Source organism: Mytilus edulis, chromosome 12 (assembly GCF_963676685.1).
Source record: "Mytilus edulis chromosome 12, xbMytEdul2.2, whole genome shotgun sequence".
NCBI lineage: Eukaryota > Metazoa > Mollusca > Bivalvia > Mytilida > Mytilidae > Mytilus > Mytilus edulis.
The window spans coordinates 17,458,134-17,530,222 of NC_092355.1; the positions used below are offsets into that span (position 1 = coordinate 17,458,134).

The window sequence follows — 72,089 nt, forward strand, 5'->3', positions numbered from 1 at the left end:
ACAAGAGGTAACTAATACAGACTCGGTGAAAAAATACTACATACAAAACTAAAGATTGAGCAATAAGAACCCCATTTAAACCCTTTGGTGATCTAAGGTAATCTGGAATAATACGTAGATTCTACTCTTGGTAAGAAAAGTTTTAGGTATTTTGAAACCAAAATGTTCCTGTACATTATAATATCATACACAATTTTACTGATTATTTTATGACCACTCAATTTGTTGGTGATTTCGATTTACTATTTCCTCTTAATCCGTAAAGATGAAGGTCGGTCGATGTTTTCGCCCCCTAACAAAATATTACAAAGACATTTGGGCAATTGATAGTTCAATTAAAGTGTTGACAGTAAGTTAACGTAAATTATTTCTCAATCTTTTGTAAAATAAACATAAAACCACGTTTTTGTATTCATTTACACAAAATTGAGGGATAGTAATTTAGTAAAGATATCCATCTTCTATTTTTTACCAACCATAGTTTTTATAAGTTGCAAACCAATGTAAAACCAGACAAGGGGTATTTGCGAAATTATCCGAATTTCTGTTCCAAAACTGTTGGTTTTTTTTCGCAAATAACCCTCCATAACATTATATATCTGTTTCTTGCATATTCATGTGCACAAGGAATATACAACTACAGATTTGTTTTGTGTCATTCTTTCGCAAGAATAATATAAACAACAAACAAACAAATTGAAATTTGAAATTTGGCATTTATTCAACAATATAAACCAACAAACAACCGACATCAACAAACTGCCCAACAAGTTAAAACTTAATGACAATTGGTCACTGAAATGAAACCGACAGTGAATGCATAACAATTTCTAGCTGCTGGGCAGATCCATAACAGCTTAATGAACGATATTTGAATAAATCAATGCCAGTTCAATCATGTTGATGATGACATCCAACGCACTTTCCACATTGAACGGAATATCCTGACGATAGACACTTTTTTTTTATTCCTGAAAATTCCTTGAATATTTAGATTTCATTGGATATGCCGATGAATATTGAAACGTCTGACTTTTTTGATGATACATGGCAATCTTATAGAAACATTCAATACATTTGGATCTGTTCACCATGTAATCTGAAAAATAAACTAAAAACAGCAGCAATTTTGTTTGTTAAAGGGAGGGAGGGTGGGTTGTGCAATCTTGTGGAAAATACTCATGGAATGAAAATTTAGCGGGAGCACGCGTTTATATATGACCAAAGTCCACGAGGCGTTTCAAAGCATATTCTTTCGTATGTTTAAATATATGGTTGTAATTATTTAAATGGCAAAACTTAAATAATGGACTGACGTACATTTGAAACAAAATAAACAACTAAATGTATTTTAATGCAATTAATCAATTGAATTATTAGATCATTAAATTTTAGTAATTACTTTTTAGTACACATAATAGATTTGGATTGAAACTCTCTGTGACGGTACAGATAATTATTATTTTTATTTTTAGGCTGTATTTCATAAACATGTATGTTGATGCATAATTTTTATGTGAATATTATCATAGGATCGCGGAAATTAAACAGTTACTTATACGTGTTAGCTCGCTTTTGTTAAGTAACGTCATTTCCGAAAGTTTTTGGCGGGAAAATGCTTACGCGGGTAAAAAAGGAATATCCAAAATTATACATATCATGGTATTTGAGGCATATTCACCGGTAGTTGTGAAAAACATGGCAAATTCGTAAAATATGAGAAAAAATATGTTAGAATATGCGAAAAATACAATCAATCAAAAGCTGGCATTCTTATTTACTAGTAAGTAGTTTTCAAAGATACCAGGATTATAATTTAGTACGCCGGACGCGCGTTTTGTCTTCATAAGACCAATTAGTGACCCTCGTATCAAAATAGTTATGAAGCGAAACAAGTACAAAGTTAAAGAGCATTGATGATCTAAAATTCTTTATAAATGAAGACGCACACTAGATACATATAAGGTTTGTTTTGATCATTTTTACAAATTGTCGATTCTTTTCAATTGTTGGCAAACGTTGAAGTAATACAATACAGTTTAATAAGATAAGAGACTAGTAAAACGTTTATTTAGTCAGGTTTTCAATAACTTTAATCAGATGTCTTATTTCAATGTCATCACTTTAAGCTTTTAAGAGATTTCAAAAGCTGACATTCTTATTTAAGTAGTTTTCAAAGATACCAGGATCATAATTTAGTACGCCAGACGCGCGTTTTGTCTTCATAAGATTTATTAGTGACGCTCATATCAAAATAGTTATGAAGCCAAACAAGTACAAAGTTGAAGAGCATTGAGGATCTAAAATTCCAAAATGTTTTGCCAAATACGGCTAAGGTAATCTATGCCTTAAGGTGTTCCATGTATATCTGAACTTGTTTTATTGATCTCTTTATTTATCTACTGTTTACTGTTTACCTATTTACATTTTATGTAACAATTTCTTTACTTTGTTATATTTTTATAACACCCCATATGTTGTTGATTAGCTTTCTCACCAAGGATGCTCGGTTGCCATGTTTTGAATTATTAAAAGCTTGATTGTGCCCTCAAACATTAATGATCCCGTTATTAGGTATTTTCAGTTATGATCTTGGCCAGAATATTCGACAACCAAAAATCTTATACCAGATAAAAGAACTAATTAAACAAAAACAACACCAAAATTATCTCAAAACACGGGCAATTGATAGAAATATTTAAAATGTTTAACATAAACTATGAGTTTTTTTCAATTATATGGTTCTTAAATGGTACTGACAAATATGCACAATATCCTTTTCAATCATTTTGTTTTTATAGAAAATATTTGATCTTATTTACCATAATTATATACCAATTTCGGTATATCGATGAATTGTACTAGTAGTTAAAACCGCTGATGATCTAATACATATTTAAAGTATATAAAAAAACATTGTGACTAAAGACAATAAAAGTATAAAACAAATACAGTTGTCAAGGAGTAAAACCACTAGATACTTTAATTTCCATAATGCTTTACCGTATATAATCATAGAAAAATAATGGATGTTGTATTAACTCTTATACAAATCTATACATCGTGTCAAGCAATTAATAAACAAGTGTTTTTTTATAATAATAAAAATTAAAACAGCCGAATGTTGCGTTAGAATGAGTTAATGAATTTGTTAAATATTATTGTTATAACCAATAAAAAGTCTTCCAATCGTCAATATTTTAAAAAGTAACCGTCACCAAAAGAGCTAGAGGAAGAAATGACGGCAACAAAATCAGATGCTAACGACTTCCAAACACGATGAAGTAATAACAGCGCAGGTATTCAAATTTGATATCACTGCAGTTGATACATGTTATACATGTTATACATCAGGAAAAGTTTATGTATGAGACAATACACATTGTAAGACAATACTACGCATATCAAATGAGATGACTGGGTTTTCTCTCTCTATAGATGCATTATTTGAAACTATTACATTTGCAATAACATATAAGTTTTTAAAATACATTTCTGTACAGAAATAGGTAAACATCCACTATATAATGCAGGAGTAGATATGCAGTTTTTATTTTGTGGTAAATTAGAATATTTTACCCTACAAGAGAGAGACCACAGTTACCAAAGTATATTCCAACTCATAAGTCAACAACAAATATACTCATCATAGATACCAGGATCAAAATTTTATATTTACGCCAGACTCGTGTTTCGTCTAAAAAGACTCACCAGTGACGCTCGAATCAAAAGAATGTTTAAAAGGCCAAATAGAGTACAAAGTTGAAGAGCATTGAGGACCAAAAATTCCAAAACGTTTTGCCAAATACAGCGAAGGTAATCTATTTCTGAGGTAGAAAAGCCTTAGTTTTACCAAAAATTCAAAGTTTTGTTAACAATTAATTTATAATTATGAACATATCAATGATAACTAATGTCAACACATTTGATACCCTAGGGAAAATAAATCTCCACCAGCAGTGGAATCGACCCAGTGGTTGCAAATAAACTCATCATAGATACTAGGATCAAAATTTTATATTTACGCCGGACAAAATGAATACTGTATGACAAAGAACGAAAAACGACGAAAAGACAAACCACAGTTCACAACAAACAACATTTACAATAAAGATTGATCAAACACTAGGAGTGGTCTCAGCTGCTCTGGGGGGGGGGGGGGGGGAAGCAGATCCTGCTTTACATCCGTGGTGTTACTCAGTAAATAAAATCAAAAAGTTAAATTTTGTGATCAGCAAAGAGTGGGGCACATTTCGTTCCCATAAGCATGCCGACATTAATGTTTATGTCTGTTTGTTTTATTCACTCCTCGTTACCGATGTAATGGAATTATATGCGACTATCATTCAAGTGAGAGGTTTGGCTGGCTGTAAAACCAGGCTTTATCCACAATTTTCTACATTAGAAAATGCCGTTACTTAGTCATTGTTTTCTATTCTTTAGAAGTAATTGGTCTTTTCGTTTTGTCATTTGACTTTCCGCTTTGAATTTTCCTTGTAGTTCGGTATTTTTGTTAATCTTCGTTTCGTTTCGAGGAGAACACGACGGGAAGTGGTTTTGAAGGAATGCCCTCTATGCACTTCTAAGCCTTTCTTTTCGAATGGGACTAGAACCTCTGTAACAATAGATCAATATATACAGACATATCAAATGCAGTCAATCTAAATCAATTACAATTTTTATAATCTATATTTGACAGTTGTTAAAACTTGTTGGTCAATCTATCATCAATAGTCTACCATTGTATGTATAACGAATCCATTTCAAATTAATTTTCCTTCAGTGGCAGCTCTAAGGAGAAGTTGACGACTGATAGATATTTAAAGACCTAATCACTTGTGTCATTTATAATCTTCAAGTGTTATTCATTTGTTCAAATCTATGTTTTTGTAGATACAAAAATGAGTCTAATTTTTCTAATTGCATATTGTTCTTAGAAATTTGGTATTTGCGCCAGACGCAGGTTTCGTCTACAAAAGACTTAACAGTGACGTTCGAATCAAGTTAGCAAAGCCAAATAAAGTACGAAGTTGAATGCATTTTTGGACCAAAATATCCTAAAATGTGTTGTCATATTTTTTTTCAATTTATTACATAATTTAATACAATACATAATTATACTAGATAAATGAGCTTTCAATTAATTTAAAAAAACAACTTTTTATTAAATAGAGAAATGCCTTGAATCTTTTTTAACTCATTTAACTATTTACATATATTCCAGACGGTTCATACTAATTTGAATATAATTATCTGTATATACATAGTATAGTAACATACAAATATATAACAAATAGGTTCAGAGTTTAAAATTCACAGTAGTTGTTTTAGGAAACATCAAATAGAAATGCGATCTTGTTTTCATTGGCAACTAACAACTTGTTACTTGTTGGTTCGAAATGCATTGCACGCGGATAACTAAGGCCATCAGTAGAGGACAATATTGTCTTGCAACGCTTTCCATCAGGGGTTATGATTAAAACGCTGTTTGTAACCCTACTGACAACAAACACGTTTCCATTGTTGTCTACAGATATACCCTGTGGATATTGCAGATTTTGTGTATCCTTAAATTCCCATTTTAGATTTCCATGGATATCATAGCATGTAACAGAATCGTTGTCTTTATTTGTATAATAGATATTGTCACCATGCACTGCAACAGACGAATAGTGTGGCATACTAAAGCTAACAAGTGCCTTTTCTGATTCACCATTCAATTGAACTTCTATTATTCCTTTACCTAACTTACAGTATACCAGGACAGTTTTATTCAGTGCTATACCATATTGAGTATCCCTAACTTTTATTGTTCTCTTGATTGTTCTGCTGTTAGGGTCAATAATGTGAATAACTTTTGAACCAGCGCCACTTGTAACGGCAATGGAATTTTCTCTTTCAAAATATGCTAAATCAAATGGTGAATCTAGCCGAATTTCAAACTCATGCATACCGTTGCTTTTCAACGCAATTCATTTTCCATTATTATAATTATTATAATCACAGAACATCATCTTGCCATTTGGTAGAATTGCGCAACCTCTAACACCTCCACCAGATTGTAAATCAATTTGCATTTTGTTGCTTAGTTTGATATCATCTATGCATTTGGAATTTAAACTAGGTATCATCATCTGAGCTTCTTTGTTTTTGTTACTGTCAATAACAACTTTGGACGATTTTGAATCAACACTAACGGACCCAAAACAATCAGCCCTGCAAATGTTTTGTACGTCTTTGTTAACCTCCAAAGCCAGTGTTTTTATCTTCATGTCCTCGTTCTTAATGGCAGACTGAATGCATTCTGCTTTATCAGAAACCTCCTTTTCCATGTGCTTTAATGCTAAAAATGTTTGAAGTTCTGATGCATGTTGCCTTGTGTTATTTTGGTTACCTTGGAGGTCAGAAATTCCCTTTTCAATGTCTTCAATCTCACACAACAACAGCTTTATTCTCTTACTTTCATTTTCTTCATTAGCATATAATTCTTTAATTATTTTGTCCTGTATTTTGTCTAAGTGGTCGTTGATCATTTTCCGGGTTTGTTTTATATCACGTTCAATCTTTACTCTTTGATCCAAAAGACATTTTAAATTTTCCGTGCGGTCATTACGAATTCTTCTGACATTTTCCAACATTTGGACCAGCGTTTGCTCTACCTCGAAAAATGCACTCGATGACTTGACATTTTGGACGATGTCATCTATTGCTATCAAATCTTTACACTCATTGTGTGTCTCTATAACACATCGTCTACAACACGGGCAATCATGTTTCTTACAGAATATTTGATATTGTTCTTTGTGTTTTTGACATGTTTGTGTTATTTCTAATACTTTTATTGGAAGCTTCTGGTACTCTGTGACAGGGATGATGCTATGGCTTCGAGATGATTTTGAAGCACCATGGTGCTCTTTACACTCGTCACAAAGTCCCTCGTCACATTCTGAACACCAAACTACTGATGCTTTGTTGATGTTTCGGAAATCGCATACACCACAAACAGTCCAATTACTCGCCATACTACAAAACAAATGGTTCAGAATTTTAAAAATGGGAGACACAGAAGTTTTGCAAGCTTTACAGACAAATGTGAATAAGAAAAAAAATCATTTCAACAACATTACATATCATTATGCACGGCTTGTCATTTTTCGATCGGCTAATGTCACGTCGTTAAAAAACCTAAGGCCTCGTGTAATTCCACCCATTACCCCGGACAACTTCATGCGTGTTTTGTTCATATTCAAGGAATACTCAAAATATGTTATGAGACATTTCCGTTATTGTACCACTATTTCCGATTTATTTGTTTGGATGGTTTCTCTTTAGTCGTCATTTATCGAATATGTAGAGCTAGTGTTACGAACAAAGAACGTGATACATATTTGCCAAATATTGCCTTTTCTTTCAACATAATTATAATAAAACAAAAAAAAAGATTCTTAATTTGATCTATTTCAAAAGCCCAAGTGCTAGGAAACAAAGGATTGTTTTATAAGTGAACATCGTAGGCTCAAAATCCACAATTTGGATGTAAAGTAAGTATTGTCGAAACTGTGTGTTTTTCCGACAATTAATCTTTAGGAAATCTTAAGCTGCAATCTACTATATCTATAATGTAAAATAACCAAAACCAGTTATTATCTGGATCAGGGGTTGCAGCTTAAATGAATTACGCAAAAAATCTGTACAATTTTGATAAAACATTGTTTAAAAACTGAATTTTCATCACCGATAATGAATTCAGCTGTCATTACTTACTTATTTATGGCTGAGGTTATTTGTTGGGTTTTGACCACCCTTATTATTATTTATAAGCTCTTCTTTTCTTTAAGTTTTTGAATTAGAAATATTTTGGGCATCACTAAAACGACAATAACGAGCAAAATGAGCATCTTCAAGATAAATAAGGACCGCATATCAGTCTATGGAAGAAGCGAATCGATGTAAACGTTTCTTATATCAACGAGCGATGTTGTCTCATATCAACGAGTTGCATTGTGGGAAATTTCAGACGAATGTTAGCATTTGTACGAAGATAGGCAGATTCCTCGGTATAAAGTAATGATTCTTTTCTTAAAACAGGGTGCCATTTAACACGACATACGTCTGCTGTATAATTTCCTTGAATTATTTTATATAATAACAGTCAAGGTGTATTTATACGAGAAATTGAATTGTTGAATGAATGAAACATAAATGCACGATTTATCATTTATAGCTGTACACATTCAATAAATATCATATAGCAAATCCAGTGGAACGCAACTGAGATGAATTCAATTGGTTGCTAAGCCAAAATCACCTATAAGTCAAAGATACTGCTATATTTTATTATATCAATGCGATGTTTGTTTTATATAATTAGTTATCAAAGGTACCAGGATTATAATTTAGTACGCCAGACGCGCGTTTCGTCTACATAAGACTCATCAGGGAGTCATAATAGGGATGTGTTTTTAATATCAAAAATTTATGAATGCGATACTTTTCTAATATAACTGCTATAGTCTTCTAATATGAAATGAATACGATAACACGTCACAATGCATTTCAAGAAAACTGCAAATATAATTCACAAACTTAGTTCATGACCGGTTTAGTGTTTGAGGATCAATATCACTAAAATTTAGTACCTATAACAAAATTAACGCTTACATGAACTTATTATTTCGAAAATGTTATATTATATAAATTAATTATAATATATAACAAAAAACCATAGTATTCTGATTTGTATCACTATACAATGTAATAGTTATTACGACGAGGTTGAATTGCCTGTCAATAATAATTTTGATACTTAGTCATTTTATTATGACATTGTTTATAAATTAAACCCTTATTTGATTAGTTTTGCTTTAAAACAAAAATTAAGAAATTTGAAAGATGTTACCAAAAATAATTTGAATTTCAGCAATGGTCATAAAACTGCTTATTTACATGCAATACTACTGAGAAGTAAAATCACAAAAATAATGAATTCCGAGGAATATTCAAAACAGAAAGTCCTTTATCAAATGGCAACACCAAAATTTAATGATAAAACACACCAAACGAAAGGACAATAACTGTCATAATTCTGAGTTGGTACTGGCATTTTCAAATTTTGAAAATGGTGGATTGAACCTGGTTTTAGAGTGCTTAACCTCTCACGTGTATTACAGTCTCGTCAAATTCTGTTATATTAACAATGATGCTTGAACAAAACAGACATAATAGGTACTGTGATCTTCACATATATGTTATGATGGTATGATACTAAACCCCTAACGGGAGGGACTGTACTTGATATGCATATGATGAAGACATAATCTTTCAATCAGTGTAATTTAAGTCTGGAGCTGGCATGTCAGTTAACAATTAGTAGTTTGTTGTTATTTATGTATTATTGTCATTTGTTTAGTTATTTTTGCTACATCTTCTGACATCTGATTCGAACTTCTCTTGAACTGAATTTTAATGTGCGTATTGCTATGCGTTTTCTTTTCTACATTGGCTAGAGGTATAGGGGAGGGTTGAGATCTCATAAATATGGTGTTCATTACCACTGAACAAATATGCATATTTATTTAGGGGTCAGCTGAAAGACGCCTCTCTCCCACCCTATTTGGAATTTACTGACCTTATATATACCGTATTAGGTCACTAGCACACTATGTAACGAATTTATCTTACCGACTATCTTAACGTGTGTATTGTTATGTATATAAGAAAAATGAAGCACATCAAATTTTACACAGACATTAAATTTCGCTTTTAACTAACTTCTGAATGCATATTTAGACTCAATTGTTGTTTAAGAAAGTTTTAAAGTTCGTATTTTTTTTTATTTTTCGGTGCCTAAAAACAATATTTTCCGCATGGAATGTCTGCATAGTTACAATTGATATAAGACAATATCTTACCTCCTATACATTTCTAGGAATGTGATCTGTTAAAAGCGTCCTCGTGGAGACCGTGTATTTTTGATATTAGGCTAGAAGGGAGGCGGGGCTTATCTCATACACGGTTTGTAGTCGTGTTACGTCCCTTTATGTTCCATATAGGGTAGTAGGGAGGCAGGGCTATTTTTTATACACGGTTAGCAGTGGTGTTACGTTCCTTTATAAAAAACAAAACGGTACTGAGAAAAAAACGTTAAGGTTTCAACAGACGAATAAATTGATGATTCAGATTGAAATAAAATTCATAAAACACATCTAAACCAAACAAGTTGTTATTGTTGGTATCTAGTTCTGTTTTTTGTAAGATCAATGGAAGTAGTTTCTTAATGCTAACAGTATTGAAGACTTGTTCATTTTGATAGGTCTACATTTCGCACGTTGAGTTGGTCGGTAAGATAAATTCGTTACATAGTGTGCTAGTGACCTAATACGGTATATATTGGGTCAGTAAATTCCATATGGGGATTCGAGCTCCGATCCCACCCCATATGGAATTTACTGACCCCATATGTATCGTATTAGGTCACTAGCACACTATGTAACTAATACTATCACTGTGAGATATAAAAAACGTTTTTTATCGATTCGCTTCTTCCATAGACTGCATATTTTATTGCTAAAACTAGATAGATAACTCGGCTAATGAACTGCTAGACCAGAAATCTCTATAACGATACTCATTTTTTTTTTATGTTTAATAAGATATGGAATTTTAACATATCTAGCCTCGTTCACCACAAAAGAGGTCGAAATGCGCATCTGTACAGCGCAAGTAGTACTGTTGAATGTCAAAAAAGATTTTATTTTGTATAAATAGACCATTAGATTATCTATGTCAAATATGTAGTAATGAAACCCGATAAAAAAACGCCTTAAAATTGCAGGATCCATTTATTATTAGTTTATCAAGACTGTTGTAGCAACTCTACTAAATCTGAAGTTAAAAATATTATCAAACAATGTCAAATAAATCTTGTTTGTGTATAAACAATATAAATATATCTATGAATTGTCATAAATCAGTTTTTTTATTCTTTATTAAAAGTTCAGGTTAAACAAGTTCTGGATTGATCGATTTTTTAAAATAAATAGATCAAAACAACATGTTTTACACTTCAGAGTCTGGATATGGCAACGAATTATAAATTGATGGGCGAAATAATGAAATAAAGAAAATATGGCTAAAAAAATAAAAATGACGACCATAAAGCACCTGTTTTCTAGAATCTCATTCTAAAGAGGTCACAATGACATTTTTTTAAAGTTCCCTAATCTGACTGCCTCTAACATTTATAATTATAGTCTGTTTATCTGAAAATGGATTAATTTGACTGTCCCTCTGGTATCTTTTGTCCCTCTTGTATCTTTCGTCCCTCTTTTGCATCTCTCATTGCCCATACACGTTCACAGTAATTGAATTGACCATCAAACTGCAAACTAGTTAAGATATTTGTATCAATCTAACAGGTTAAGATGGTTTCAAAAGGAAACCGTCGCCACAACAAGGAAGGTAAATATGGTCACATGATAACCACTTCCTGTATACAATTAAGTTATAATGGCGCGGGTATTTCAAACAACAGTTTATTGTGATAACAAAATCAAGTTATATGACAATTTCATGGATCAGGGGACAAAATAAAACATTTATATATATATGAGTGCATGTAAATAAAGTTATATAAATGAATGATGACCTGTCTGATTGTATTCACCTTTATATAGTTATCAAAGGTACCAAGATTATAAATTAGTACGCCAGACGCGCGTTTCGACTACATAAGACTCATCAATGACGCTCATATCAAAATATTAATAAAACCAAACAAGTACAAAATTGAAGAGCATTGAGAATCCAACATTCCAAAAAGTTGTGCCAAATACGGCTATGGTAATCATTTTCTTGCCGACTTGTTTCTTTGTTATTATGAGACTGTCTACATACAGGAACTTCTGAGGAAGACAGATAAGAAGTTAGCAATATCCTTTTACTCTACTTTTCGCTATATAGATTATGTTCTTTCACGAAATAATTAAAGATTTGGTGACTATGTCGAACGCATCTATCCCATTGAATGAGAGAGAAAAGATACAACAGATGTGTTAAGTCGGTCTCATATCTTAACTTAATTCTAGAAATTGACAATGAGGGTCGATTGAAAACAAAACTTTACGACAAAAGAGATGATTTCAGCTTTCCAATTGTGAACTCTCCATTTCTAAGTAGCAACATTCCAGCAGCACCTGCATACGGTGTATATATCTCCCAATTGATACGATATTCCGGTGTTTGCATTGCCTATCGTGATTTTCTTGATAGAGGGTTGTTGCTCACAAGGAAGCTATTAAATCAAGAGTTCCAAATGGTGAAGTTGAAATCATCTCTTCGTAAATTTTACGGACGCCATCACGAGTTCGTTGACCGTTGTGGAATAACCGTTTCACACATGATATCGGATATGTTCCTTACGTCGTAACTACAATCCCCTTCCATTTCATAAATGTGACCTACCGAATAAGACTATTTACCGGATTTGTTATCTCATAAGCAACACGACGGGTGTCATATGTGGAGCAGAATCTGCTTACCCTTCCGGAGCATCTGAGATCACCCCTACTTTTGGTGGAGTTTGTGTTGTTTATTCTTTAATTTTCTATGTTGTGTCATGTGTGCTGTTATTTGTTTGCCTTTTTCATTGTTAGCCATGGCGTAGTCAGTTTGTTTTAGATTTATGAGTTTGACTGTCCATTTGGTATCTTTCGTCCCTCTTTTACAACATCTGGCAATTTTATAAACTCCGCACGTTTTGAATAAAATAAGATGGAATTAATATGTATGACACCAATGTGGAATATTACTTTAACATTAAAACAACTGATCCTATCTTTTTTAATTTTACTTGCACGTGTTATTGAATATAATTTCTATAAAAAAATAATTTCTATAGCATTGGAAACGTATCGCTGTAATTACATCTTTGGCAATGCCAGTATATTTGGTTCTCGTATTATAATTATAACGTATATGTTAATTAAGTGTCGTTAAGTGTAGATTTTCAAAGCGGATTTGCAAAAAACGTAATCCACATACCTTTACTTTGCAATTTCGACAACTTCTAATATCCTTGAATAATTTTGTATCCGCCCCACAATGGATACTCTTAACATTAGATAACGTATTTGAGAACACTATATATAGTATCTCAATTTAACAGATATCAAAATAGATTAAATTTTTCTGATATGAAATGAGTGCGTCTGACCTATCGATTTATTTTTTACATTTAAATCTTTCCCTTTATTTATCCATGATGATAGGCGTTGAATGAATGTATTCAACTGTCCCTGTCATCAAGATACGCTGTTTATTTATAAATAAACTATATTTAACAACAAAATATTCGTGTTATTCTCTGTGGTTTTCTGGGAGCATTTTTACAAATTGTCGATTCTTTTCAAATGGTTGCAAACGTTTAAGTTATACAATACAGTTTGATAAAATAAGAGACGAGTAAAACGTTTATTTAGTCAGGTTTGTAATAACTTTAAGCAGATGTCTTTTATCAATATTATCACTTTAAACTTTTAAGAGATTTCTCACAAAATCCAAAAATAATTAAGATCCTATGATACTGGGATCACTCCCAAATTCTTTAAGAGTTTGAGTTACATAGTCTGTGTAGTTTTATGTATAGTGCACTGTTTTGTAAACTTTTCGTGTATTGCCATGACATTGCCAATTTTCTGAAGTTAAGAGTTGTGAATATCAACATTATATGTTCAACATCCTTTAACTGTATGACATTTAGAACACTACTTTAATGTTTATGCCATTAACATTGTTTTTTTTTTATTTTACTGAAACATATGCCATTATGATATTGAGATTTGAAATAAAGGTTTTATTCATATCTTAAGAAATATATATAGCAAGAGATATCTAAAGACAGATACAGAGGGTCACTCATGAAAACTTTTTTTTGTTTTTGTTTACTGAAACATATGCCATTATGACCTTGATATTAGTAAAGGTTTTGCTCATATCTTACGAAATATAAATGTAATGTTATTTTATCTTTAGTTTGGAATGACCCTAGGTATCTTTCTTTAGATACCTTTTGTTGTTTTATGATGACGCTGTCTGATTGGTGTATATAATTAAATGTAGAAATTTGCAGAAGCTTTAAATTCTTGAAATCGAAAATCATAACGAACTATGACGCATCAATGTGTAACAAATCTATAAAAGAAAATTACATGTACATTTCTTTTGATATGAGCAAAACCCTAACCGTCAAGATGTAGGTTGGTCGGTGTATTCTCCCCCTAATAAAACATGTACTAATATGTGTTAGCTCACTTTTGTTATGTAACGTCATAATCACATTGCTTATTTACATTTTATGTACATTAAACTAGTTCTTTACTTTGTTATATTGTAACGTTCCGGGGTTTTCTTGTCAGGATATATACCCGTAGTTACTTCTGTGGGTGAAGGAAGTTATAATAAAAATCATAATGGAAGTTCGTTAATTGTATTATTTCTATTTAAACAATACATCAAACACAGTGGTTCATGAAACAAAATACGTTAATACAGCAATACGGCAAGGTGCATTACTTGCACCAAGTTTAATAAAACAATAACTCGGTGCAAGAAGATCAACTTGGTGCACGGCATTCACTACTCAGCGTACTCGGTGCAGCAAATCTACCTGGTGCACTGCATTCAATGGAATACTCAGCATACTCGGTGCAGCAAATCTACTTTGTGCACTGCATTCAACTTGAATACTCAGCGTACTCGGTGCATGAAATTTTACTTGGTGCACTGCATCTAAAAACTCTCACCAAGCAACTTTACTTGGTGCTGCAAATCTACTTGGTGCACTGCATTATCACCAAGTGCTCTTACTTGGTGCAGCAAATTCTAGTTTAAGAGAGACTGCTAACTGCATGGAGGGTTTTGGAGAGAATCTCAACGTAGGAACATGCGTTCCGTATTTTATACTACGTGTGACGTAATACACAAGTTCTCTATAAACAAGAACACATAACGTTACATTTGGCGCGTTATACTGAAACTAAGTATAAACAAATACAAAATGAATAATTACACATATAAATAGAGTCGATATATAGATTTAAAGAAGTCAGCATATAATATAAGGTCAAAGTAAGCTATTTCTTCTGTAAAATACGAGACAGAAAACAACAACGGACATCTACGTGTATCAAGTGTGGAACGGAGATCACAGTAAAAATATCAGCTTTCAAATCACCGGGGCGTAACAATATGTTAGCAAAATACCCCCATTTTGTGAATAAGCTTTACCACCTAAGAAGCTGAGCTGCAATTTATTGTTTAATACAAAGCTTTATTTAAGAATTGAATGCTTCTTTTTGTAAATTCATTGGGGTGTAAAAGCGTTGACCGAAGTACATTTTGTATGAAGCGCGGAAGCGCTTCATTCTGAAAATGTGCGCACGGTCAACGCTTTTAAAACCCTATGAAGTTACAAAAAGAAGCATTCAATACTTATAATTACATTTTTTAGCTATGATCAAGAAAAAACGAATTTTATATTGTTTTTATTTAATTCACCTGTGCACTTTATTGTGGGACCACGTGTTATCATGAATGCAAAGTTTTATTGAATGAAACAATTGCTTACGGAATAACACGTGATGTGCTGTTTGCCAATCAGAATAAAGTATTATCATATACTTAGACTAAATAACATATAAATTATACCGTATGATAATAGCATTAAATTGACGTAAATTACGTATTTTTCGAATTGGTGCTTAGCGGGCTGATATGAAAAGTTTATCACATGCTTCGATTGTTATCACATGCCTTTCCGTAACGTTATCACATGGCATTCCGGTAATACTCGGCCAATTCCGGAAAATACACCTTAATGTTACGTTTTCAGTGAAAAACATTACAAAGTAGTGTACAAAACAATTTCTTGAATACTGGAAAGTATATTGTTTAAAATGATAAAAAAAAACAAAAAAACAAACAAAAAAAACAAACAAATTATTTTATAAATGCATTGTTTAAGTTTTTCTGAAACATGATTTAGAAAGTTTCTTTAAAAAGTTGACTTTTCCAAACAATGATCATTATGTATATTGTTGACTTATTTTTTTGTCGATTCGTCCATATTAATATGTTTTTTTCTTTCTCTCTTTCTGTTGAGGCATATGATAGAAAGATTTCAGATTGAATGTATCAAATTTTGGGTCCGACGGCCGTGAACTTTTTTACTCTTTAAACTTCGGGAACCACGTAAAAGGATCAATATATGAATCTGTTATTTTTCTCTACTGTTGAAGCATATGATAAAAAGATCATAACATGTCATTTTTCATATCGCATGTATTATCAGCCCTCGGTCAATATCAGCCCTCGAGCCATGCGGCTCTTGGGCTGATATTCAACCTCGGGCTGATAATACATGCGATATGAAAAATGCCATGTAATAATCTGATATTATAATGAAACAAACAACTTATGTAATTATTGCAATTAAACATTAATGACATCTTTTTTTACAGTAGCAGATACGTGTTTCGAACATTGATACTTTCTACAATGAATAACCGTATATAATCATAGAAAATCTATGGATATGGTATTAACTCTTATACGAATATATACATCATGTCAAACAATCAATACACAAGTGTTTTTTGTAAAAATAAAAAATAAGACAACCGAATGTTTCAATAGAATGATTTGAATACATTTGTAAAATATTATTGTTATTACCTAAATATTAGCCAACCAAGCGTCAACAGAAAGTATTTCAAAAGATAGCCGTCATCACAAGAGCTTGGGGAAGGAATAAAAGCAGCATAGTCAGATGCTAACGACTTTCAAACACAATAAATTCACTGCAGCTGATACATAAAATACATCATGAAAAGTTTATGCATGAGACAATACACATTGTAAGACAATACTATGTATATACAACTATGATGCTGATGCCTAGGTTTTTTTCTCTATAGATACATTATTTGAAACTATATATCACATTTGAAATAACATCAAAGTTTTTACAATGTATTTCTGTAAAGAATTAAGTAAAAATCCACTGTATAGTGCAGGAGTAGATATGCAGTTTTTTTGTGGTAAAGAAGAATATTTACCCCATAAGAGAGAGACAACAGAAACCAAAGTATATTCCAACTCATTAGTAAACATCAAAATGAATACTGTACGGCAAAGAACGAAAAACGACGAAAATACAAACAATAGTTCACAATAAACAACATATACATTAAAGATTGACCAAACATTAGGACTGTTCTCAGCTGCTCTAATTATAACCCGGAAAATAAATGAAATGTTGTGATCAGCAGGAAGACGTTCGTTGCATGAATATGAATGCCGACAATTTTTATGTCTTTTTGTTTTTTCATTCATCGTTGTCATTTATATAATTGAGTTCTACAAGGATTTCGTATAAGCTGTATAATCAGGATTACTTCACAATTTTCAACATGAGAAAATGCTAGTACTAAGTCAATGTAAGTCAGGAATATGTTTTCCATTCGTGAGATGTGATTGGGCTTCTGATTTTGCCATTTGATTTGGGGTCTTTCCGTTTTGAATTTTTCTCGGAGTTCGTTATTTTTGTTATTTTACTTTTTGTAAGTCACTTTCGAGGATAAGAAGACGGGACGAGGTTATGAAAGTAAACAGTGTGTGCACTTATAAGACTGTCTTGTCGAACGGTAAAACAACTTCTTTAACATATCAGCAATTTATACAGACTTTTCAAATGAGGTTAACCTAATTCAAATATAATTTTCTATAATCCATATTAAACAGGTGTTATAATTTGTTGGTCAATCTCTATAAATAACAACTGTTTGTGTAACGGATGGACACCAGATTCAATTAAAATTAAAAACCAATTGTTCAAAGAACAATTGAAGGTCTTTCCACAAGTAAAGATCTATTTTATTATCAAAATATTAAAAATCAATCTAAAATGTCAGTTCCAATGACTTTATAATGTATAAATATGAATTTAAAGCAAATGTCAAAATCTAGAACGTCCTATTAACCTTTGACCTTGACCTCAATTTCAAGGTCACCAACCAAGAACCTCAAATAAAAAGACCCTAGGTCTGTAATATGTATGGTAAATGAGTTATATCACTTTAGGCATGATTTTAAATATAAGATGGGCGAAAACTCTCATTTATTGTTTACGCACCCTTCCAACCAAAATTTATAAGTTACAACATGTCACAACTCACAATTTAGTAAAAATAATTTGTCAATATCTTTCACGGTTGTTGAAAATAAGTGAAAATAAGCCAAAATCAAAATTTAGAATATGACCTTGACCTTTGACCTTGACCTTATTTTCATATTTTTGGACCAAGGAAGTTAAATCCAAAGACCCTAGGCCTATATCACTGATGGTTTACCAGTTAGAAACGCATATCACTTAATTTTCCTCGGAGTTCAGTATTTTTGTGTTTTTACTTTTTATATCAAATGCATAAAGGGAAATAACTCTCATATGGAGTCTCCGGATAACTTCAGTCCAAATGAATATCCTAATCCTGAAGAATTTACGAGCAATTTGGTAAAATAAATTTGTCGTAATATTTTACGGTTGCGAAGGAGTAGTGGCCACAAGAAAAACAGTGTTTGGGGAGATAATTCTTACAACGTAAATTATTTTGTTACGCAGTTGTAAATTTTTAAAACTTATAAACTATACGACATCATATTCCAAATATCTAAGCGACATCTTTTGAAACATCAATACTACACAAGAAAACAAATTAGGCGGAAGAAAAAAAAATTAATAATAATCAGAACAAATTCAATAGGTCTTTCCACGGAAAGGTGGAAAGACCTAATTAATTTCCACCAACTCTTAGGATAAATTTAAGGTTAAAGGATATTAGACCTGATCCCTTGTTGTGTGTTTTATCATTTATAATCCTCAAGCGATATATATATATGTTCAAAACTATGTTTTCGTAGATAAAAAAAGAGTTTGGTGTTTTTATTGCGTTTAGTTCGTTGTGTCATTATTTTTCAATTAGTTACACAATTTCATACGATACATGTAATACTAGATTAAAGAGCTATCAATTAATTAAAACAACTTTTAATGAAATAAAGAAAAGCCTTGAATTTTTTCTTAATTTGACTCTTTACATATAATCCAGCCAGTTAATAATAATCTGAATATAATTATGTGTAATATATAATTACATAAAAACATATAACAAATAGGTTCAGTGTTAAAAGTTCACAGTAGTTGTTTTAAGAAACATCAAATAAAAACGCAAACTTACTTTCATTTGCAACTAATAACTTCTTACTTATTGGTTCGAAATGCAATGCACGTGGAAAACTCAGGCCATCACGAGAGGATAATATTGTTCTGCAACGCTTTCCATCAGGAGTAATGATGACAACGCTGTTTGTATCCGTACTGACAACATACACGTTTCCATTGCTGTCTACTGATATACCCTGTGGATATTGCATACTTTCCACATCCTGGAAAGTTCATTTTAAGTTTCCAAGGATGTCATAGCATGATACTGTATTGCTGTCTTCATTTGTATAATAAATATTGTCATCATGCACCGCAACATAAGAATATGCTGGCATTTCAGGGCAAACAATCGTCTTTTTGGATTCACTATTCAATTGAATTTCCATTTTGCCATAGCCTATCTTACAGTATACAAGGGAATTTTTATTCAGTGTTATACCAAATGGATATGCAGAAGTTTCAATAAATCTCTTTATCTTTTTGCTTTTTAAGTCAATAATGTGAATACGCTTTTCAGTATAACCTCTGGTAACGGCAATGGTATTTTCTGTTTCAATAAACGCAATATCACATGGTTTAAAATCCAGTGCGATTTCAAAATCGTGCAAACCGTTGTTATTCGACGCGATTATTTTGTGACCGTCATAATCAGAAAACATCATCTTTCCACTTGGTAAAATTGTGCAACCTCTTATTAACCTAGTAGAAGGTAAATTAATTTGTATTTGTTTTGTTATTTTGAGATCATCCACGCATTTTGATGTTGAAGTAGGTACCCTAATCTGAGCTTGTTGGCATTTGTTTTCACTAAAAACAACTTTACACAAATTTGAATCAACACCAACTGACCCAAAACTTTCAGCCCGACAAATATTCTGTACTTCTTTGTTAATCTCCAAAGACAGAGTTTTTATCTTCATGTCCTCGCTTTTAAGGACAGATAGAATACATTCTTCTTTATCCGAAACCTCTTTTTCAATGTGTTTTAATGCTAAAAATGTTTGAAGTTCTGATGCATGTTGCCTTATGTTATTTTGGTTACCTTGGAGGTCAGAAATTCCCTTTTCAATGTCTTCAATCTCACACAACAACAGCTTTATTCTCTTACTTTCATTTTCTTCATTAGCATATAATTCTTCAATTATTTTGTCTTGTATTTTGTCTAAGTGGTCGTTGATCATTTTCCGGGTTTGGTTTATATCACGTTCAATCTCTACCCTCTGATCCTGTAGACATTTTAAGTTTTCTGTGCGGTCTTCGCGAATTCTTCGTACATTTTCCAGCATTTTGGTCAAGATGTGTTCGACCTCAAGAAATGCATTTGATGATTTTATATTATGAACGATGTCATCAATTGCCCTTAAATCTTTACACTATTATGCGTCTCTATAACACACCTTCTACAACACGGGCAATCGTGTTTCTTGCAGAATGTTTGATAGTGTTCCTTGTGTTTTTGACATGTTTGTGATATCTCTAACACATTTGTTGGTAGCTTTTGAAATTCTGTAATGGAAACAGTGTCATGGTTTCTTGTTGATTTTGATGCCCCATGGTGCCCTTTACACTCGTCACAAAGTCCCTCGTCACATTCTGAACACCACATTACTGATGCTTTGTTGATGTTTCGGAAATCACATACACCACAAACAGTCCAATTACTCGCCATTCTACAAAACAAAAGCATTTAACAAATTGGTGACACTGCAGATGTGCAAACTCTACAGAAAAATGTGAATATAATATATGTTTTCATGTGGTCAACTTTATAAATGAGTACTTGCATGGCCTGTCATATTTCGCAGATTTCGATCAGCTAATTATGACACGTCGTTAAAAATCCAATGCATCGGTTGTTGGTGCCACTCATGACCCTGAAAAACGTCACGCTAGTTTTATGCTTAGACCTGTGGTTGTTCATGTGCTAAAACTGATTTCTGTAGATTATCCATGATGTTTGTTATTCAATATGTAATTAACTTACAATTTAATCATTGTATAAGTGCTTTTCGCTGGCATTAATTTAAGTAAATGTATCTCTTGGATACAATGTCGTCAATGAATGCGATTACTGATCTAGTTTTGCAAATTGCCCACGTTGATGTTTCGTCGTCTAAGACTAAATATATACCTGTAACTTAAATACGATAAAAGAAATGTTTAAATAAAAAATTGTTATATATCATTTTCAAATAATAAAAAATCACCTCATTCGGACTTAGACCGACAATGTCCCGTAATACGATATTAATTTGTTCGAGGGGTTTTAAATTCCCTTTGGCGAAATTCATTGACAATTAAGAGCTAGTGTTAAGAGCAAAGGACGTTGTATATTTTTGTCAAATAATGCCTTTTCTTTCAACCTGATCATAATATACAAAAATAAAAAGCTTCTCAAATAAAGGCAACAGTAGTATACCGCTGTTCAAGAGTCAGCAATCGATTGAGAGAAAACAAAACCGGGTTGCAAAAATAAAACCGAGGTTAACACATCAACTACAAGAGGAAAACAACAAAACAACAGAAACACTGAAGTGCAACAAATAAAAAACGACAATGCAATATACATAGAAACAACTATAAGATAACAACTGCCATGTTCTGGACTTGTTACAGGACATTTTAAGACAAAATGGTGGGATGAATCTGGCACAAAGGTAAAGTTCTGCACATTTTCTTTTTAAATTCTAAATTTAACAAACACTCAAATCAATAGGGAAAATCAATGGTGGTATTACACCTGTAGGATAAATTTGTTATTGTTTATCAAGACTGGTGTAGTAGCTCTAGTTCTGAGGTTAAAAATATTATCCCACAATCATATATAAATGGCGTTTTTTTTGTAAAATCAAACGTGTGATAAAGTCAAACTTAAGTTAGAAAACGGAAACCAACTTTAACGTTCGAAAATACGAATACATAGACAAGGGTAAGCCTTAATTGATACCCCCTCCGCCATGGCGGGGCATAATAACTTCATTTTGGCACATCATATAAAATATGACAAAGTATTGACTCATTCAGTATGAATTGTTTTAGTCGAAACGTCAGTTGTGGTCAAATTTTTGATAATTCCTAACAGTTTAAACATAAATAAGATCCAGAATGTTTTTGTGTCTAGGGATTTGATACAATCATTTGCAATGATGATATCACCTGAGATCACCCCTAGTTCGTGTTGCACAAAATCATCGTATTTTGATTTTGAAGTAAAAAATCTACTTGATGAAGATTTAGAGATTTCTTTGCACAAGGAAGTAAATCTCTTAAAATAGATCCATGTACGAACCATTTACTGGCCATTTAAATACAACGATGAAGTTGAAATTCGGGCCATGCGTGTTTTTGCAAGAAAAACCTTGTGTGTGCCTTAACTTAAAAAAAAAGTCTAAATAAGCTGTTAGCATTCCAACTTTATCAAAACGAAATCAGTGAGTTCTTTGCAGTTCAGTATGTTTGTTGTATAACCGATCTGCCTATTTTAGTAAATAAAAGTCAAAAACCTCATTATAAGGCCGGATACGTCTACCTTACAAAATCTTATAAGTGTAAAATTAATTGTGTGAGTTTCCCTTTCATATCAATGAGTCTCATATGTATAAAGTGAATCAGTTTATAATGTTCAAGCGATTGTATATCAGTCTTTTAATAGGGCTTTTTTTCTTTTGTTGAAATAAAATTATCAATGAGTGCGTATGGGTGATCCCTTTGTTCTGCCTTGAGTGAAATTTATAATTATAGATAATTGGTAAATATTATATCAGAATAGTTATAGCATAGATTAGCTTTGGCAAATCTAGATCTCTGAACACATACACGTTTAATGTTTTTGTAATGTAGGCGCGTCGTACAACTCCGTATAAAGCTTACATTAAACAGTGGTATGCTTAAAAACAAATATGATAAAGATCGTCAAATGTAACAGTAGAATGATTAAGATAGATTATATATTGATTATCATACCTTAAGAATCATGAAGTAGTCGTCCAAATGTTTCAAAAGAAACAATCGACACAACAAGGAAGGTAAATACGGTCACATGTTAACTGCTTCCTGTAAACAATAAAGTGATAATGGCGCGGGTATTTCAAACAACAGTGTTTTGTGATAACAAAATCAAGTCATATAGCGATTTTATAGATCAAAAGATAAAGGACGACACGTATCTGTGTAAGTGTATGAAGTAACTTAAATGAAATATTAACTGTCTGATTATATTCACGAGTATACGAAATTAGTTAGGATAACATTTAAATTTTCGGAATCTGTTTGTATTCATATATTTATGAGATATTAGATATAAACTTCGTGCATGGTAGTTGTAATTTCATAAAAGATGCCAGTTCCGATTCTACACTATAAGAAAAAAGAATGACTTTTAACAAATTTATAGTAACTTTTTGCAGTAAATGTCAAATAACAAAACCACACAAATTAAACAAATTAAACAAGCAAGATAAAATATAAGGTTTTTTGGAAGTTTAGCTAATATTTTATTTACTAAAATGCGTAGTAGAGAGTAAAGTAATAAAAATAATAATGAAGTCCAAATGAAATTTTAAATAGAAATGTCTCTATTCAAATTACAAAATCAAAACCTCACAAACACATCAAATGAATAGAAATCAACTGTACAATTCCTACCTTACTTTTGTATGTTATTTTGAAGTCAGATTGTGTCTTACGTCTGGTACTGTCCGGACCTTGCTTATAAAGTTTAAAGAAATTGAGATTCCCGTCTTTGAGTTACTTTAGCCCGAAAATTAGCAGGTTATATATTGGTTGAGGTTACCCGCGGCACGATCCTGAGGTAGATCCTGGAATTTCCAGACTTGCAGAAATGGACATCCGATGCTGATAAGAAAATAAGATAACTGTTTGGACTTTCTGTGCACATACTGCGGTAATATTGTTTACATTGAATGTGTTCACATACCATAGGTTTATGCAGTTAAAGCGTATTGTTACAAGTGCAGACATCATGGACATTTTGCTCGCATATATAATGTTCACTTAAGTCATATATCAGACCTCAAAACCAAAGAAGAAATCAAAATCAAAATTTCAAAGAGACTGCGACCAAATGAAAAAGTTTTCAGAGAGAAACAAATGTCTCAATTTCCATATCAAGTACTTGCATGAAGACAAGGAATTCGTTTTTACGTGCTCCACAGACAAAACGTGAATCAAAACAGCAGCTGAACAAGTTAAAAGAAATCACTGTCTTCAAATGTGAAAATTCGAAATTGGATACATGTACAGTAATGAAAGAAATTGTGATTTTAAGGTAAAATTTGGACAAATTAAATTTGGAACGTTTGCAACATGGTCCAATAATCCAAAAGAACGAACATGAGTTAGCCGAGCTTACCAGTAGTAATGAAAATTTTGAAGAAAAAAATAGTGCGTTTGAAAGAGGAAAACTTTAATTTAACTAACACTAGATACAGTTAAAACTTTGATTTGAAAAATTCTGAGATGCAATACAGTCATTTTATAAAAAAAAACAACGAAATTGAGAAACTCAAAGTACAAAATTCTGACGATATACCTGAACATCAAAATTTGATTTCTGAACTTTGGATCGCCGAGAATCAAATTGAAAGTTTGCGTACAAACTATTCCCACAGTTCCAGTTAACGCCTACGACGAGGAGAATACGCACGAATATATATCCGGAGACCGAGATTAGTGGCGAATATAAGCAGGACGATTTGGACACATTTGAATTAGAAATTAAATAAATTCACACAATATATTTTAAGTGGACGACCATTTGATATTCTGGGAGGGAGCAGGAGGATTTGTTTTGGATCGGTTATTAGTTTTTTTTTAAATAGAAGGACAGGTTATCTATTTTCTGCACTATATTGAAGCATGATTTTTCCGTTTCATTAAAAAAAGGGACTGATTATTTATTTTCACAACTATATAATTTTATAATATTCGAAAACTTACAATTTTGAAATTATTTGTTTATTATAGATACTACATGTATAGTCAAGTCATTATGTACCATTTAATCAGAATTAATCCTCCTTCTCTGCATAAATGATCATGAATCTTCTATATTCTCAACTGCATAAACAGGTATTGCACATATACACAGTATATGTATATAAGTTTGGTTGTATCTACCATTTTTTAAAAGTATTGGCAAACATGTTTCGCCGAGCGTACAAGGCAATTTGTTTTAAGGGTTTTGGAGCCACTGATGGCACAAGAAGCTATAGAACAAATAATGCAAAATCATGCTTTCTGGGTGTTCCGAAGACCCTTTCTTAATCTGAAAATGCAAGTTCTGTTTTAATATTTTTTTGACAATATTTTGGTCTGAAAGCAAAATTTATAGATTCCGTGTAAGACTTAAGTTTCTAGGGACAACATCAAAAGACCAATATGCATGAAAATGCAAAAATGTAATTCACATTGTTAAGTCTGTGGCTTCTGGTTTTTTTTTAAACTCATGATCAAGTTAATAACACAATTACTAAATTACAAAAGGAATGCAACCCTAACAGAATACAGAAGGGCAATCAATGAACAAAAGACAAATAAATAAGAAACACTGATCCCGAAAAATCAAGGGCTACGTCTGAGGGAGAACAAAACTTGCTTCTTGTAAAGCACTCGCCGTGAACACAATTTGATATAGAGACAAGCGTTTGGTTTTGAAATTTTCTACATGAGGCATTAGCCTCTATGTAGTTACGGCCCTGTATAAAAGTGAGGTTAGTGTTCCTGAGAAAATATACCTCAAGTTAAATGAAACCAATTTGAAGACATTTCAAGTATATTTAAATAATATTTATACTATTAATTTGTGAAGAATCTGGTGCCATCTCATACTTTCGATTAGACCTGCTAAGTTATTTATTTTCAATACATTGCAATTCAGGTGAATTATTTTCAAACTGCCACAGAACAAACCATTTATTTTTGTGATTATCAAGGCCGAGTTATTCATTTTCACCTCCCCCCCCCCCCCAGAATATCAAATGGTTGTCCCTTAATGCTATAGTGACAATTTGTTTATCCGTTTATCCAACCTTTTATATTTCTCTGTGTTTAATTGATTATATTGTTTAAGAAAGGTTTGTCGTAACGGAAACCACCTTGACTTTAACAATGCAAGTTAATCCATTGAACACTTATCCTTTGCTATAGACACTTTTTACATGTATACTTTTGTATGTTATTTTAAAGTCCATTGAGGTCTTACTTGTAGGTCTGGTACTGTCCGGACCTTGCTAAAAAAAGTTTTAACTATTCGTATTCCGTCTTTGAGTTACTATAACACGGAAAATTCCCGGTTATACTATTTTTCAAATTTCGTAAATTTCTTGAAGGTTTGACATAGTTATATATCATTAAAATTATCAACCGCATATGCATGCTGAATTTTAATGGTCACTACGACGACAAAATGAAGGATTGCTGTCTCTCTTTCGAGACTTTTTACGCAGAAGAGACAAACCAAAATTATACCCAAAAAAAGGTAGCGATTTTATTGATCCTGATGTACATTACGACAACTTGTGTCTCTGGCGAAATTCGAGTCAAAATCTAATTGCAAGCACAAATGGTGAGATTAAAGATCCGAAGAGTACTAAAACTATAGCCAAACCTTGACAAAGCTTCACATGCATTAATGAGATCAATGATCTACTTTGGAGCAGCTTTCTTCGATGAAAGGAATTATAAGGAATATTGGACAATTCTTGAAATACTATGATCGTTTGTTTCACGATCATCGATTATGTTGACCTCATACGATCTACTATGGAATATGGCAGTTGTTATCAATTAGTCCGTTTATACGTATGTGGGCGTTTGTTCTGTTGTGTTCCAATGTTTCTATTGTTCGTTTTCCCCCTTTTCTAGTTGATGTGTTTCCCTGGGGTTTAGTTTGTGACCCAGCTCTCTTTCCTCTTTTATGACTATTGAACAGTGGTACAGTACTTTTGCCTTTACTGACTACCAATTTTGAAGTATTGTCCTTATTCCCCAACCATTGATGAACACTTTCAGTAGGTTAAGATTGCATGCTGTAGAGCATAAATATTTGCTCAGAACCACCTAAAGCTTAGAGCATCTTTGTTTTGCAATATTTCTATAGAACATGTTTCATGTGGCATTAGAGCACTATTATACAGTGATCTTAAGGCATCAAAAATAAAGGAGCGTCTAGAGCAATCCAGCTTTAACGTGAACAAGAAGAATTAAATTTGATTTTAATCTTTGATGGCACAAAAATAATAATGTTCGAATGATTTTAACAACTAAGATCTATGGTTATTCATCAATACAAAATATTTGTTTTGTGGCTTAACATTTTTTTTCATGAGTCACACATGATAATGCTCCTTTTTTATAGATACACTTAATGGAAACGAACAAGTGAAATTGTATTTAGAGCACCAATTAATCGCACTTATCTAGTTACAACTTTAAAAGAGGGACTAAAGATACCAGATGGACATTCACACAAATAGATCGGGAAATAACTGACGACGCCATGGCTCAAAAAGACAAAACAAACAGACAAATCATAGTACACAAGACATAACATGTAAAAACTAACCCCACCAAATCTGGGTTTTTTAAAACTTGTTCCCATTTAACATGGTTTAAAAATTGCAATTTATAAACTTGATGATAGAAATTTCCCTATATGCGTAATAATAAGAATTAGTCATTCATTGGGCACACATAACACAAGCAATATTGTTTGTTTCCACATTTTCACAAATAATATTTATTGATCAAATAGACTTCTTGCTTAGTGAATTTACATTGTTTTTTTTTGTACAGTTTGTCATGCATATAAAGAATATGTGAATAGATAAACTCATCAAAGATCGCGGAAAAGTGGTTATTTTTTTAACAATTTTAATTGAATCGAATGATATATTCTGAAAGATTGTCTTTTGAATAGCAATACTTTTTTATTAATAGATAATCAGGATATAACGATATACCCCCCGCACACGACTTTTTTTGTGAGTTACGTTTATGTTATTCAATAGAAAATAAGATTATCTTATTAGTTGAACATTTGATAGAGTAAAGGTATACATAAATTTAAAAAAGTTAAGAACTGACACGAAGACGAATATAAAGACATGTAGGTCAAAGTATGATTTCCTATTCAGTGTGTATCGTCCTGAACATGCATGAAATATTTGCCACTAGACGTTAAGCAAGCAACCAAATATCAATCAACCTATTCAGTGTGACTCAATAAGATTTTCAAAATTTTACACACGAATATGGTAAATCTGGCTTTCTTTTATGAAAGTCTACATTAAAATTCATCTCACATATATGATAATGTTTCTTTATCGTTTATTGTAGCGATAAATTAACTTCACGTTATTTGTTTTTAAAATTAAAATGCGGGCAATGACGGTTTCATTTACACATCTCATCGACTGAATTTAAAAAAATAAATTTCCAAATCGGAAACAAAAAACTATCAGACGAATAAAATTTTGAAGTAAATTATAGATTGCATTATTATCAAGGAAAATAATGACCTCACACTGGTCATTATATTATGCCTTGGAGCATATTTCATTGAAACATGGTATCGTCCGGGTTGATTCTGAAAAACAATGACCTGTTATTCTGAAAGAAAATAACTCTATATAGGTATATAATTGCAGTTATATTGGCTGCCTCTTGAAAATGAATGTATGTTGATTGGAATAGACATTTGTTGTCTAGCCAAATAAAAAATATTTATCTTTCCAAGTGTTATAGTCAGACGAAATTAGCCAAAAGGGATTGTCCTATTTCTGTACCTCATTTAATTCTTTGGTCGAGCATTTCCTAGCATGCCCGATTGCAAGCAGTTATGAATTGAATGAAGTTTTCAGTGATGTGAATTTATGTGCAGTTTTCCAGAGAACATATCTGGTTTTTGGTGGTGTTCATGGTACTCAGTTTTTAGTTTTCTGTGTTGTTTTGTTTATTTTTATTTTTGTATATTTTTTTGTTGTTATGTTTTGTGCCATGATGCTGTGATGTCGGTTTATTTTCGTTTCAAGTGTCCCTCGAGTATAATTCGTTATCTTTTTGTATAAACAGCAGAATGGTTTTTTTCAAATTATATGTTATTAATACAATGTAATACATGATACTAAAAGCTTATATCAAACTAAATATGCTTTAAATTCTCTTATAAACAATGAAGATAGATTGATGAAACATTATATTTGAAGGGTAATTGTAAAATAAAATTCATAACAATCAATAGTATTATGGGGACGGAGTCCCCAATAACAGTAGAAAATTCAATAAAAAAAAATACGGGAAAATTTCCCGAATTTTTCATTGTACTAATGAACTCAAAATCGTTCAAATTTTTTTTGTCGTGTTTTGAAATCCCGGACCTGCGCAGAAATGTACAATGTACTTCCTTTTTCCGGTCTCGTTTGTATGAAACTTTGAGTAAAATATATATTTATCAGTCTAGTATAAAATAGGAAGGAACGCGCAATACCAATTTCATTTTTAATAATTCCTTGATATGAAAAAAACGTTACCTGATGATAGCGTTTCTTTGTTTACATTGCATATGACGTCATAATTTAAATAACGTCACAACTAAATCCCTAACAACAGAACCAAAATCGGAAACGTTACGGTATTTCCGTTTCTTTTTTTTTAAACAAATATTCAAGTTACAAAAAAATAATTCATACAGACCTCGTCCCCATTTACAGGTAATGCCTGCCTCATATTAATTTGACTACGACATATGTAGTTTTCATAGTAATATACTCTACAAAATGATTACCGGTTTTCATACAACACTAATGGAAGCCATAGTACAACATTGAATCAAAAAGAGACAAACTGAAATATTTTTTTTACATACTGCAGTTCATCGGAGAGTTTTTTTCAATAGTTTTCATTTGAAAAAAAAACACAATATCTTTTCCTCTTGTTTTATATTTTATCTATTTTCACCTTACCGTTAAAAATAATTCAGGAATCTTCAGGAAACGCCATTATGTCAGTTTAAGTAATGTTTATTAAAAATTTAGTTGTTTTAATAAACTATAATTCAGAAAAGCCACCGGTAATCGTATGAAAGTATTTGGGATTTTTTTGTTTTCACTGTTCTGAACTGTTTCCGATTTGATAAAATAAATCATTCTGTATGTTTTATTTCCGGATTTAAAAACAAGGTGTTAAGATACTGATGAATAATTGGAATACATGTAACTTTAGATATTATATCTGTTATCGAGTGGATTGGTTCTTTGTCTTTTTAAAGCAATATGTTCATTTTGAATGCATGAAAATAGTACCAGTAAAACTTTTGTTTTTATTTCATAACTTGTTTGTTTTACACATTTTAGTGTACACACACGATCTCATTAATTTTGGAGCTCATGCTATATTATCGGGTATTGTTTTTACCTTGATTTATCTAGTCCCAATATATTTGTGAGATTAATGCATTGATAAGCTATTGTTGAAATGATTTACTTCAGATATATATTTTATCATTTAAGTGGACAATCTATCAAGGAATCAGGCAGTGGTGAAAACATGACAAGCAAAAACCCGGTCAAATTTACATTGATCCACGATCAGAATTCATAATATTTCATCCATATATTTGTTTCCTTTCCCTGTTTTGGTACTTCAATATATAATTTTGTTGAAATGCACTAGAAATTTACAATTAAGGTGGATAACTCCGTAATTTGTTATCCTTCTAACTCAAATGTATCTAGATATTTTTTCAATTACAAGATACCAAAAAACGAAAGTTCAACCATGTTAACTCCGGATTGGAATCCCTTTAAAATAGGGTAATTAGTTCGGTCAGATTTTTTCAGACATGTTTTGTTAATTTTCTAAATTCAATTTGCCTAATTCATACAAAGACTTACACGATGTCGTTATGTGTTGACATTTAGAATACGTATACATGTTACAAGATCTGACAGTTCTATAAACTCTGCATGTTTAGATTAAATCAGATAAAAATACTATGTATGACACCAATACAATACTACTTAGACATTAAAACAACTGATCCTATCTTTATTAATTTTATGTGCAAGTGTTATTCAATAAACAACTATAAAACAATAATTTCTATAGCATAGGACACGTATCGTTGTATTAATATCTTCGGCAATGCCAGTTTATCTGGTTCTCGTATTATAATTATAACTTACATGTTAATTAAGAATCGTTAAGGTGGCTCGGGACTATTCGACTGCGCATAATTTCACGCATGAATTACAAAAGTATTTGTCGTAAATTCGATATATCTTTTTTAATATTGTGATTGATTAGAAATGTTAAATCATTGTAGTTATGTGACTTTTAGAATATTTTCGTTATTATCAGTATTTGTTAAAGGGTCAAAATGACATTTCACCCATTTCCCCCATTTTCCCGCCAAAATTTGGGTTTTAAGGCAAAATATTTTTTTTTCCTTATCTATGACCTATGTTTTTTATTGGCTCATTCTTTGAAGCTATATTCTAGCTTTTTATATGACAGTTTTGGACAAATTGTCATAGATCGTTTTTTCTTATTCCGATAAAAATATGTCAACACCTGTATTTTCCCTATCATTTGATTGAAAAATGGTCCCATTTACATACCTGTTTAAAAGTAAAAATCCGTGACCCCCTATTTTTTTTTCGACCAATTTGATTCATTTTCCATAAAGAATAAAATAACCAAAAATACGGCACTTCTGATAGAAACTTCGAATAGGCCCGAGCCACCTTAAGTGTAGATTTACAATGCAAATTTGCAAACAAAGTAATCCACATACCGTAACCTTGCAATTTCGACAACTTCGAATATTCTTGATTAATTTTGTATCCGCCCCACAATGGAAACTTTTAACATTAGATAACGTATTTGATAACACTATATGTAGTATGACAATTTCATATCAGAATAGATTATATTTTTCTGATCTAAATTGAGTGTGTCTGACCTATCAGATTATTTTTTACATTTAAATCTGTAACTTTATTTATCCATGATGATAGGTGTTGAATGAATGTATTCAACTGTCCCTGTCATCAATATACTATGTTTATTTATATATAAACTATATTTAACAGCTAAATATTAGTATTATTTTCTGTGATTTTCTGGGGGCAAAAACGGATAAAAATAACATAAAGCATTGCAGTTCTGTAGGAGAGAAGACGCAAACTAGATACATTTAAGGTTTGTTTTGAGCATTTGATAAAATAAGAGACGATTAAAACGTTTATTTAGTCAGGTTTTTGATAAATTTAATCAGATGTCTTATTTCAATGTTATCACTTTAAGCTTTTAAGAGATATCTCACAAAAATCCAAACATAGTTAAGATCCTAGGAAACTGATATCACTCCCAAATTTTTAAAGAGTTTGTGTTACACAGTCTGTATAGTTTTATGTAGACTGCACTGTTTTGTCAACTTTTCGTGTATTGCCATGACATTGCCAATTTACTGAAGTTAAGAGTTGTGAATATCACCATTATATGTTCAACATCCTTCAACTGTATGATACTTAGAACACTACTTTAACATTCATGCCATTAACAATTTTTTTTCATTTTACTGAAACATATGCCATTATGATATTGAGATTTGAAATGAAGGTTTTAATCATATTTTAAGAAATATATATAACAAGAGGTATCTAAAGAACGATACAGAGGGTCACTAATGAAAACATTGTTTCTAATGTTCATATTTGTTTACTGAAACATATGCCATTATAAACTTTGATATTAGTCAGGGTTTTGCTCATATCTTAAGAAACATATATTTTTATGTAATGTTATTTTATAGATTTTTTACACATTGATGCGTTATAATTCGTTTCTATTTTCGATTTAACGAGCCAAAAGTTTTCTGCAAAATTCTAAATATAAGTATATACACCAATCAGACAGCGACATCATAAAAAAAACAAGAGGTAACTAAAAATAGATACCTATTGTCATTCCAAACTAAAGTCAAGATAATATGACAATGCCAAGGTAACATCAATGACTAAAAATTGAGCAGTAAGAACCCTATTAAAACCCTTTGGTGGTCTAAGGTAATCTGGGATAATACGTAGACTCTACTCTTGGTAAGAAAAGTTTTAAGTATTTTGAAAACAAAATATTCCTGTACAGTATAATATTATACACGAATTTTACTGATTTTTTTATGACCACTCAATTGGTTGGTGATTTCAATTTACTATTTCCTCTTCATCCGTAAAGATGAAGGTCGGTCGGTGTTTTCGCCCCCTAACAACATATTACAAAGACATTTGGGCAATTGATAGTTCAATTATAGTGTTGACAGTTAGTTAACGTAAGTTATTTCTCAATCTTTTGTAAAATAAACATAAAACCACGTTTTTGTATTCATTTACACAAAATTGAGGGATAGTAATTTAGTAAAGATATTCATCTTCTATTTTGTTACCAACCATAGTTTTTATAAGTTGCAAACCAATGTAAAACCAGACAAGGGGTATTAGCTAACAATACCAGCCAAGGGACTGTGAAATTATCCGAGTCGCAAGGTGATGGAAATTCTGTTCCAAAACTGTTTTTCGCAAATAACCCTCCCTAACATAATATATCAGTTTATTGCATATTCAATGTGCGCAATGAATATACAACTACAGATTTGTTTTGTTTCATTCTTTCGCAAGATTATTTGTCATGGCATTTATTCAACACTATTCAACAATATAAACCAACAAACAACCAACATCAACAAACTGGCCAACAAGTTAAAACGTAATGACAATTGGTCTCTGAAGAGAAACCAACAGTAAATGCATAACAGTTTCTGGCTGCTGGGCAGATCCATAACAGCTTAATGAACGATATTTGAATAAATCACTGCCAGTTGAATCATGTTGATGATGACATCCAACGCACTTTCCATATTGAACGGAATGCCATGACGATAGACACTTTTTTTTTATTATTCTTGCAAATTCCTTGAATATTCAGGTTTCATTGGATCTGCCGATGAATATTGAAACGTCTGACACTTTTGATGATACATGACAATCTAATAGGAACATTCAATACATTTGAATCTGTTTACCATGTAATCTGAAAAATATTCTAAAAACAGCAGCAATTTTGTTTGTTAAAGGGAGGGAGGGTGGGTTGTGCAATCTTGTTGAAAAATACTCCTGGAATGAAAATTTAGCGGGAGCACGTGTTTATATATGACCAAAGTCAACGAGGCGCTTCAAAGCATATTCTTTCGTACGTTTAAATATATGGTTGCAATTAATTAAATGGCAAAACGTAAATGGTGGACTGACGTACATTTGAAACACAATAAACAACTAAATGTATTTTTAATGCAATAACTCAATTGAATTATTAGATCATTAAATTTTATTAATTACTTTTTAGTACACATAATAGATTTGGACTGAAACTCTCTGTACCGGTACAGATAATTGTTATTGTTATTTGTAGGCTGTAATTCATAAACATGTATGTTGATGCATAATTTGTATGTGGATATTATCATAGAACCGCGGAAATTAAACACTGTCAGGTACTTATACGCGTTAGCTCGCTTTTGTTAAGTTACGTCATTTCCGAAAGTTTTTGGCGGGAAGATGCTTACGACGGTAAAAGAGGAATATTCAAAATTATAAATACCATGGTATTTGATGCATATTCACCGGTAGTGGTGAAAAACAGGCAAATTCGTAAAAGAATGAGCAAAAAAATGTTAGAATATGCGAAAAATACACAGGCTACCAACCAATCAAAAGCTGGCATTCTTATTTAAGTAGTTTTCAAAGATACCAGGATTATAATTTAGTACGCCAGACGCGCGTTTGGTCTTCATAAGACTCATTAGTGACGCTCATGTCAAAATAGTCATGAAGCCAAACAAGTACAAAGTTGAAGAGCATTGAGGATCTAAAATTCTAAAATATTGTGCCAAATACGGCTAAGGTAATCTATGCCTTAAGGTGTTCCATATATATCTGAACTTGTTTTTATTGATCTCTTTATGTATCTACTGTTTACTGTTTACTTATTTATATTTTATGTAACAATTTCTTTACTTTGTTATATTTTCATAACACCCCATATGTTGTTGATTAGCTTTATCACTAAGGATGCTCGGTTGCCATGTTTTAAATAATTAAAAGCTTGATTGTGCCCTCAAACATTAATGATCCCGTTATTAGGTATTTTCAGTGATGATCTTGGCCAGAATATTCGACAGCCAAAAACCTTATACCAGATAAAAGAACTAATTAAACAAAAACAAAAAAAATATCTCAAAACACGGGCAATTGATAGAAATATTTAAAATGTTTAACATAAACTATGAGTTTTTTCAATGATATGGTTCTTAAATGGTACTGACAAATTTGCACAATATCCTTTTCAATCACTTTGTTTTTATAGAACATATATCGGACCAGCCCTAACAATATATTCATATTTTACCACGGGTGTGTACTCAAAGCATTTGAAGGACGTCATGTTAAAATTTAATATCACTGCAGCTGATACATGTTATACATGTTATACATCAGGAAACGTTAATGTATGAGACAATACACATTGTAAGACAATACTACGCATATCAAATGAGATGACTGGGTTTTCTCCCTCTATAGATGCATAATTTGAAATTATTACATTTGCAATAACATATAAGTTTTTAAAATACATTTCTGTAAAGAAATAAGTAAACATCCACTATATAATGCAGGAGTAGATATGCAGTTTATTTTTTGTGCTAAAGTAGAATATATTACCCTACAAGAGAAAGACAATTATGAACATGTCAATGATAACTAATGTCAACACAGAAGTGGCATCGACCCAGTGGTTGCAAATAAACTCATCCTAGATATTAGGATCAAAATTTTATATTTACGCCGGACAAAAAGAAAATTGTATGGCAAAGAACGAAAAACGACGAAAAGACAAACCACAGTTCACAACAAACAACATTTACAATAAAGATTGATCAAACACTAGGAGTGGTCTCAGATGCTCTGGAGGTGGAAAGCAGATCCTGCTTTACATCCGTGGTGTTACTCAGTAAATAAAATCAAAAAGTAAAATTTTGTGATCAGGAAAGAGTCGCGCACATTTCGTTCCCATAAGCATGCCGACATAAATGTTTATGTCTGTTTGTTTTATTCAATCCTCGTTTGTCGATGTAATTGAATCGTATGCTAGCTGTAAAACCAGGTTTAATCCACCATTTTCTACATTTGATGTCATGGATTTTCCAGTTGTTTTCCATTCGTTAGATGTAATTGGGATTTTCGATTTGTCATTTGACTTTCCGTTTTGATTTTTCCTTGTAGTTTTGTATTTTTGATAATTTTCGTTTCGTTTCGACGAGAAGAAGACGGAAGTGGTTTTGAAAGTATGCCCTCTATACACTTCTTAGCCTTTTTATTGTTGAATGGGACATGAACCTCTGTAACAATTGTTCAATATATACAGACATATCAAATGCAACCAATCTAAATCAAATACAATTTTTATAATCTATATTTCACAGTTGTTAAAACTTGTTGGTCGATCTATCATCAATAGTTTACCACTGTATGTATATCGGACCCATTTAAAATTAATTTTCCTTCAGTGGCAACTCTAAGGTGAAATTGACGACTGATAGATATTTATTTATATTTAGACACTGATCACTTGTGTCATTTATAATCTTCAAGTGTTATTTATTTGTACAAATCTTTGTTTTTGTAGACAAAAACACGAGTTTATTTTTGTAATTGCGTATTGTTCTTTGAAATTTTGTATTTGCGCCAGATGCAGGTTTCGTACAAAAGACTTAACAATGACGTTCGAATCAAGTTAACAAAGCCACATAAAGTACGAAGTTGAATGCATTTTTGGATAAAGTTTTGTCATATTTTTTTTCAATTTATTACATAATTTCATACAATACATAGTTATACTAGATAAATGAGCTTTCATTTAATTTAAAAAAAAAAATTTTATTAAATAGAGAAATGCCATGCATCTTTTTTACTTCATTTAACTATTTACATATATTCCAGACGGTTCATACTAATCTGGATATAATTATCTGTATATACATAATATAGTAACATACGAATATATAACAAATAGGTTCAGAGTTAAAAATTCACAGTAGTTGTTTTAGGAAACATCAAATAGAAATGCGATCTTGTTGTCATTGGCAACTAACAACTTGTTACTTTTTGGTTCGAAATGCAATGCACACGGATAACTAAGGCCATCACGAGAGGACAATATTGTTCTGCAACGTTTTCCATCAGGGGAAATGATAACCATACTGCTTGTAATCCTACTGGCAACATACACATTTCCATTGTTGTCTACAGATATGCCCTGTGGATATCGCAGCTTTTGTGTATCCTTAAATTCCCATTTAAGATTTCCATGGATAGCATAGCATGTTACAGAATGGTTCTCTTTATTTGTATAATACATATTGTCACCATGCACAGCAACATACGAATAGGGTGGCATCTTAAATTGAACAAGTGCCTTTTCTGATGCACCATTCAATTGAACTTCCATTATTCCTTTACCTGACTTACAGTATACCAGGACAGTTTTATTCAGTGCTATACCAAATGGAGTATAACTACTTTGTATAGTTCTCTTGATTGTTCTGCTATTAGGGTGGTCAATAATGTGAATAACATTTGAACCAAAACCACTGGTAACGGCAATGGAATTTTCTCTTTCAAAATATGTTAAATCAAATACGGGTGTATCTAGCCTTATTTCAAACTCATGCATACCGTTGCTTTTCAACATAATTAATTTTCCTTTACTATAATCACAGAACATCATCTTGCCATTTGGTAGAATTTCGCAACCTGTAACTCTTCCCGCAGATTGCAAATTAATTTGCATTTTGTTGCTTAGTTTGATATCATCAATGCATTTTGAAATTAAACTTGGTATCATCATCTGAGCTTCTTTGTTTTTGTTACTGTCAATAACAACTTTGCACGATTTTGAATCAACACTAACGGACCCAAAACAATCAGCCCTGCAAATGTTTTGTACGTCTTTGTTAACCTCCAAAGCCAGTGTTTTTATCTTCATGTCCTCGTTCTCAAGGACGGACTGTATACATTCTGCTTTGTCAGAAACCTCTTTTTCAATGTGCTTTAATGCTAAAAATGTTTGAAGTTCTGATGCATGTTGCCTTATGTTATTTTGGTTACCTTGGAGGTCAGAAATTCTCTTTTCAATGTCTTCAATCTCACACAACAACAGCTTTATTTTCTTGCTTTCATTTTCTTCATTAGCATATAATTCTTTCATTATTTGGTCCTGTAGTTTGTCTAAGTGGTCGTTGATCATTTTCCGGGTTTGGTTTATATCACGTTCAATCTCTACCCTCTGATCCTGTAGACATTTTAAATTTTCTATGCGATCGTTACGAATTTTTTGTACATTTTTCAACATTTGGACCAACATTTGCTCTACTTCTAACCACGCATTCGATGACTTGACATTTTTGACGATGTCCTCTATTGCTGTCAAATCATTACAATCATTATGTGTCTCAATTACACACCTCCTACAGCACGGGCAATCATGTTTCTTACAGAATGTTTGATAGTGTTCTTTGTGTTTTTGACATGTTTGTGTTATCTCTAACACATTTGTTGGTAGCTTCTGATTTCTGTAATTGAAATAGTGTCATGGTTCTTAGTTGATTTTGATGCACCATGGTGCTCTCTACACTCGCCACAAAGTCCCTCGTCACATTCTGAACACCACACTTCTGATGCTGTGTTGATGTTTCGGAAATTACATACACCACAAACAGTCCAATTACTCGCCATTCTACAAAATAAATGAGTCTTAAATTTTACAAATGGGTGACACTGTAGTTGTAACTTAACAAACAAAATGTAAATATGATATATTTTTTCATTTGGATGATTATGGTCGGCTGGTCATAGTTCACGGATTTCGATTGGATTATGATTGGTCGTTAAAATAATATGCCACGGGTGTTGGTGCCACCCACTACCACGGACAACGTCATGCCTTTTTTTTTTTTTTTGTCCAGTAGTTGTTACATGAGCAAACTTGATTTCTGTAGATTATTTATGATGTTTTTTTTTCATCAAATATGTAAACAACTAACGATATTATCAGTGTATGCTATTTCCTGGCATTCATTTTAGTTAATGCATCACTTGGTTACAATGTCGTTATTTAATGGGACTACTGACCTAGTTATGCAAATTACCCACGTTGATTTTCCGCCGTGATCTATGTTTGCCAAATATTGCCTTTTCTTTCACAATAATTATAATAATAAAAAAAATTAAAAGGTTCTTAAATTGATCTATTCCAAAGGCCCAAGTGCTAGGGAATAAATGATTGTTTTATAAGTGAACATCAAAGGCTCCATAACCAACAATTTGGATGTATACGTATTGTCGAAACTGTGTGCTTTTAACGACATTTAATCTTAAGGAAATCTTAAGCTGCAATCTACGATTAATATGGCAAATAACCAAAAAGGGGTCACAGGGGTTGCAGCTAAAATGAATTACGCAAAACAAACTTTTAGTTAAACATCGGTCCAAACTGAATTTCAACACAAATAATGAATAATAGTAATTCAGAAATCATTACTAACTTATTTATGGCTCAGGTTATTTGTCAGATTTTAACCACATTCATTATCATTTTTTCTTTTTTAAGCTCTTCTTTTGTTTAATAATTTTCGAATTAAAAATATTTTGGCATCACTAAAAGGACAAAAGCGATCAAAATGACCATCTTGAAGAGAAATAAGGACCGCATATTTTATTGCACAAACTAGGTAATACTCGGATAATGAACTGCTAGACCAGTAATCTATTACGATACTTATATTTATCCTGCAATTGGGTGTTCTACTATACAGATACAGCTTTACAGATATCGCTATGTTGTATCTGTATACTATACAGACATCGCTATAAAGTTCCGCCCACTGCCGGACTGAGTTTTGAATGAACCTGCTTGACCTTAGAATGTGTATTGCAGTTGCATTCCAATGACGTATTAATTGCGAATTAACAATTACTTTTATACGTTCTGTTTGTTTTCAATCATTTCTTTAGAGCAATAAGAATCACACCAATTTTCTAATAACATACACACATGAACAACTATCGATTTCAAAACTTAAATGTGTTTGATTGTGTAACAAATACAACCATGTCAATTTCAGCATGCATGTTTAGTGAATGTCGAGTCTGAAGCGTAGGACAACTCACACACTCCTGTTTCAAATTGGACAATATTTTGTTATTTGTTTTAAATGTTGAAATTATTCGTTATGTTAAAATAACTAATTATTTGCCTTGAGCGATGTATATTGTTGACAATTCCAGATTCTTTTTTGCGCACCTGTCTTCAGCTGAATGTGTGGTTACTGTATCTTACATCCCAGCTCCTTTGTTCTAACAGGGGTGATCTGAGCCGGATCACTCCTACCAGATCACCCCAGTTTAAGTTTCTTTGTTATGCATGCTTTCCTTTGTTCTGTAACATTTTGGCGGGAATGTCAAATCCAGTATAAAACTTATAATTAATTATACATAGAAGACTATCTATCAAAATTCACGTAGAAAAAATCCAGTGTATATGCTGGGATTCGAACTCAAGACCTTTAGCATATCAAGCCACGACACATACCACTTAACCAGGACGACTGGATACGAACTGTAAGAAAATTAATATACTTAAAGGAAGCAAGATATTTTTATAACTGGGGCGAGTTGGCAGACCTTTATTCAGTGGGGTTTAAACCCTTTTCGTTAAATAAATGAGTTGTCAGACTGATTGTTCAATTTGATTTTACACTTTTTTAAAGTTGGGCGAGTCGGTCACAAGAGTGGGGCGATTTCGGCCATCGGGATGATCTTACACTGACACACCGCGTCCTTATGGGATAACTATTAAATATTACTGCACGGGGCCTCAAAGGATTTCAAATCGAAAATACATGCAAAACATGTGTTTTTGTGTCTTTTAAAACACAAATAATATACAGAATTAATTGCAGGATAAAGACAATATGAATCGCTAGAAGCTCGCATACACCTTGTTTCCTAGCCTCATACAAATACAGCTGATATTTAAATCACTACACAATTATTGTCTGTGTTTTTGGTTTTTTTTTTATTTGTTCGACATGTTTAATAAGATATGGAACTTTCAAATATCTTGTTCGTCCCCGTAGAGGCATTTGTGGTCGAAATGCGCATTTGTGCAGCGCAATTATTACAGTTAAATGCCAAAAAAGAGTTTATTTTGTATGAATACTCAAGTAGTAGATTATCTATGTCAAATATGTAGTAATGAAACCCAATCAAAAAAGCATTAAAATTGTAGGATTTATTTATTATTAGATTATCAAGACTGGTGTAGCTACTCTAAATCTGAAATTAAAAATATTATCCGACAATGTCAAATAAATCTTGTTTGTGTATAAACAATATAAATATATTTATGAATTGTCATAAATCAGTTTTTTTATTCTTTATTAAAAGTTCAGTTTGAACAAGTTCTGGAATGATCGATTTTTTTAAAGAAATAGATCAAAACAATATGTTTTACACTTCAGAGTCTGGATATGGCAACGACGCCAATAATCAAATATTGAATCGATAGGAGATAAACTGTAAATATTTGAACATACAGTTTATCGGTTTTTTTTCCATTAATTTCCCATATTACGGTATCAATAAAAAAAATAAAAAATAAATGATTTTTTTTAGATTTCCCGCAAAAAAGTCATTCTTCTAATGAACTCAAAATCGTTAACTTTTTTCGCACTTTTTTTTCCCCGCTTATGCGGAGAAATCTTCTTCCTTATTCCGTTCTCGTTTGTCATGGGACTTTGAGATAGCGTTAATTTGTTTACATTGAATATAACGTCATAACTTAAATAACGTCACAACTAAAATCTCTAACAACAGAACCAAAATCGGAAACATAACGGTATTTCTGTTTCCTTTTTAACAGATTTTGAAGTTATAATATATTTGAATTAAAAATAGATCAAACAGACTTCGTTCCCTTTCACAGGTAATGCCTGCCTCATATTAAACTATATGCTCGTGTATGTAACAACGTTTTAGATTTTAGCGAGAGAACTTTCTGTATTACTGAAAAATTATTACACCGGGGTTTTCGATATTACAAACTAGTCAAAACATTTACTAAATTGTATCATCGGTATAAGGAAATAATTCGTAAATATAACTCAACATGCAGACATCTTATACGTTCAGGTATTTCATATCCAATCATTCATGGTAATATTTTTTATAAAGTACAAAAATGTCAGTATTTACCTCGAAAGCTTACAAAACCTTTAAACAGACTTATTAAGAATGAGTATGGTTACGATACTGTTGTCAGGTCATTAAAGATTGCATATTTTGGCTTTAATATTGATTCACGTATAGTGTCTTTGCATCGGAACTAAACACATTTATTTAAAAAACAGTTGTTGGCATGACACGGGTTATGTTCTTCTCATATATTTGATGATAGTATAATACTTAACCCTTAACGGGAGGGATTGTACCTGATATTCATATGACGAAGACATAATCTTTCAATCAGGTTAATTGAGATCTGGAGCTGGCATGTCAGTTAACTGCTAGTAGTCTGTTGTTATTTATGTATTATTGTCATTTTATTTATTTTCTTTTGTTACATCTTCTGACATCGGACTCGGACTTCTCTTGACCTGAATTTTAATGTGCGTATTGTTATGCGTTTAATTTTCTATATTAGCCAGAGGTATAGGGGAGGTTTGAGATCTCATAAAACATGTCTAACCCCGCCGCAATTTTGCGCCTGTCCCAAGTCAGGAGCATCTGGCCTTTATTAGTCTTGTATGATTTTTAATTTTAGTTTATTGTGTATAATTCAGAGTGTAGTATGACGTCCTTTATCATTGTACTAGTATACATATTTAATAAGAGGTCAGCTAAAGGACGCCTACGGTTGCGGGAGTTTCTAGCTACATTGAAGACCCATTGGTGACCTTCGGCTGTTTGATATTTGATAAAATAAATCATTCTGTATTTTTATTTCCGTATGTAAAACCAAGGCGTTAAGATACTGATGAATAATTGGCATACCTGTTACCTTAGATACAATATTGTTATCCGACCGGATTTGTTATTTGTCTTTTTAAAGTAATATGTTTATTTTGAATGCAAACAAATGATCCCAGTAAACATTTTTATCTAATGTTATAACTTATTTACTTTACACTTATAAGTCTCCGCACACAACCTCGTTGATTTTTAGAGTCCATACTATATCAACGGGTATTGTTTGTTACCTTGATTGTTGATTGACCTGTTCCTCATCGATGTTTTTAGATTAAAGCATTGGTAAACTATTGTTGAATTGATTTATTTCTGATACATATTTTTATCATTTGAGTACCAATCTACCTAGGAATGAGGCAGTGGAGACAACATGACATGCGCACACCCGTTCAACCTTACATTAATTCACGTTCAGAATGTTTAGTGCATACTGGTAAATATAACATTTTTTTTTTTCTTTCCCTGTGTTTGGTGATTCAAGATATAATTTGATTGAAATGCACTAGAAATTAACTCCGTAATTTGTTATCCTTCTAACAGAAATGTATCTAGATATTTCTTCATTTACCTGATACCAAGAAACGAAAGTTCAACCATGTTAACTCCGGATTGGAATACCTTTAAAATAGGGTAAGTAGGTCGGTCAGATTTTTTCAGACATGTTTTGAGAATTTTCTAAATTCAATTTGCCTGATTCATTAAAAGACTTGAAAGATATCGGTATGTGTTGACATTTAGAATACGTACACATGTTACAAGATCTGGCAATTTTATAAACTCTGCACGTTTAGAATAAAATAAGATGGAAATCATTTGTATGACAGCAATGGAATATTACTTAGACATTAAAACAACTGATCCTATCTTTATTTATTTTACTTGCAGGTGTTATTCAATAAACAACTATAAAAAATAATTTCTATAGCATAGGACACGTATCGTTGTATTAATATCTTTGGCAATGCCAGTATATTTGGTTCTCGTATTCTAATTTTAACGTACATGTTAATTAACTGTCGTTAAGTGTAGATTTGCAAAGCGGATTTGCAAACAACGTAATCCACATACCTTTACTTTGCCATTTCTGCAACTTCTTATATCCTTGATTAATTTTGTATCCGCCCCATAATGGATACTCTTAACATTAGATAACGTATTTGATAACACTAAATATAGTATCACAATTTAACAGATATCAGAATAGATTATATTTTTCTGATCTGAATTGAGTGCGTCTGACCTATTGATTTTTTTTTTTACATTTAAATCTTTCCCTTTATTTATCCATGATGATAGCCGTTAAATGAATGTATTCAACTGTCACTGTCATCAAGATACGCTGTTTATTTATAAATAAACTATATTTAACAGCTGAATATTCGTGTTATTCTCTGTGGTTTTCTGGGGACAACAAAACGGATAAAAACAACATAAAACATTTCAGTGCTTTACGAGAGAAGATACAAACTAGATAAGTTTAAGGTTTGTTTTGACAATTTTTACAAATTGTCGATTCTTTTCGAATGGTTGCAAACGTTTAAGTAATACAATACAGCTTCATAAAATAAGAGACGAGTAAAACGTTTATTTAGTCAGGTTTGTAATAACTTTAGTTGTCTTATTTCAATGTTATCAGTTTTAGCTTTTAAGGGATTTCTCACAAAATCCAAACATAACTTATTAAGATCCTAGAAAACTGAGATCACACCCAAATTTAAGAGTTTGCGTCACACAGTCTGTATAGTTTTATGTATAGTGCACTGTTTTGTAAACTTTTTGTGTATTGCCATGACATTGCCAATTTACTGAAGTTAAGAGTAATTATCACCATTATATGTTCAACTCCTTTAACTTTCTGCTAAATTCTACATATAAGTATACACACCAATCAGACAGCGTCATCATAAAACAACAAGAGGTATCTAAAATAAGATACCTAGGGTCATTCCAAACTAATGTTGAGATAATATGAAAAATGCCAAGGTAACATCAATGACGATGACTGAACAGCCTCCGCAAACATATACTACATACAAAATTAAAGATTGAGCAAATGAACCCCATTAAAACCCTTTGGTGGTCTAAGGTAATCTGGGATAAAACGTAGACTACTCTGCTCTTCTAGAGGCACCCGTCGTTTTACTCTTTGTAAGAAAAGTTTGAAGTATTTTGCAAACAAAATAGTCCTGTACAGTATAATAATATACACGATTTTGACTGATTTGTTTTATGATCTCTCAATTGGCTGGTGATTTAGATGTACTATTTCCTTTTCATCCGTAAAAGGAAATAGTAAAATAGAAACTCAGTTTCATTTGCAACTTATAACTTGTTATTTGTTGGTTCGAAATGCAATGCACGTGGAATACTAAGGCCATCACGAGAGGACCATATCGTTCTGCAACGCTTTCCATCGGGGTTAATGATGACAACGCTGTCTGTACCACTACTGGAAACATAAAAGTTTTCATTGTTGTCTACAGATATACCCTGTGGATATTGCAGATTTTATGTATCCTTAAATTCCCATTTTAGATTTCCATGCATATCATAGCATGTAAGAGAATTGTTGTCTTTATTTTTACAATATATATTGTCACCATATACTGACACATTCGAATAGTGTGGCATATTAAATTGAACAAGAGCCTTTTCTGATTCATCATTCAACTGAACATCAACTATCCCTATACCTCCTTTACAGTAGACAAGGGCATTTTTTTTTTCAGTGTTATCCCATATGGATATGAACTAGTTCGTTTATATCTCTTGATCTTTCTGCTGTTAGTGTCAATAATGTGAATAATCTTTCCATTATAACCACTGTTAACGGTTATAGCATTTTCTCTTTTAGAATATGCCAAATCAAATGCGAATGTATCAAGCCGAATTTCAAACTGATGCGTACCGTTGCTTTTCAACCCAATTAAATTTCGATTATTATAATCACAGAACACCATCTTCCCATTTAGCAGAATTGCACAACCTGTAACAAATACGGCAGTTTTCAAATTTATTTGCAGTTTGTTGCTCAGATTGATATCATCAATGCATTTGGAAATTGAAATAGGTACGATCATCTGAGCTTGTTTGCTTTTGTTACAGCCAATAACAACTTTGCACGACGATGACTCAACACTGATGGACCCAAAACTAGCAGCTCTGCAAATTTTTTTGATTTCTTTATTGATAAGTAAAGAAAGAGTTATAATATTGATGCCCTCGCCATCAAGGACGGACTGAATACATTTTTCTTTGTCTAAAACCTCTTTTTTCAATGTGCTTTAATGATAAAAATGCTTGTAAATGAGACTTGGGGTAATTGTAATTGTAATCGTTAATCAGCTGTAATTGATTACAATTTTTCAAGTAATCATTGTAATCATTGATCAGCCAAAAATCTGATTACATGTAATTTAATTTAATCAATTATTTTTCAAAATACCCTGTAATCCTGATTAGTTTTTGATAACAATGAAAAAAACTTGAAATGTGTTTATGGTCAATAAATGATCCTTTTTTGTTATTCTTATTTAATAGATATTTAACATGTTAAAATAGTTTGGTTTAATTATAGTATGCTACTTGATTGGTATACTTTAATAAAAAATAAACTGTTACAGTATTGAAAAGTCATCATTAATTAACCTAAAGAAGAGACATATAATACAATTTGATGTCTCTTGTCTTACTTAGTACATGTAGTAAAAGTTATTGTACATTTATTCATAATTTAAAGATGTTCATATGTATATTTGATAAAAATTGTTATATTTAAGTATAATAATACTTTTTTAACCCTGAAGTAAAATATTTTGTTTACATTGTGATTTTTGTCAACTTTGAATTGACAGGTAGGAAACAAATTAAGGTTTGTTTTTATTGCAATTTCTAATTGAGTATAGCTGTAGGACAATACATATGATAAAAGATTAATCAGACATGAGAAAATTTATCTAATTAGCACAAACTTAATTAAAAGTTGGACAAATATCTTGTTAAGAAAAGGCAAATTTGTGTATGTACTTTAACTGGACATAAATGCTTTGATTTATAGTACTTGTATTTTGTTTACAATTTGATTAAACAATTCTATCAAAATTTGACATAGTTGTCAACTGGTAACTTCATTTCATCCATTTCTAACTTCCATAACCAGCACCTTTAAATTCATATAAAGTCTAGAAGAGGTCAGAAGACAAACAGCAAACTCTTTTTAAAGTATATTCAATTGAAGTCTAAATAATTCAGAGATTAATGATGGATGATTAATTAATGACCAGTGACACAATGTTTATGTATGTATGTAGTGCACTTTTGTGGTTTATTAAATAGACGAAGTTATCATATATATATATACCGGTATATATTTAACAAAATCCTTTCTAAAAAGTGCTATAGTTGTATCAAACCTTAATTCATTCACATCATTCAAATAGTTACATTTTTAAATTCATTGTAATCAGATGTAATCATGATTACTTTGGCAATGTAATCATTAATTTAATCAGACACTTTCAGAAATGATGTAATCATTAATTTAATTTAATCGTACAAATGACAAAGTAATTGTAATTTAATCAATTACATTGAAAGTAATCGGACCCATCTCTGTTGTAAATCGGACGCATGTTGTTTGATGGTATTTTGGTTAACCTGTAGGTCAGACATCCCTTTTCCAATGTCATTAATCTCCCACAACATCTGCTTAATTCTCTTGCTTTCATTTTCTTTATTTGCGTATAATTCTTTTATCATCTTCTCTTTCACTTTGTCCAAATGGTCATTGATTTTTTTCCTGATCTGCTTAATATCACGTTCAATCTTAACCCTCTGGTCCTGTAGACATTTCAAATTTTCAGTGCTGTCATTTCGAATTCTTTGTACATTTTCCAACATTTGGATCATCATTTACTCTACCTCTAACCACGCATTCGATGACTTAACATTTTGAACAATGTCATCTATTGCTGTCAAATCATTACAATCATTATGTGTCTCTATAACACTTCTTCTACAGCACGGGCAATCATGTTTCTTACGGAATATTTGATATCGTTCTTTGTGTTGTGGCCATGTTTGCATTATCGATAACTCATTTGTTGGTAGCTTGTGATATTCTGTAATTGAAATAATGTCATGGTTTCTAGTTGATTTCGATGCACCATGGTGTTCTTTACACTCGCCACAAAGTCCCTCGTCACATTCTGAACACCACACAACCGAGGATTGCTTTTTGTTCCGGAAGTCACAGACACCACACATAATCCAAGTACTAGCCATACATGTACTACAAAACATTATTATTTATGCTTTCAACTGTATAATGAAGTACATAACAGTACCATATAGCTATTTATGATCATAACATTTCGTTTGATAACTATGTCATTTTCATACATTAACCTACCGCCTGCACTGATAAATTTGCAAGAAACGATAGTTGTTCTATCAACTGATTGTCTTTTACTTACATGATATCCAGTGACTAATATTTGATTCATATTCAGGACGAGAATTAACTAACAAGTGGTAAAATAGTGAGGTTCAAAAATGTTGATCAACCGGGATTAATTACAGTTGTATTGGCTGCCTCTTGAAAATGAATGTATGTTGACAGGAATAGACATTTTTTGTCTAGCCAAAAAATATACTTTCCAAGTTTTATAGTCGGACGAAATTAACCAAAGGGATCGTCATATTGCTGTAACCCAGTCATCTCTGTGGTCGAGCATGCCTGATTGCAAACAGTTAGGAAATGAATGAAGTCTTCATAGATGTGAATTCATGTGCCGTTTTCCAGAGAACATATCTGGTTTTTAATTGGTTTCATGTTACTCAGTTTTTAGTTTTCTGTGTTGTGTTGTTTTGTTTATTTTTGTTTTCGATTTTTTGTTGGTTTTTTTTATGTTTTGTGCCATGATGCTGTGATGTCAGTTTATTTTCGTCTTATGCGTTCAAGTGTCCCTTGAGTATATTTCATTCTCTTTTTGTATAAACAGCGGAATGGTTTGTAATGCGTTTACTTTTCTACATTGACTAGAGGTATAGGGGGAGGGTTGAAATCTCATAAACATGTTTAACCCCGTCGCATTTTTGCGCCTATCCCAAGTCAGGAGCCTCTGTCCAATGTTAGTCTTGTATTATTTTTAATTTTAGTTTCTTGTGTACAATTTAGAGTTTAGAATGACGTCCATTATCACTGAACTAGTTATCCACATACCTTAACTTTGCAATTTCGACAACTTGATTAATTTTGTATCCGCCTCATAATTGATACTCTTCTAAAACATTAGATAACGTATTTGGCTACATTATATGTAGTATCATAATTTAATAGATATCAGAAAAGATTATATGTTTGATTTTTTTTAACTTTTTAATCTTTTTCTTTTATCTAGCAAAGATGATAGGCATTGGATGATGTATTCAACTCTCCCGATCATCAAGATATTCTGTTTTTTATGAATAAGTTTTATTTAACAGCCTTATATTCGTGTTATTCTTTTATGATTTCTTGAGAGACAAAAACAAACGGAGAAAATAACAATAACGCATTGCAGTTATTTTTGAGAGGCGATAAATTTTAGGTTTGTTTTAAGCGGCTTTCCAAATTGCCGGTTTTTTTCATAATGTTGCAAACGTTTTAGAAATACAATACAGTTAAAATAAGTGACAAGTGTAACGATTTTAGTCAGGGTTTTAAAAATCTTTATCAAATATATTATCCTGATGTCATTAACTGAAGCTTTTTAGAGATTTTTCACTAAAATCCAAACATAACTAGTTTTGAATATCACCTTTATTTGCTCAACCTCTTTTACCATATGATAACCAGCATACTACTTTCATACAAAAAATAAAAAAATACATAGAATATAATTGATTACTTTGAAAATGTACCATGTTATACGCAAACTATTCATTGAAGAGTAGCGCGCTATTTTAAAGGTATTAAAAAAAATTCAAACGTTTTGAAATCATAGTAGTTAGCTAGAATTTCATTTATTCAAACACTGAATTAATGTATGGAATATATGAAGGAAACAAGCAAATAGTGAGATATTCGAATATATTGCATATATCAAAAGTGTCCAAAATATAATTGGTAGTTGACTACAGTTTCCGACATATGACTTTTTTAATTTTTTTTGGAACAATACTTATTAATGATTTGATATACAAAAAAAGAAGAAGTGGTATGATCGCCAATGAGAAAACTCTCCACAAAAGACCAAAATGACACAAAAATTAACAGCTAGAGGTCACCGTACGGCCTTCAACAATGAGTTAAGCCGATACCGCATAGTCAGCTATTAAAGGCCCCGAAATGACAATGTAAAATCATTCAAACGAGAAAACTAACGGCCTTATTCATATAAAAAAAATGAACGAAAAACAAATATGTAAGACTTAATCCAACGGCAACAACCGAGTTACAAACTCCTGGCCTGGGACAGATACAAACATACATAATTTGGCGGGGTTAAACGTGTTGGCGGGATCCCAACCCTCCCCTAACATGGGAAAGTGGTATAACAGTACAACATACGAACAAACAATAAAAATCACTTGAAAAAGGCTTAACTCATCATATGGACACAAATCCAAGTGGATGTTGTCGGGTATTTTTACGTTCCAACAACAAAGAAACACTAGGAACATATCTGAGAGTTCTTGCGGTTAACTGATAGATAGTTCAAAGCCACTAACAATTAATAAAAAAAATCATGCATCCAAGATGTACGAAAGTCATTTCATCAGTTCCATAATATTCAAGGAGACATATCCGAAAAAAACCTAGGCTAAAGAAATCATTTAAACAGGGTTCTCATATATAGTGCTCTGACAGTAAGGTTAAATCTACAGCAAGCCACTAAAACAACAAAACACAGGGGATGAACATGTTTATTATGATTACATTTTGCCAACCTTCAATTCAATATTACATGATGGAAACCCCAATACATTCAGGAGGGGCTGCGGGGGTAACTAGTTACACCTGTAATCGCGAGCAAGTCAACACTGGGGTCGTGAGTTCGAATCCTGCCTGTGTCGGTGCACCCGAATCCAATTTTAATTGACTTTAAATAGCTAGGATTGTCAATTTTCCTATCGAATTACATGGCTTCCTCCACCAATAAAAACTGACCTCCTCGAAATAGCCTAAATATGGTGCCTTAAAGTGGCGTTAAAACACCTAATATACATTGAGAAGTTTGGTGGTGAAAAATTTCTGCATGAGTCACAGATGACAATGCTTCTTTTTTTATGAATATAGCCAAGTAAATTAATTTTTTAGTTCAAATTTGTTTTCATTCGTGGTCGTTTCAAAAATGTCCACTGCAAACTGGACTGTTTGTAATCGGCGAACTAATTATAATTAGTCATTTACTGGACAAAATTAACACAAACATTTATTTTTATTTACACAAATGTGAAGACACGCACAGATAAGGGACGATACATGCACGTTGGACAATACACTCAAGATTAATAAAAAGAAAATGTATTTCTTTGTTACAAATATTCAAAAAATAGAGTTATCAATACACGTTTATTGTGAAGACATACAATAGTATATAAGCGTTTCTGTAAGTCTCGATTACAATTATTAGTCTAATCATTTTCGTTCAAAATAATAAAAGAGGGACGAAAGATACTCAGAGATTAAAAATATGCTGACAACGCCGTGGCTAAAATTAAAAACACAAACAGACAAATAACAGCACAGAAAACACAACGGACATATACTTTTTAGTAGATATTTCAAAGAGGACAGAAACTTTTTTGGGTATATTCAGAAGGAAGGACATGTCATTTTTAAGGGGGAAATATGAATTACACTGTAAATATTGCATTCTGTTTGTTAAACATATGTAATGTCTTAGTGACCAAATCAAGTCATTTCAAGTCATTTCTATATAAATACAATGAGATGTAGCATGATTGCCAATGAGACAACTTTATTGGTTTTAGGAACATTTTCTAAAAATACAACTATTCTGTCGTGTCATGCTATATACATTTTCAGTGTCATAGATAGTCATAAAAAGATAAAGATTGTATTTCTTAACTAAAAAAGTGCTTGATATTGTATTTATGATGACATCTTGATAAACACAGATAAATATTGACACAGCATTACAAGACAAGTAAATTATTGAATTCAGTATGTCATGCATAATTTCTGCTAAATTTTGATTTTGCTGGTTCAAAGTTTAACAAGAGTCCGCAGTTGAATCATAAATAAGAGATTGGTATATATGTTTGTTGAGTGTAAACCACTGGTTTCTTTATACTTAACAAAATAAGAAAACATTGAACGACATGTTGCTGACATATGGTAAATGCAATTGTTAATTACATGAAATCCTTTGTTTTTTTTGCCCTAAACGTCTTTTGTCCCTTTTCTGTATTTATTACAATCAAATTAAAAACATGATACTTTTTTAACAATTAAATAAATACACAGCGGTTTCCCTCCATGGTTATTTTAGTCGGGGAATAACCCCTACTTTTTTTTTTATACAAAACTGTTTATGGCACCCTTTACACTAGTAACCCGAATTTAACTTGATCAGACAAAAACGCATTAAAGCTGTTTAAATGAGATTAATCGTCATTTGATAAAGATTGACAAAAATTGAAAATCATTTTTAATTTGTTTCAATGCATATCAAATCATTTTAATGCCAGTCAAATAGATTCGCTTGCAGTCGTTCAATTTAATTCAAGTTGGCGGTAAGTTACGTCAAACAAATAGGCCACGCCCCCGTTAAACTATTTCAAACTGGTATTAATTCGTTTTAAACCGTGTTGAGACCTTTTACCAGGTAAATCACTCAATCAAAACAACATCGATGTATCTTTCGTTTATTTGTTTCAAACTTTATCGACTTATATATATATAAATGCGTGTATTTTATTAAAGTCATATACTTCACAATTTAAACAAATAAATGATCAATACACGTAACATATAAGGAATTTAAATAAAAACAATAAAATATTGATGCACGGTTTAAAAGATTCAAAACTTGTGAATCTGTTAAAAATAAAATAGTTAGATGTTTAACATATTTTTAATTTGCCCAAATGCAGTAGATCTTTATCTCACATATTCGTTTCAAAACTTGCTGAGTGCTATGAAAAATTGTGACATGTAAGTAATGTATGGTCCATTGCAATGACTTACGAAACTTTAGGTATTCCTGTATATTTCCGTTTCTCTTTTTCTGTTTTTCTATATAGTGTACTCGTAAATTAAATATAGACACGGAAATTAAAGTAACTTACAAAAATTATTTATTTTTCACATAGTTTAAATCGATGTATCTTATATTTTCGGTCAACAACAAATATTCCCTAGCTGTATATTGATATATGAAATAAATGTTGTGTTAAATAATAAAATTAATGAAGATACTGCTGACATTTGTTGAATTTAATAAACAGTTAAGTCTTGCACAACATTGTAAATGAAGGAACAGCTCAATAAACTTTTAAAACTGTGTCAAATTGTAATATCGGTCACTGACACGAAACGGGCGTAAATTGTGAAAAACAGCACAATACGAAATTGTGAATTGTTTTTTTGTTGTTTTTTTTTTTTTTTTTAAATTATACATACTTTATTGAAAACTTTCACATTTGTTAGTTTGATACAGAAAGTACCAGTACCTTATCCCGGCCTCGTTAAACATTAGATTGTATATTTAGAAAAATTGTTAGTAATTGTTAGTACTCAAAATTACAAAATATATATACAGTATATTATTGTGTATCAATTATTTCAATATTGATCAATAAAGTGAGAATTTTATTTAAGAGAGAATGTGAGAAGAGAAGAGAAAATAATAAATAATTAAAACACAAATACAAAACAAAAAACAAAAAATAAAAACTAGAGAAAAAAAAATAAAAAATAGAAAGTCCTTGAAATTTGGAATTTGGCAGCAGTATTTTTTCTTAAGATACAACATTAAATAAATTTTGCAAAGTTGGTTTTCATACAAACACAAAATAGATATTAGAGAATGTATATGCATTTTAGGCACAAAACAAAAACAAAAGACAATAAACAACATATAACAGTATATTAAATAAAAACATATATGTTGGTGTGAGAAGGCTAAAATAAAATGCACAATAACATTACATAGGGTAATGCTAATTAAGTTGCTTAAGTGTAAATTATTGTAATAATGGAAGCCAGGGGTCCCAGTAGAGGTTGGCAATGTGAAGAGGCTTTGTTTTAAAAAATATATTCTTTTCTAGTATTAGATTTTCTTTTAGATAGTTTTTCAGCCCTGCAAAATTTACTTGATTTTCACACAGTTTTGTTCTATAGATAAAGAATTTTGATAAAAGTATTATTAAGTTTTTTATTTTATTATTTTCTGTTTTTCCTAAATTTCCGAATAAAATTATATCCATGTTAAATGGAATAATTATTTGTGTTTGGTTATAAATCCAGTCCATGAGTCTTATCCACAGATCTGCTATTTTATGGCATGTCCAAAATATGTGTTCAATATCTTCAGTAACTTCACTGCAGAAAGTACATTTATCGCTTTGTTTTATTTTTATCTTAAATAAAAATTTATTTGTGCCCAATATTCTGTGTATTATTCTATATTGGAACCAGTGGAGTTTTGAGCTTTTTGTGGAGTAAAAAGACATATTATGCACAGTTTTCCAATCAAAATTTTTGTTGAGTGTTAAGGACCATTTTTCTTCACATCTAAGTTTAGTACTGCTTTTTTCAAATAAAACATTATACATATCTTTCGAGCCTTTTCTTGATAAAAAAAATATTCTTATATTATTTGGCATAATTGGTCCTAGTGTTTTATAACAATTGTTTATGGATATATAGTTTTTTAAAGCCTTTTTATATGATTTTATTGATGAAATGACCCCATTATAAGTAAGAAAGTTTGACTTAATTTTATAAATGTTTTGGAATTGTTGAAAAGTCATTAGTTTTCCCTCATCGTTTAATAAATCATTTATCAAAAAGATCCCTTTATCTATCCAGTCTTTATAGAAAATTGATGTTGTTCCTATTTTTATGTTTTCATTGTTCCAGAGCGAATCTGATAAAAACTCCTCTTCATTTTTTGGTATGAATTTATTTTGTAAATCTGTATAAGCTTTAAAAACTTCTTCCCAAAAAGGGTTTTTACATCTTTTTGTTGGGCCTAAATAAACAAGGTTTTCAATACTAATTTTTTCAGTACTTTCTAATAGCTTATTTAGTTTTGGGTTGTTTTTCAACAACCGTCTTATCCAAGTTAGTTTCAATCCTTTTATATATTTGTCAATATCTATCATTTTCAGCCCTCCTAATTTGTGTTCAGAACATAATATTTCTCTTTTTATCTTGTCAGGTTTGTTTTCCCAAATAAATGAATAAATTTTGTCAGTTAGTTGTTTTAAAGTATTTTTGCATGGTGCTTGTAATGTTAAAAACAGATGGTTCAATTTTGAAATAATTAGTGTCTTAATGATAGTTATTTTTCCAACTGGTGTTAATGTTTGTTTAGACCAAATTTTTATTATATTTTCAATTTCTTTAATTCTTGGACCATAATTCAACAGTTCCATTTCATGCAAATTGACAGAAAAGTTTATTCCTAGTAATGTAAACCTACTGGAACCCCATTCCAATCCCCATTTTACACACATTGTGTCTTGACTATATTTTTTTTTGCCTATCCACACCACCTTTGTTTTGTCCAAGTTCATATGGAGACCAGACATTTCAGCATATTTTTGGAGTAAGCGAAGAGATGCATCTAGAGATTCAGGTGTACCGTCAAGTATTATTGATGTGTCATCTGCGTATTGAGAGATAAGATATTCTGTGTCATCAATTTTAATTCCTTTAATTTCTTTGTTTTTTCTGATTAAAATTCCTAGAATTTTAGCACGTAAAAGAAAAATATAAGGTGATAAAGGATCCCCTTGTCTACAGCCTCTTTGAATCTGAAAGAAATCTGATAAAAAACAGTTTTGGGATACTGATGAGCTTATATTTGTGTAAAAAGTCTTTATCCACAGTTTTATAGAGGGTCCAAAATTGAAAAAGTCTAATACTTCATTTATGAATTTCCATGATACCGAATCAAAAGCTTTTTCAAAATCTATGAGAAGAAGACCTTGCAAATCATTTACCTCTGTATAGAATAAAATATCATATATGAGACGAGTGTTTTCTCCAATATATCTTCCAGGAATAAAACCTGTCTGATCATTGCTAATAATAATGGGTAGAACAGATTTCATACGCTCTGCTATACAACTTGATGCTAGTTTATATGTTGTATTCAAAAGACTTATTGGTCGCCAATTTTTCATAAACTGTCTAGGTTTATCACCTTTTGGTAAACAAGTAATAATACCCTGTTTTTGAGTTATTGATAATTCCCCCTTTTGTAACCATAAATTATAGATCTGAAAACAAATTTTCCTACATTTATCCAAAAGAATTTAAAGAACTCATTTGTAAAGCCATCTGACCCTGGACTTTTCTCATTTTTCATTCTACGCATAGCTGTTGTCAATTCATTATAAGTTATCTCCCCTTCTAAAGATTCTTTTAAAGTATCATTTAATTTTTTAATATCAGAATCAGGTATTTCACTATTAAGATTTACTTCACTCAAGCTTTCTGTTTTAGTATACAGTTTTTTATAGTAATTTTTGGCCTCTTCTAATATTTTATCTTGTTTACAAATTGTCTCCCCTTTTTCATTAACTAGTTTGGGGATAGTTTTATTTATAAAATGTTTAGTTTCCATATTCAAAAAAAAACTAGATGGCTTTTCCCCTTCTTCAATCCATTGCATTTTTGACCTGATATAGTATCCCCTCATTTTTTTTTCCTTATTATTCTAAGATCAGATTTATGGTGTTCAATTTCATTTAATATTTCCTCTGTTAAGATGCTTTCCTCTAATTTCTGAATTTTTTCTGATAATATTTTTTCCTCTTTATCTCTTTCCTTCTTTTTATAAGATGCATAGGAAATAGTTTTTCCTCTGATTTCTGTAAGTAATATTTCTAAAAAAAGTTGGTCATTTATTGTAAAGTGGATGTCTAAATCATTAATTTCTTCTAACGTTTCTCTATTATATACTAATGATGCATATTGGTCTTTTACTTTAAGTATAGTGTCTTTTATAGTTTTGGAGTATTCAATATCATGTAAAAGTGAGTTGTTAAATTTCCATAATCCTTTTCCAAGTATGAAATCATTCATCTTCAGATTTAATATTGTTGGGGAGTGATCTGATCTATAGCTGTTGTGATTTTGTACATCAACTACATTTTGATTAAGGTCTTGGGATATTAAAAAGAAGTCTAATCTTGCTTGTTTGATGGGATTAGCTTTTCTCCATGTGAACTGTTTTAAATCTGGATTAATTTCCCTAAAGGGGTCTGTTAAATTATAAAGATCTTTTAAGTCTAGAACTTTCTCCTTAGCTTTTGGGTTATTAATATTTTGATAATTATATGTATCAAGACTTTGGTTTTGTACTAAATTATAGTCTCCAGTTATAACAACTGATGGATTGTTTAAAGTTTCTATCATTCCACTCAGTTTTATATAAAAATCTGGTGTATCTTTGTTTGGACCATATAAGGTTATTAGGGTCATTCTCTTTCCTTCGATTTCCATATCAATTCCTAACAAATTTCCTTGATCATCTTTTTTTACTTTATGTATTTTATACTCAAAGTTTGTTGTCAATAAAATTGCTACCCCTCTTTGATTTGTAGCAAATGAATTAAATATGCACTCTCCTCCCCATAGATTTTTTATTGATATTTCATCATTTTCTGAAAAATGTGTATCTTGTAAGCAATATATATTACAGTTATTTTATTTAAGATAATCAAAAACATCTCTTCGCTTCTCTATTGAATTAAGACCTTGACAGTTGTATGAGAGAAATTTCATACTATTATTACTCATTTTCAAATGATATTTCTATTTAAAAAAACAAAAATATGTATTTTGTTAAATGCATAAAAGAAAACCAAGAAAAAACCCATACAGCTGTGTACTTAAAGTGTGTGAATGTGAAAATATCTTTGAGATGTCTGATCTCACCTGCCATGTCTGAGAAGAATTCAAATTGTAACCAGAATACACTAACAATGCTGCATAATATATTATACATTACTGTGCCAATAACATGAAATAGAGAAAAAAGACATACAATTTGTAAAATGTAAAAATAGAAAGAAGAAAAAAATGAGATCATATATAATCAAAAAGAGACAAAGCAAGAAAATCAAATGGTTAAAAACAAATTATGTTGTTCAAAAAGCAACATATCCACTATTGTTCTATTTTCTTTTAAATAACAGAAATGATGTTCTCTATGTGTAATATCTTTATCATTAAAACTAGCTAGAGATGATTATCTCCCTTACACCATAAATCAATATAATGATTTGTGAGAGTCATTGATTGATATGATAGTTAACTTAGTCATTTAAATATATATATATATATATATATTTCTTATATTAATTTATCCAAATATATATCCAAATACATTGTAGTAAAGTTAAAAGTTAAAGATAATGAAGAAAAACAATTTATTTCTTTTTTATATCAAAAATCAGCCATCTATGTATGATTTGTGTGTACAGAGGTTTTACTCTTTTGCCCAGCTGTATATGTTTAAGAGAGAAAGAAAGCTGGTACTTTATGCATTCAGGTTCATAGTTTGTTTACCCGGTACTGAATATTTCTTATCTTAAAACAATATATAGTTTGATTTTGACCAGACTATAAATAGTGCAAGTATATATGTAGTCAAGAAACTTGCAAAGTAGTGGCTCTTGTCAAATGCACATGTTAAACCTAAGTACAGCAAAATAGCACTAAATAGTTAAAGTGAAAGCTAAACATACAGCATAAGGAAGCATTAAATTATGTTAGAGCAATGAATAGAATTTCAAAAATCCTGTTAAAACTAATAATTCTTACAGTATATTTTTGTACATTTGAACATACATGTATCAAGGAGGAACATGGTTGGTACATACAGTACTATGTAGTCTTAATTTTGATAAAAGGGTGCAGATGCTGATGTAAAACATACTTTAGCTAGGTAAAGAAAATTTAAATTTTGAAATATCAACAATTTAGTCCAAAGAATATATCCCTTTCAAATTCCAAAACACTACAGATTTAACACTTTGTGTTTGTTTGATTTAAGGCGTGTTGTTGGGTTGTTGTCCCTGTAGTTCAAATCTCACAAGATTGGTCATTATGAAAGCACTAAATATTAGAATGCTAACATATTGATCTAAGTTTATTTCTTTACTCATCTATAGATAATTTTTACATCATTTTTTTTTCCTTTTTCCTTTTTTAAAACATCTGTTTTTACGCGTCTGGCGTATTAAATTATAATCCTGGTACCTTTGATAACTATTTACACCACTGGGTCGATGCCACTGCTGGTGGACGTTTCGTCCCCGAGGGTATCACCAGCCCAGTAGTCAGCACTTCGGTGTTGACATGAATATCAATTAATTAGTCATTTCTATAAATTTTCTGTTTACAAAACTTTTAATTTTTCGAAAAACTAAGGATTTTCTTACGCCCAGGAGTAGATTACCTTAGCCGTATTTGGCACAACTTTTAGGAATTTTTGGGTCCTCAATGCTCTTCAACTTTGTATTTGTTTGGCATTTTAACTGTTTTGATCTGAGCGTCACTGATGAGTCTTATGTAGACGAAACGCGCGTCTGGCGTATTAAATTATAATCCTGGTACCTTTGATAACTATTTATAATGGACTCATAAGGCATTTTCTTCAGTATTCGGGTCTTCCTGTATGTACCAAAGAAAGATGATAAGTAACACATGTATTTATGGTTTAAACTAAAGAAGAGAAAAAATTAAGAAGAAATTGTGAATTGTGGTTCCGATTTTGTACAGGGATTAGTGTGCTGTCATGCACCGTGACGTACACAAAGTCTTGCTATGAACATATATTCTGTTTATATGAGATAAATTTTAGTCTGCGATAACGATGGGTTGGTTGATTTAAGTTTTACAACCTTGACTTGTTCTAAGTCGACATTATCTTACGTCTAATACATTTTAAAAAACACCGTATATTTACGTTTAGGGCATTTAATATAAGTCTACCTACCAAATTAAAGTCAACATAAACATTATTTAAATAAACAAGAATGGAAAAGAAACAATTATGCATTGTTGCTCTGATATAATTTTTATTAACTATATTTGAACGGTAATGTCTTAATAAAAACTAATTGTCGTATACATAAAATATTTCATCTAGGTGCTTTCGTTGAAGTTCGCGTTACATATCAAAATGAATTTCATTGGTTGGAACGTTTGCAAACTTTCAATCCAGGTGTTCTCATCGAGGTCCGCGTTCATGTTTCACTTCAATACACAATATTTCATCTAGGTGCTTTCGTTGAAGTTCGCGTTACATAGTAAAATGAATTTCACTGGTCGAAATATTTGCAAACTTTCAATCCAGGTGTTCTCATCGAGGTCCGCGTTCGTGTTTCAATTCAATACACAATATGAAGTCCAATATGGTAAAAAAAGAAGAATTTTAAACTCTACGATGTCCGAGTAAATAAATAGAATTTAGAAAATAAAACACTTTTACGATTCTTCCAACACAATAAAGATACTATCCTTTTCGCCGATGAATAATTATTACTATAATATAAAAACTAGGATTTGTATACTATTCAATTTGGGAACAGTATACCTAACAATATATATGTTCCTGATTTGATTTATTCCTCGAGAAAATAAATTTGATTTATTCACTTAAATCAATAATTGATCAACTTGAACTTTGAAAAAGTTACATTAATATATCTTTTCGCATCCTTTAATTTAAGGACTAGTCCGCATATTTCGTCTGTTCTCGCTTCAAACCAAGCCATCATAAATACATCAGAGATTACTAAATTTAAAGCATTTATTTAAAAACAATCCCCATCTAACTTCAAAGTATGAGGTAAATCGATTAGTTTACGCTAGCCAAGCAACCAACAGACAAAATAAATCTTGTCTCCAGGATCGAGACTATATATAGACACGGAATAAAAAATATGGAAATAATAGCATGTTAGCTATAGATTGGTTACAAACACATTTATGCAAACATGAAGCAGCTGTTTCTTTACTGAACTGGTCAGTGGTAATACAAAACCAGGGTTTCAAAAAGATGAAGAAAAAAAGAAAAAGACATTTAAAATTTATAAAAAAGAAATCAGAAATAGTGTTTAACTGAAATTGAACAAAAAAGAAATTATAAAAAATATAATCTATAATATGTGAATATTTATTTAAGAAAGCTAACAATAAAATGAAAGAAAAATATGTGATGCTTAAGAACATTGACCTGGGCCGTAACAGCTTTATGTTGGAAATTTTAAAACAAAGTTGAAACAAAGGCTTGTCTTCATATCAAATTGTTTTCACGGCGAATGTCATGCAAGAATCAAACTCCCATTACTCCGGTGTCGCCCCTGCATGTTTTTGCGTGATCCATGCATGTTTCTGATTTACTTGTCTTTTGTTCATTTACTGTCCTACTGTGTGACTATAGTCTAAGTGTAAATTGTCATTTGAAATACTTGAAACTTGCTTATACTGGTTGGTTACACGTGAAAATTATGATAATGGTTCATGCATAAATCACCGAAATTTGGTAGACGTTAAATGCACGTTAATTTTAAAAATAACATTATTAAAATAATATATTTTTTCTAAAATTTAATTAAAATCATGAAAAATACCTTCATATTTTTGCAAAGTTCACGTGAAAATAACATGAAAAATTTCACGTGTGATTCATTTGAATTACTGAGTTTTTACTCCATCATTTAAGGCAATGGTGGTGTCGTTGCTTCATCCATGCAGAAATATAGTACTTTAAAATATGATTCAGTAAACAGTTTTATAATTGCTCGTTTTTTTATGGTTGTTTTACGTTCAGTGGCAAATAGTTCATGCATGTTCGGGACAATACAATACAAGCTCAGTAAGTCGGACAAACAGTGCAAATTGTATGCAAAATTTCACAAAGTTCAACAGTGTCATTTGTCGAAAATTATTTACGAAACAAATCTTGAGATCATACATGCATTCTTTTAGTAAAACGAACTGCAAATGCGACATATAAAAGGTTCAGCTTGAAATTCCACATGTAAGCCGGAGTCTGCGTGCCTTTTATATTTTATCAAAACGTCTAATCCAGCAACCTGTCATGAACAAAAAATAAAGGAAACCAAGACGAAATGCGCACCTTTAATATGAGTACATCTTTGGTAACACCAGGTACATAATTTAAACCTGAAGCAAAAAGACAGCACTAAGTCCTTAATAATAAGCCGTATAAACCATATATATGTATACACCAAAAGCGCGATTGACGGTAGAACGGACACGGGTGAAACAGTATGATGATACGTGCTCTATTAGGATATTGGTGACAAAACATATTTTTGAATATGCAGTTCATATAATGGAATGGTAATTTTGAAATATAAAATGAAGTAGCAATGTAAGCAAGAAAACATTTCCGTCATTTTGTATTTGGTAGAAAGTTGATTAATTGGCAATTTTACCGCACCTCCTTATTTCATTATGGTTGGAATTTTCTCCAGAAGAACAAAAGTTTTAGGACTTAAACAAATATGTACTAGGAGACTGAAATGTTACTGTGATAATTAAACTTTCCTATTTAGGGAACCGTCGTTTAGTAAACTGACTACAAATTAGAAATAAAAAGATACTCGTCCAATTAGCATTAGTCACAATTAATTTGCTTGGTGTATTTGGTTTTGATGTAGTTAAATGTCCAACTGTAGCTATCTTATAAATTGCATATCCCATATCTCTATTAATCGTTCTAACAGCAAACTGGTGTACAAATAATATGTTACATATATATTTTTTTATTTTATTTGTACTTGTACTTTTTATAAATAAAGTCTCATGTTACCCCACTTCTATAATTATCAAGCGGTAACGTATATATTTCTTTTTGCCTAAATGTTCGTAAATTTTGTCGATTTCTTTGAAAAAAATATAGGCAATGATTTAAATTTTAACAACTACAGTTTCAAGTAACGGGTGTAAATTGTAGGATTGATTGTTGGTTGCTTAACGTCAAGTGGCAAATATTTCATGCATGTTCAGGACGAGAACAAGTTAACACTAACTTGAATACAATACTAGGTAGGTTTTGTAATAGAGCCGATCCGGGAAAATGTTTCAGACGGACTGACACTGAACAATGAGGGTATATTATGAGCAATTTGCCCCTCATGGCCTAACAAGGCAACTATGTTAATTCTCTTTTAGTCGTTTTGTCTCCGAACTTATACATGTACATCCTTTCCAACTCAAATCACACACAAAAAAACTACACTACCAGCGAGTACCCATGCAAGCGGAAATTAACACGAATAGAAAATCTAAATGATTTCAAGATCTAGCTATTTCAGTCTCTTTCTGCTATTTGAATACTAATAAGTCAGTCGTTTGCTTGTAAATTTCGAGATTTTTTTTTATAACGAAACCAGTCTTACTTAGTGACTAAAGCCAGTCCCAACTATTAGCTTGAGTTTATAGACGCAAGTGGATACTTGGGACTGGCTTTAATCAGACTCTAACGGGACCTGATTTGTTTTATTTTGTTTTTTTCCGAATCAAGTTTCTATGTATTTCTCAGCCTACGGTAACCTTCTCAGGCCTGATTCCGATGTTACTGTATGTCCTGTGTAAACTTGGTCTAGCTAGCACTTTATTTTTAAAATGTTTCCGAAACTATAACGGTTTTATGAGACTGTTTACATTTGGAACACAAAGAATGTTATTCGGCAAAATAACCAAGTTAAACCACTTTTTTTTTACATTGAATTTCCATACTAACAAACTATTTTCTGTTTGAGTTTCAAAGTCTGCTTGTATTGTACTTTTTCGACTTATCCTACCGTATTCTCATCCAAATCAATTTCTTTTTTTTCCATTTTGTCCGAGCGGTGATTTTGACGACCATTTTAACACGAATTAATAGTTGTACGAATTCCCGTTTTTTTACCCATCATCCTAAGTTTCTCAAGATACATGTAAGATTTTTATTTTCAAAACAAAATTTCATGAGGATACAGCGTGCATCATGAAAAGTATTTATTGCAAAATAAACTAAAAATGAAATAAAGTGATAAAACTCAGTCTATTTTTCATAAGAACATAGAGATAAATCGTGCAGATGCTTAAATATTAAAAAAAGGAGAATATAAATTAAAAGTATATAGTAATTCATTTTTAAAGGTTAAAAATGAGCAGAAGAATTGCTGGAACACGATAAAGCAACCAATGTCAAAACGTATACCGTTACGTATTGCATACAAACTTTCGACACTCTGCATCTAGAAAAAGTTACCATAAAAATGTCAAATAGTTTCCAAAACTATTTTTTTTAATTATTTAATCACTTTGTGATTGCAGAACCGGCTGCAATGACTTGTTTGTGTGAACGTTATTCGATAACGTCAGGAACGATAACTCGTGGCGTAACGTCATAAGTCGTGTCAACCTACTGTCAAGACAAACGCTTTTATAGAAAATAAAGGAATATGGAGTAAACATACACGGGACAGTAATCGCACACGAAGTCAATGCTTAACAAAAATACAAATTATCAATGGTCAGCGTTTTTATTCCTGTTCATCTTTTATAGTCGCTAAAGGGTCTTCAACAATGAAAGATTCACTTGTGTACCAGAACAACAAAAAGACACTAGCAAGAAAAGATCTGAGAGTACTTAAGTTACTGACAGCTAGTTCACACTCTTACGCTTGAAGTCTTCCTGTCCATCATCCCGCAATCGTTATTTTTGAAGACCATAAATGAATGAATAATTCGATTTTCTTTCTCAGGACCTGCGCATATATGAAATACTTACCACTGAACATTGAACCAAGTAAAATCAGTTTTGCATTTACAAGGACGCGTACGGATGAGGATTAAATATAATCTTTATGATATATTCACTTGTACTTTACCCTTTGGCTGTCTTCGTGTACTGTAATTTATGGTTTAAAGGAATACGAATACTTTATTTCTCATAAAACTTCAATTACTAGTTATCAAGAACATACATAAACATAACTATAAGGTAAAATTATTACATGCACGTGCAAACGATACAATTAAATTAACATGGAGAGCTGACTTTCACATTTATATTTTTTACATAGCTTTTCTTATATTACAATATTTGAAGAGTTAAAATGTTGATCAACTTTAAAGATATATTAGGGTTTGACTAACAGTAGTTCCGTAAACATTTCCTTCTTTCTATAGTTTAAATGTTCTACAATTCATAATGAAATCGAACTCGTCATCAATGTTGTTTGTGTCACAGAGGCGACATATTCTGTCTTCTCTGTAAATCCTACCTTCTAGACTCACTGAGCGGCAAGTGGCGACTACCACATATGCGTATTTGCGTAATATATGAATTTAGTAAGGTAAAAATGAAAAGCAGTTTTCAAATTGTTAATTGTTTTTGAAAATACGATAACATGAATTTTTTATGCTATTCTGCAATAAAACAAAGCATTCTTGTTGAAACTGGTCTTTGTTTTTTTTGTTTAATACATTTTGATACCCATTTATCACAACCATTTAATTCGAAATAGTTGTAATTTGCATTTTTTTTAAGGAGTAGGTCCAGTAAGGGCCGATTTTGGCCTCAATTTTCCAGTTCATCTGACGAAATATTTTAGACACTTTTGAAACACTTAAGTGTCTATTTCAATTGATTCAATTAGTATTTGTGAAAGATTTTAACTGATTTAGTCATTAAAAACGCTCCGATTCAAGCTTGATTATGAAAAAGCTATCAAATTTGCCAAAAATCGTCACTTTTCAGATGGTTTTTGTCAAAAATGAAAGTGGCTACATCCGTGTTCATCCTCAACCTTTATATATATTATGTATTATCATCAAATACAACTTACGTTTCAATATCATGAATGAACACGAATGCGGCCACTTTCATTTTAGACAGAAACCATCTAAAATTTAACTAAAATGCTAAAATTGTGAAGATTTCAGTAATTTAGCATGACTTTATGATGCTAGTACCCGATATATGTGCATTGTATTGTCAAAAAACAGCCCATATTTATGTAGCAGAATCATTCTACTTTCCAATAAATAGCTTAACGATTACATTATCACAACTTTGTTAAACTGCTATATTTTGGGGCAAAAAAGGGGTCTTACTGAACCTACTCCTTTGTATTTTATCCTCACCAGGTAGGTGAAATTATGTATAAAATTAAATTTAACGAAATTGCGAAAATGCATTACGAGCATATTCTATAATTTTAAGTTTGAATCAAGAGTCTTAAACTTTTTCAAATATTGAATACGCAACAAAATCTCTGTAATCTTACCCATGCATTATTTATGCTTATGTCAAAGGCGTTTGATTGGGTATTAGTTAAAGGTAGGCGTGGTTTTCGGTAACTTTCCTCCAATCAACTGACCTATTCGACAAACATGTGTGCGCTGATGCGTGTAAACTGGCTATTGTAACGGCACATGTCATACATCAGAATCTATCGTGCGTGACCAATGTTTATTGTAAAATTTCTTGTCATGTGATCAAATTATCAGACATACAAGTTCTAAAGGTTACAACTTAGATTTGCTTTTTGAAAGATTATTTTCGGCAGTGCCCCTGATATACGATGTCAAGTGTTATAAGAAAAACAAAACTTTAAATGAAGGATGCATATTAACAAAGAATATAATCTGGGACTATGCCAGATATAATAAATGTATTTTATGGCTCGGATATTAACTATTAGGCCACACCAATTTAATTTCTTGTTCTACGGATTTTTGGACTCAAAAATATGGGGCGAGCGAGCGATTTGAAAATTTTAATAAAAAAATATTTAATTTGCAAATTTTTGAGGCGAAGCTTCAAAAGTAAAGGCGAGCGCTTATAATTTTTTTTTTGTAAACATTAAAAAGAAAATTTCGACAATATTAAAACTTGATTTATCACTTGTACGTTGACATTTCTTTAATTTCTGATGTATTTTTTCCCTGTTCACCAAGAAATAGTTAAATCTGGTCTATGTGTGTGTGACTGACAATGAGACAATTCTCCATTCAAGTCATAATCAGTTTGGGGGCAACCCTTTAGGTGTCAGACCACCAATTAAAAATTCCTATCTGTTCAACCAAATTTTGCAATTTTCACAGCTTTCTAATATTTTACCTTAAGTTTAACTTCAAAGAAACCAGGTATATCCTGAATTGTACATGTATCACCTTCCTACATGCCAATTTTCAACCAATGTTTAAAGTCTTGTAACAAATTTCTGATTTTGAAAAGACAGGTACTACCAAAATAACTCCCGGTTTTCTGGAAATCTTAAATTAGTGTACTATGTAGCGCATTAATCCTGAATTTTTAATGCAAACTCATAGACAAGTGAATTTTGGCTCAAAATGGTCTAAATATATTTCCGTTTCACCAAAAGTTTCATTTCTGCAAATTTGTTGGTTAGTTTAAGTAAACAATGACATCAAAAGCACTATTTTGTGTCAAAGTAGGACTACTTTTACAAACGTTCTAAATTGGAGGGAGTAATTGGTGGTTTGACACCTAAAGAGCCAAAAAAGTTGCTCAGAAATCTTTGCTTTGCTTTATTCCTAATCCTTAGTCAATTTGAAGTCAGAAACATGCTATCTGAGCATAATGTGACTTATATTACAAATTTCACAGCTCAATTTAAACTGACTGTAATGTATGACTTTGATAGAAAATACTTGAAAATTTCATTTTGGACTACAGGAACATAAACTTTCAATATCAAGATCAGTTTTGTTGATTTTTTTCTTGTTTTTTCTACTTCTTAAAAGACTTTCCACAATTTTTACAATGGGTTAAGTAAAAAATTCAAGGTATTGAAGAGTCAAGGAATATTGACCCCCCTTTTTTACACCTGGTGTAAGTAATGGGACTATTAAATGATCAAACGTGCAGTCATGGTCATTTAAATGTTTTTATTTTCTATCAGTTAATACAACTTAAGGCATAAAACTTTCATTTGAGATAATAAATGGGATTTTTGTGAGTTTTTGCAATGTTTACATCAGGCTATGTCATCTGCCAAATACATGCTATGACACAATGATATAAGGGATAAAAATCAAATAATTTCATTAAATCTTGATGACAAGAACTTTTTTTGGTGGTAAAATAACCATGTTTTAATGTTAATACCACAGAAACATCTTGCTGTGCATTTATAACAATTTGGGACATTTTTTTATGTGAAAGCATATTGTCAGGGTGGGAAAAGCTAAAAATAGCACAAATTCAGGTCTAAGGCTCTAAATTTGCAATATGTGACTTTTTGCCCCCAAAAAGATTGAAATGTGACTACTATCACTTCATATGATCAGTTTAGTAAAAAAATCAATTGTTTTCTGAATTTGGGGTTTCACCGCATTTCCCTTAAAGGTGTCAGACCACCAATTAAAAATCCCTATCTGTTCAACCAAATTTTGCAATTTTCACAGCTTTCTAAATATTTAACCTTAAGTTTAACTTCAAAGAAACCAGGTATATCCTGAATTGTACATGTATCACCTTCCTACATGCCAATTTTCAACCAATGTTTAAAGTCTTGTAACAAATTTCTGATTTTGAAAAGACAGGTACTACCAAAATAACTCCCGGTTTTCTGGAAATCTTAAATTAGTGTACTATGTAGCGCATTAATCCTGAATTTTTAATGCAAACTCATAGACAAGTGAATTTTGGCTCAAAATGGTCTAAATATATTTCCGTTTCACCAAAAGTTTCATTTCTGCAAATTTGTTGGTTAGTTTAAGTAAACAATGACATCAAAAGCACTATTTTGTGTCAAAGTAGGACTACTTTTACAAACGTTCTAAATTGGAGGGAGTAATTGGTGGTTTGACACCTAAAGAGCCAAAAAAGTTGCTCAGAAATCTTTGCTTTGCTTTATTCTTAATCCTTAGTCAATTTGAAGTCAGAAACATGCTATCTGAGCATAATGTGACTTATATTACAAATTTCACAGCTCAATTTAAACTGACTGTAATGTATGACTTTGATAGAAAATACTTGAAAATTTCATTTTGGACTACAGGAACATAAACTTTCAATATCAAGATCAGTTTTGTTGATTTTTTTCTTGTTTGTTCTACTTCTTAAAAGACTTTCCACAATTTTTACAATGGGTTAAGTAAAAAATTCAAGGTATTGAAGAGTCAAGGAATATTGACCCCCCCCTTTTTTACACCTGGTGTAAGTAATGGGACTATTAAATGATCAAACGTGCAGTCATGGTCATTTAAATGTTTTTATTTTCTATCAGTTAATACAACTTAAGGCATAAAACTTTCATTTGAGATAATAAATGGGATTTTTGTGAGTTTTTGCAATGTTTACATCAGGCTATGTCATCTGCCAAATATATGCTATGACGCAATGATATAAGGGATAAAAATCAAATAATTTCATTAAATCTTGATGACAAGAACTTTTTTTGGTGGTAAAATAACCATGTTTTAATGTTAATACCACATAAACATCTTGCTGTGCATTTATAACAATTTGGGACATTTTTTTATGTAAAAGCATATTGTCAGGGTGGGAAAAGCTAAAAATAGCACAAATTCAGGTCTAAGGCTCTAAATTTGCAATATGTGACTTTTTGCCCCCAAAAAGATTGAAATGTGACTACTATCACTTCATATGATCAGTTAAGTAAAAAAAATCAATTGTTTTCTGAATTTGGGGTTTTACCGCATTTCCCTTAAAGAGCCAAAAAAGTTGCTCAGAAATCTTTGCTTTGCTTTATTCTTAATCCTTAGTCAATTTGAAGTCAGAAACATGCTATCTGAGCATAATGTGACTTATATTACAAATTTCACAGCTCAATTTAAACTGACTGTAATGTATGACTTTGATAGAAAATACTTGAAAATTTCATTTTGGACTACAGGAACATAAACTTTCAATATCAAGATCAGTTTTGTTGATTTTTTTCTTGTTTGTTCTACTTCTTAAAAGACTTTCCACAATTTTTACAATGGGTTAAGTAAAAAATTCAAGGTATTGAAGAGTCAAGGAATATTGACCCCCCTTTTTTACACCTGGTGTAAGTAATGGGACTATTAAATGATCAAACGTGCAGTCATGGTCATTAAAATGTTTTTATTTTCTATCAGTTAATACAACTTAAGGCATAAAACTTTCATTTGAGATAATAAATGGGATTTTTGTGAGTTTTTGCAATGTTTACATCAGGCTATGTCATCTGCCAAATACATGCTATGACGCAATGATATAAGGGATAAAAATCAAATAATTTCATTAAATCTTGATGACAAGACATTTTTTTGGTGGTAAAATAACCATGTTTTAATGTTAATACCACAGAAACATCTTGCTGTGCATTTATAACAATTTGGGACATTTTTTTATGTGAAAGCATATTGTCAGGGTGGGAAAAGCTAAAAATAGCACAAATTCAGGTCTAAGGCTCTAAATTTGCAATATGTGACTTTTTGCCCCCAAAAAGATTGAAATGTGACTACTATCACTTCATATGATCAGTTAAGTAAAAAAATCAATTGTTTTCTGAATTTGGGGTTTCACCGCATTTCCCTTAAAGGTGTCAGACCACCAATTAAAAATCCCTATCTGTTCAACCAAATTTTGCAATTTTCACAGCTTTCTAAATATTTTACCTTAAGTTTAACTTCAAAGAAACCAGGTATATCCTGAATTGTACATGTATCACCTTCCTACATGCCAATTTTCAACCAATGTTTAAAGTCTTGTAACAAATTTCTGATTTTGAAAAGACAGGTACTACCAAAATAACTCCCGGTTTTCTGGAAATCTTAAATTAGTGTACTATGTAGCGCATTTATTAATCCTGAATTTTTAATGCAAACTCATAGACAAGTGAATTTTGGCTCAAAATGGTCTAAATATATTTCCGTTTCACCAAAAGTTTCATTTCTGCAAATTTGTTGGTTAGTTTAAGTAAACAATGACATCAAAAGCACTATTTTGTGTCAAAGTAGGACTACTTTTACAAACGTTCTAAATTGGAGGGAGTAATTGGTGGTTTGACACCTAAAGAGCCAAAAAAGTTGCTCAGAAATCTTTGCTTTGCTTTATTCTTAATCCGTAGTCAATTTGAAGTCAGAAACATGCTATCTGAGCATAATGTGACTTATATTACAAATTTCACAGCTCAATTTAAACTGACTGTAATGTATGACTTTGATAGAAAATACTTGAAAATTTCATTTTGGACTACAGGAACATAAACTTTCAATATCAAGATCAGTTTTGTTGATTTTTTTCTTGTTTGTTCTACTTCTTAAAAGACTTTCCACAATTTTTACAATGGGTTAAGTAAAAAATTCAAGGTATTGAAGAGTCAAGGAATATTGACCCCCCTTTTTTACACCTGGTGTAAGTAATGGGACTATTAAATGATCAAACGTGCAGTCATGGTCATTTAAATGTTTT

At 31.4% G+C, this 72,089-nt stretch overlaps 4 protein-coding genes across 4 annotated transcripts; all 4 read right to left on the reverse strand.

The window, feature by feature from the left end:
* Nucleotides 1-5,327: 5,327 nt before the first annotated feature.
* Nucleotides 5,328-5,951, reverse strand: LOC139497468 (uncharacterized). The gene has a single exon (XM_071285695.1). The coding sequence runs from the start codon at nucleotides 5,949-5,951 to the stop codon at nucleotides 5,328-5,330; it is 624 nt and encodes a 207-aa protein (XP_071141796.1).
* Nucleotides 5,952-5,972: 21 nt separating this feature from the next.
* On the reverse strand, nucleotides 5,973-7,022 carry LOC139497469 (uncharacterized). The gene has a single exon (XM_071285696.1). The coding sequence runs from the start codon at nucleotides 7,020-7,022 to the stop codon at nucleotides 5,973-5,975; it is 1,050 nt and encodes a 349-aa protein (XP_071141797.1).
* An 11,961-nt stretch (nucleotides 7,023-18,983) lies between these two features.
* Nucleotides 18,984-23,310, reverse strand: LOC139499230 (coiled-coil domain-containing protein 186-like). The gene is made up of 2 exons (XM_071287905.1): nucleotides 23,243-23,310; nucleotides 18,984-20,949 (listed from the first exon to the last, which is right to left on the reverse strand). The coding sequence occupies exon 2, from the start codon at nucleotides 20,563-20,565 to the stop codon at nucleotides 19,510-19,512; it is 1,056 nt and encodes a 351-aa protein (XP_071144006.1). The 5' UTR covers nucleotides 20,566-20,949; nucleotides 23,243-23,310; the 3' UTR covers nucleotides 18,984-19,509.
* A 14,146-nt stretch (nucleotides 23,311-37,456) lies between these two features.
* LOC139497470 (uncharacterized) lies at nucleotides 37,457-57,248 on the reverse strand. The gene is made up of 3 exons (XM_071285697.1): nucleotides 56,968-57,248; nucleotides 38,961-39,148; nucleotides 37,457-38,835 (listed from the first exon to the last, which is right to left on the reverse strand). Exons 1-3 carry the CDS (start codon nucleotides 57,246-57,248, stop codon nucleotides 37,457-37,459), a joined length of 1,848 nt encoding a protein of 615 aa, XP_071141798.1.
* Between the last annotated feature and the right edge of the window lie 14,841 nt (nucleotides 57,249-72,089).

Coding starts and splice junctions, on each gene's coding strand:
- LOC139497468 (XM_071285695.1), bottom strand. CDS start 5,951: ATGCATGAGTTTGAAATTCGGCTAGATTCACCATTTGATTTAGCATAT.
- LOC139497469 (XM_071285696.1), bottom strand. CDS start 7,022: ATGGCGAGTAATTGGACTGTTTGTGGTGTATGCGATTTCCGAAACATC.
- LOC139499230 (XM_071287905.1), bottom strand. CDS start 20,565: ATGCTGGAAAATGTACGAAGAATTCGCGAAGACCGCACAGAAAACTTA.
- LOC139497470 (XM_071285697.1), bottom strand. CDS start 57,248: ATGGAAACTAAACATTTTATAAATAAAACTATCCCCAAACTAGTTAAT. Junction 39,149..56,967: donor AAAAATGAGAAAAGTCCAGG/GTCAGATGGCTT, acceptor TTTATTTTGTAG/AATGGCGAGTAATTGGACTG. Junction 38,836..38,960: donor CAGAAGCTACCAACAAATGT/GTTAGAGATAAC, acceptor ATGATTTGACAG/CAATAGAGGACATCGTCAAA.